This window comes from Muscardinus avellanarius, assembly GCF_963383645.1.
Source record: "Muscardinus avellanarius genome assembly, chromosome: 8".
Taxonomy (NCBI): domain Eukaryota; kingdom Metazoa; phylum Chordata; class Mammalia; order Rodentia; family Gliridae; genus Muscardinus; species Muscardinus avellanarius.
This window is the reverse complement of record NC_137794.1, coordinates 67785876-67857964: the sequence shown is the minus strand read 5'-3', so window position 1 is coordinate 67857964 and position 72089 is coordinate 67785876. Positions and strand designations below refer to the sequence as shown.

Below are 72089 nucleotides of genomic sequence, written 5' to 3'. Positions count from 1 at the left end.
CTCTATAGACCAACAAGCTGGTCTTCCCAAATCACAACTCAGAATTAAGTAAATGCCCCCAGAGAAGCCACCCTGAGCTTGTCTCTGCAGGCATCATTATCAAGGCCTGCCTTCTGTAGAATGATTACAGGGCTCTCGCTTTTTCTGAAATCTCACTTTTCAACATTTTCAAGCTGCCTCATATGCAGCAGGCTAGCAAATTTCTCTCTATAGAAAACCTCGCCCTGTCATTCTGCCATTTCTAAATCCAATTTAGAATTGCTTTTCTGGTTTCTACAACTCTTCCTCGCTTTGCTCCTCCTCCCCTTTCCAAATTCATTTCTCCTTATCTTCATCAATCTGTCACTTTCAGCTCCACCCCCTCACTCCACTTCTTGGCTTTTTAGGCAGTTACTGTGTGAATGAGAAGATGGAAAACCTCATTTATCACTGGTGAGAAGTCTCACAGGAACATATTGCAAAGCCTCCCTCACACCCTAGAGAGGGAGAGGGAGAGGGGGAGAGAGCAGGCACAACACCTAAAAACGAATCTCTAAAGAGGGAGTAGCCCTGAAACCAGCATAAAAACAGACCAGGTGCTGCTGTGCTTTCTTAAAAGATGAAACAAAGACCCACATAAGAACTTTCCCTTTGTGAATGAGCTATTATCAAAGCACTCCATTCTGGAGATATTCCCCAGGTCGATAAATTCCCTTTAGAATATAAAATCCATGATGTTCGAAGTACTGCAACAAGCCACAGTGGGAACGCCTGCAAAGACAAAGCCCCGTTCTTGCTGGGTAGCAGTGCCACCCTCGTGGGTGTGATGCTGCCCAGGAGACTGGCAATTCTAACATCTGCTGTGAGACACACTTCCTCCTCAGCAGAACTGATACCTGAACTCACACTCCTTCTTCCCACAGGCTTGACAGATGGATGGATTCCTAATGGCCCCAGGTTATATTCAAATGTTTGTGACAGCCACCTCCTCCTTAGAGAACACTGCTTTCCTTCCAAGAAAGAACTGAGATGATGGTAGAGGGCTGCACAGTAACATAAATTGGGATTCCAGGCTCAAAGTCTGACATTTTTCCCTCTGGCAGGAACACCAGGTAGTGGTGTCCTGATTCTGCTGCATACATATTCCATGGGTAATATACTGCAAAAAGACGCAAAGGAAAAGAAAAAGACATGCTTACTGCATCCTTCCCAAGTGGTGGTCAAAGGTTTTGTTTGAACTACCTTGTAGCTTATTGGAGATGGAAGTGCAAGTTAGTAGAAAGCTGCCTGCCACAGTGTTAGGATCTTTACAGACTGTCACAAGGGCCTTTTTCCTTCAGAATGCAATGAGAAACAAGTCCCAGAAAAGAAGGTAGACAAGCTGGAAATGCAGGCTGCTATGTCAATCCTGTGGCTGACATGCTCTGCCAGCAGGCTTCCACTGTACTCTATCACAGGAAAGAAAAGAGATGCAATTTCTAACAAAAAGAAACTAAAGCTGCTACCAGCAAAGAGAATTTCTACCACCAAGTCAAGTGGGCTGGAGATTCAACTTACAGACAGTGATTAGCACGCACTGTGGCTTCCACTGTGACCGAAAGGCACATCAGAAGAAATTGCCAGGTGTGGTGGTACACACCTATAATCCTAGTACTAGGGAGGATGAGACAGGAGGATCACAGATTCAATGACAGTCTCAACAACATAGTAAGACTCTAACCACCTAGGAGAACCTGTTACAAAACAAAACAAAACAAAACTTAAAAAGGGAGAAGGGCTGAGGGTGTAGCTCAGAGGTAGCATGCCCCCGGATTCAATCTCTAGTACCACAAATAAAAAGTCTTTAAGTCTTTCTATAGACTGTTTAGTCTTCTCTCCTTATGATCTTCTCTTATGGTATTATTTAGCCAGGTATGATGGCACAAGCCAATAATTCCAGTATTTGGGAGGCTAAGACAGAAAGATTGCAGGTTCAAGGACAATCTCAGCAACTTAGAGAGACTTTCAGCAACCTAGCAAAACCCTTTTCAAAACTAAAAAGGGCTAAGGGTATAGCTCAGAGGTATAATGCCCTTGGGTTTGATTCCCAGTACTACAGAAAATAAAAACAACAACAACAAAAAAGCAACAATTTTCAAGTTTTGTATTTTGCTCTAAGTTGGCCCAAGATTCAGATTTCTAAAGGTGTCAGGTTGTGGTTATAGAAATGAACACTATTCGTGTGTGTGTGTGTGTGTGTGTGTGTATGTGTGTGTGTGTGTGTGTGTGTTAGCTACTGAGAATAGTACTCTGAGCTTCATGTATTTTATTTTTTATTTTGAAACAGGGTCTCACTAAGTTGATGAGGCTGGCCATGCACCTGCAACCGTCCTGTCTCAGTCTCCCAAGTAAATGGGATTATAAGGGTGTACCACTAAACCTGATAGAAATGAACACTATTCTATTTTTGTGTATGAAATTTAATGTAGGATCTCTAGTATTAATTATTATAGAAGGTAACCCACTTCTATTTTCATTTAAATGTACATAGCCTTGTCATGGCTCCTTTCGTAGTGTGCTAAAATTCTTGTCCTAGCCACTAGAAAATGAACTTAAACACTTCCTAGAAGGCTGCAATGCTGTTCCACTTACATGCTTTCTAGTGAGGCGTTTGTCCTCTCTACCACGTTTGCTGTCTTGCCTATTGGTGATCTGCCTCATGCTGGTGTTTTCTTACATCTTCCCAGTTCTAACATTTCCATTTCCTTCCTTCCCACTCTCATTTCTCTGGTTATTCTTTGGAGGTGATGAGAATCTATTTTTGTTATTGCTGCTTCCTTTTTCCTTTTAGAAGTTGGAAGAGAAGAAGTGAAATATGTGGGAAATGACTAGTTTCATAAATATCACAAAGGGGGTAGGCCTAGTGTGGTGGTGCCCTAGGGTGCAATCTCAGTACTCAGCGGCTAAGACAGGATTCCAGGCTTAAGGCCAGCCTCAGCAATGTAGTGAGATGCTCAGCAACCCAAGAAGAACATGTTTCAAAACCAAACAAAAATTAAAAAAGGGCTGGGGTTATCGCTTAAAGGTAGAATGCCCCTGGGTTCAATCCCTAGCACCACTAAAAGCAAACAAACAAAAAGTAATAAGCAGGGACTGGCCCAGGAACCTTAAATCCTAGGATGTGGTCTAATTTTAGTGGACACATAAATTATGGGTGGAGATACAAAATCCAAATGCTCTGAGTTTCCTTCTTGTTGCTGTTGTTCTTTGTTTTGCTTTGTTGGAACTGGAATAAAATCAGATTTCTCCATGCTCTATTTATTGCCAAATAATTTCATCCCCAAAGATAATAAATTGATAAATCAATTAGAGGAATAAGCTATAAGAAGCCCTTAACAGATTTCTGTAAATGCCACGAAAACAAAGCTGCAGGAACAGAAATACTTTAACTAGGTTAAGAAAATACAGCTCTCACTTCCTAACCTGAAAATAAAACAAAATAAAACTGGCACCTTAGCTAAGTGAACTTTGTTCTAAGTATGAAAGGAAGAGAAAGCTCCATTGACACGGGACCCATCTGCCGCTGACCTTTTTGTTGTCTAGTGAGTGGATAAAAGGCTGCATATAACCCACTTTGGTATAGGTTAGTGGTAATGTTTTTGTTTGTTTGTTTGTTTGTTTGTTTGTTTGGGGATATACAGTGGCTGCCTCTCCTTAAGAAAAAGAGAGTGCACCTGTAAAATGTGAATGGAAACCAGAGCCTGGATTCTGAGGAAGAGAAAGTTAAGCATGCAGGAGCTGCAGCTGCTGTCCACTGTGTTTCAGGAGAGTGAAGCTGGCAGAGAGCCCAGGAAGGCAGCACTTAGAAGTAGCAGGCAGAGGGTGACCTCGACTGGGGGAAAGGAGAAGAGCCTCAGAGAGCAGAGCTGTAAGCTGTGACAGGGGCTGCTCATCAAAATAGTGTTGCCTTTGCTGAAAGAGCAGAGGTCAGAGGACCTCAGACAGCAGCGAAGGGACAAATCAGGTGAGCTGCTTAAAAAGTAAAATCCCATTTCTCAACTCCAGAGTCTTGTGGCCTGGAACTTGTTATTTTAAACATCAACACAGGTGATTTTTATGTACCTCTTCTAGAAACTATGCTTTAAAAATCTCTGGACTGGGGTACAGCTTCTGTAATCCACAAAGATCCATGACAATCATACTGGTGATAAGACTACATGTTTCTAGTTGGGGATTTAGCTTGAGTTTAGCCCTTCTTTTATTTTATTATTATTATTATTATTATTATTATTATTATTATTACTATTATTGTGTGTGTGTGTGTGTGTGTGTGAGAGAGAGAGAGAGAGATTGGAGATTGAACCTAGGGGCATTCTACCTCTGAGCTACACCCCAGCCCTATTTTATTTTTACTTGAAAACAGGGTCTCTCCAGGTTGATGAGAATCTCACATGTTGCTGAAGCAGTCCTCAAACCTATGACCCTCCTGTCTTAGCCTCCCAAATACAGAGATTACAGGCATGTGCCACCATACCTGGCTTAATTCTTCTTTTAAAAAAGGATTATCCTGCTTACCCATGATATTAAAATAGTTAGGGCTCTTTAATTAAGACACTTTCATGTTTTGATAATCAGACCTCTTATCAGGTGATGTGACCCTGTTGTGGGTGTTCTAAATAGAATCCTCATTTTTAAAGAAACTACACTTTCTGCTGTTGCAGCCATTGTTTAGATTTGTTGCTTTCATACTTCAAAAATAAAACCCACACAGGGAGAGATGTCCAATTCCTGTTCCTCTCGGTTATCTAATTAGAAATAAAATAGTCCTAGCTCTAATTGAGCCTAAGCTATGCTGAGCCTGCCTGGCTGCCTCTGAAATGCCTGCACCAGGCATAGCAAGAATCAATTGTTCTTAAAGGCCCAAGTACACACTCGTACTTGGCTTTACTTGTTCTTTAGCAATCCAGGCTGCTAGCCTGGGCTCTGCCGCACCCTGCTGGCTTTTCACTGGAGTCATTTTCTTCTGTTGCTCCACTGTGGAACCCAGAGCCTGACAATGAGTTTTAATACAGTTCAAGAGTACCATCTTGGGATGCACAGTGTGTGTGTGTGTGTGTGTGTGTGTGTGTGTGTGTGTGTGTGTAAAAGGAGAGAGAGAGAGAAAGAGAGAGAGAGAGAGAGAGAGACAGACAGACAGACAGACAGACAGACACCAGATAGAGGAAATGAGCAGCATAGAATTCAAGAACTGCTAGAGGCAAGTGCAGCAATCCCAGGGAAGCAAATCTAGAGAAAGTAGGAAAGAAAGGAAGGAAAGAGGGAGTGGAAAGAGGAAGGAAAAGAGAAAAAGGAGTTGTAAAAGAGTTACTTTAACTATATGCAATGGCTTAACAACGTTCCTTAGAGTTGTTCTTGGTAGGAGTTACAGACTCTGCCCCCGGTCGACAGTACTACCGCCTTCAAAAAAAAAAAAAAAAAAAAAAAAATATATATATATATATATATATATATATATATATATATTCTGCTATTGTTGTCTGCAGGTCAAGGTTACAGTAAGCTCTGAAAGAATCAGCTATAAATCTAGTAAGTGGCAAAGAAACTCAGAAGGCTTTATGGAAAAGAGAGTTCTTTTTAGACAGCCTGCAAAAATGTGCTTACCTTAAATTGCATTGTGATATTTGAGATATTCAAAAAGAACATTCAATTTTAGGACCATTTTCAGAAATGCAAAATACAAAAGTGCTTTTTTTTAAAAGCTCTAAGGTGAATCATCAGTAAAATGTCATATAATGTTTTAAAGGTTCGATAAACTGGAGCATCGCACCTGGATATGTGTAAGCATTAGGAGTTTGTAATGGGATCCCACGTGGCCTTTGGTTTGTCCCAGGTGGGCTTGGCAGCACTGAGGTCTGCTGCATCTCCCGCAGCCACCCACACATTCTGAGGAAGGGGAAAGATGAGGCGAGGGGTGGGTCAGGATAGAGTAGTGAGAAAGTACAGGGGATCAGACTGGCAGGGAACTAGTGTTTGTCTTCATGGTATCAGAGAGTGGGATATACATAAAACTTTATACATTTCTTATGGTTGCCATAGATACTCACCTGATGTTGGCATTCTCTTTTATCCTCAAATTCTCTCCCTGAGCCCAGGCATACTAAATAATAATGCCCAAGGTCAATCCGGTGTGCTGAGCACTGGCAAGGAAAAGTCGGGTGGCATTAACTGCAAAGGTGAAGTGGTCAGAAAGGAGCAAAGAAATGTCAGGACCATCTGCCAGAGCCAAAGTGTCTGGACAGCAGTGGGGAAGGAGCAGCATCTCTTCCAGGGGCCAGAGGAGAACTGGAACCCTGCAGCAGGAGGAGAGGGAATCTCAAGAAATTGAAGAGGTAAAAACATAAGTCAAGTAGATATCAGTTTGGGTAATGCTAGGGCAATGTTGTAATCCCAAAATGTCAGTGACTTTCCTCCCACCCAGATTAAGGCTCCCTTGAAGCTGGGTATAGAGGCACACACCTATAATCCCAGTACTTGGAAACTGAGACAGGAGGATTGCAGATTTGAGGCCAGCTTCAGCAAGACCCTTAGTAACTTAGCAACACCCTGTATCAAAATTAAAAAGTAAAAAAAAAGGTTGGGGTGTAGCTCAGAGGTAGAATGCCCTTCGGTTCAATCCCCAGTACCACCCCCCAAAAACAGTATCCTGCTGGTGTTCTCCATGGGCTATAACTTTTCTCCACGGGGTAGTTCAGGGGTTGAACGCTGCTTCCATCTTCCAGTTCTACCATCCTCTAAAGCTACAGAATCCTCCTATTTAGACAGGGCAAGAGAATGAGGAAAACAGATTCTTTCTTTCTTTCTTTCTTTCTTTCTTTCTTTCTTTCTTTCTTTTGGTGGTACTGGGGATGGAACCCTTCTACAGCTGTGCTACACTCTCAGACCTATTATATATATATTTGGAAACTGGGTCTCTTTTTTTTTTTTTTTTTTTGGTGGTACTGGGGTTCCTGGAAGCCCTTCTACCTCCCGGCTATACTCCCAAACCTATTTTATATATTTTTTTAAATTTGGAAACAGTGTCTCTTAAGCCAGCGAGACTGCCTTCAAACCTGTGTGATCCTCCTGTCTCTGCCTCCCAAGCACGGGAATTACAAGTGTGCAACACCACACCTGGCAAACGTATGCTTTTTAACAACTTCATCTGAGCCGGACATGGTGGCACACACTTGTAATCCCAGGATTTGGGAGGCTGAGACAGGAGGATTGCGGTTCACAGCCAGCCTCAGCTACTTAGGCCCTTTGCAACTCGGTGTGACCCTGCTTCACAACAAAGAATAAAAAATAGGGCTGGGGATGGGGTGTAGCTCGGAGATAAAATACCCCTGGGTTCCATCCCCCAGTACCAAAAAAAAAAAAAAAAAAAAAAACTTCATCTGGAAAGTGACAAACCTTTTTCTCATTCCACTGATAAAAAGACTCCACAATCACAAGGCCACATCTGGATTCAGGAAGGGCTGGAGGACACAGCTGCCCCTGCCCCCACCATCCCCATGACCTTGCTGCCCTATGAAAGGGGACTAAATTTTGCAGAACAGCTGGTCACAAAGGTGTGCAAGGACATAAGGGATAGGACTGAGAAGGAAACTAGCAACAGAAGAAGCAAAGAGTATTGTAGGAACTGGCCGTGATAGTTATTTGAAAGGAATAGCATTTGCTTGGTGGCATGTCAGAGAGAAGTTACTTTTAAAATAAACTCTTATGTATTATACTCCTATTTCAGTCAAGAAGCTCTGTTCAAAAGGGCTTGGAGATGTTTAAGGCAGCAAAATTACCAATAGCCAGATTATGTAACAAACCTAGGTGTCCATCAATAGATGAATGGGTAAAGAAATCTGACCTATACACACAATGGAATTTCACTCAGCCATAAAGAAGAACAAAAGTATGTCATTTGTAGGAAAATGGATAAAACTGGAGAATGCTATGCTAAGTAAATTAGTCTCAGAAAGTCAGAATAGTACATTTTCTCTCATTTATTAAAGCTGGAGAGAAAATAACATAATAAATAAATGCAGAGAAAAGGAGATCCATAGAGTAGTTAAATAAGATTAGGTGTGAGAGGAAGAGGAAGGAGTGGGGAGGGAAACAGTTCAAATAATATTATGGCAGTATGTGAAAGGATTATTAACAATCTCACTGACTCCAGGGGAGGGGCTGGGAGAGGGGAAGCAGAGTAGAATGGGATGTAGAAAGAAGTTCACAAATAGCTGTGTGTATGGATGTTTTTAACTCTGAATTATGATGTGTAATTTCAATGCACCAATAAATTTTTTTTAAAGAAAGGGCTTAGGGAAAGTATTATTTGAGCAAAATCGACCACTAGGTAGATGAGGAGACCCTGTTTCCAATAAAGATAAATAAAATATAAAAATAATAAAAATAATAATATAAAATAGGTCTGGGAGTATAGCCCGGAGGTAGAAAGGTTTCCAGGAACCCCGGTACCACCACCAAAAAAAAAAAAAAAGAAAAATGAAAAGAAAAAAAAGTAGGGGCTGGTGTGAGGTGAATTATAAAGTCTGTGAAGATAGATACAACCTTCCCAATTCACAAGTGAGAACACCTATTTATTATTTGCCTAACGTCTAAAGAATAGTTATATACAAAGATAGTAATAATCTGATGCCAATTCTTCAAATAGTCTTTCCCAATTAAGAAAATAAGCTGCTCCCACTTTCCATTACACAGATATGACATGGATTTTTTCCCCTCCTCTATTCTACTTCTTCTACCACTAAAATTAACCCAGCCGGGTACATGTGACTTCTGTCTCCAGCTACCAAAATTCTACCAATATTTCCAGGCCCATTTCAAAGACCATTATTTCCTTTTCTTTCCTCTACCTGCTCCCTTTTACTTTGTGACTTTCCTTGAGCATGAGGCCTGCACTGTTTTATAATAATATATGAATGGTTCATATCTGCAATACTCCAACACCTTTACCAGATACATTTTTTCATTCCTGAAGTCTAAAACTGCATTCATGTGTCTGGTAGCTACTTCATACTTTCATCTTATACAAATCCTTCATGCTGTGATTCCTGAGGATCTAGCCCAGAGGGGGTGAGGCCTTCATCAGGAGGCTGGTGAAGAAGCAAAGGGGAGGAACCCAGTGGTGGTGAGCAGAGGAGCAGTGAGCAGGAGGAACCTGGCAGAGTTCTGGCAGTACTAACACTGCATTGACATTTGCTAATGCTTTGTGAAAGAGTTAACACGTTAGGTGGTAATAGTCTTAATCTCTCTCTTTTTTTTTTTTTTTTTTTTTTTTTTTTTTTGCAGTACTGTGGATAGAACCCAGGGGCATTCTACCTCCGAGCTGCACCTCCAGCCCTATTTTTTATTCTTTATTTTGAAACAGGGTCTTACTAAGTTTCAAAGGGCCTCACTAAGTAGTAGCTGAGGCTGTCCTCAAACTGCGATCCTCTTGTCTCAACCTCCCAAATTCTAGGATTACAAATGTGTGCCACCACGCCCGGCTGATAGTCTTAATCTCTTGATTAATTTTTCTTACTTTTATGTTTCTGACAATATCTGCATAATATTATGTCTTTTAGTTGAAAAAACAAATACTGCTCTAGTTTAAATCAAAGGGAAATGCTGCAGGTAATTCTGGACAGGCATAATAGCTGGAGTCACTGTACTAACTCTTATGTGGTTCACAGCCATGACAAATGGGGCCTGGGAAAGGAGCTCCAGGCCTGAACACCTGAGCAAGGTGGGAAGGAGAGATGGTCCCTTTGTGGACCAGTAGACAGGTAAGTTGTATAGGGGAAACGCTTCTCCATCAGTGATAAGGGTTTGGTGGGATGTTTGTTTCTAAACCTAGGCTGGATGTGAAGCAGAAACAAGCCTAGTAGGGGTCCCAGAGTTCAGTAAGAGAACTGAAGCTGACAGCCAGGTGTGTAGTCTATATCAGCAGCAGCGATTATAAACCCCAAAAGAAAATTCAGGGTAGTTAGGTGAGTGGAAGTTTCCTCCAGCTGTTGAACCATACATGCAGCTCCAATGGAGAATTTTCAGCAATGGCTCTATAGCATCTAACACTGTCAACATCTTCAACTGGTCAGTGTCCTGATGCCTATGGCACCATGCTATCCTGTGGCCTCCTCCCCCCACCCCACTCTCACACAGTCTTCTTCTGTTGGTGCTCCTTCACCTCCCCTTATAGATTCAGTGCACACCATCTGTCCAGGGCCTCTTCTCTTCTCATTTGACCCAATATTCATCTCCACGAACCACTCACAGCTCAAAACCCTTCAGGGTTCTCGAGATTGACCTGTATCAGAACCATGGTTATCCCTTTACCCTTCTGCCTGTCAGCTCCTTGTTTTTCCTGAACAACCAGGAGCTCTGCTCAGAAATGACTATTGCCGTGGGGAGAGTGCATAGCCTTCAAGAATGGGATTAGTATCCTCATAAGAAAGGCCCCAGAGAAATGCTAGGTAGCCCCTTCTACCACGCGAGTTCACAGTAAGAACCAGAAAGCTGGCTCCCACCAGCCATTAAATTTTCTATGCCTTGAACTTAGACTTCCAGTCCCCGGAACCATGAGAGATAAATTTCTGTTTATAAGCTACCTAATTTGTGGTGGTTTGTGATGGCAGCCCAAACACATTAAGGTAGCCATTGAACATCTAAAAGCATCACTCTAATCAATCCTCAAATATTACCAGGGATTTTTAAACTGGATCGTGAACTATTATTTGGATTAGAACTAATTTTGTGAGTCACAATCAATATTTAAAGATATGCCATTGAATAGAGTAGAATCTTCCCTCCTTAGAAGGGCAAAGAGTGTTTTAAGTCTTTTTGTTTTCAGTGTGTATCATTATGCTTATTTTACTGTGACTTATCAAGAAAAGTTTAACAACACTGGATTAGACCTCTATCTCTTCCAGAGAACCCTGAAACAAACTCTAGGGGGAAAGATTGGAAATTGCCTAGCTTCCTTCACAGAAAAACACTTGTGGTTATCTGTGTTGTGCAGTCCACAACACCAATTACTAAAGTGGCATATAATACTTTGTATTTTGTACTACAATATAATTATAGAATTATATTTAAAATCTATAAAATAAAACAAGACACTAACTCAGTTAACAAACTTTGGGCCAAGTCACAGGTTTCAGGGCTTAATAGCTGTATTTTCTTGGGTCAATGAGGATCTGAAAGAAAAAAACTAAACACTTTTTTCTATTTATCAGTTTTCTCATGTGTAAAATGGGGACTAAAAGTTGTACCTATAAATGAATTACAATAGTTATTACCTGACTGAGATGAGTGCTTTCTAGGTGTTATCTACTCTTAAGTAACAAAATATAGAAATACTCTATTAAAGATGACATAGTCATTAAAATACCTAAGAGATATTCATCTAGACCATAGGGAAATATTGTATATATTGTACAAAATAGGGAAACAAACTCATCTGATTGTTTTACCTGATGAGCGTGACATAACACACTTGTAATCCCAGTACTTAGGAGGCTAAAACAGGAGGAAAGAAGGTTTGAGCACAGACTCAGAAAGTAGTGAGACTCATCAACCTTGTGAGATTCTGTTTTCAAATAAATTAAATCTGACTGGGGTGTAGCTTGAAGGTAGAATGTCTCTGGGTTCAATACCCAGTATTATACACACACACACACACACACACACACACACACACACACACACACAGAAATTAAGAAGAAAAAAATAATGTTTTGCCTAATATTTAATCCCACTCTGAGAGGTGTCATTTATTCATTGTCTTTTCTTGGCTTTGCAATTTTTTCATTTTTTTTTTTTTTTTTTTGGTGGTACTGGGGTTCCTGGAAGCCCTTCTACCTCCGGGCTACACTCCCAGACCTATTTTATATTTTTTTATTTAGAAACAGGGTCTCCTAAGCCAGCGCACACGGCTGGCTTCGAACCTGCGCGATCCTCCTGTCTCCGCCTCCCAAGCGCGGGGATTACAAGCGTGCGCCACCACGCCCGGCCAATTTTTTCATTTTAATAATATTTTCAACCAGTTCTTCTGAGGCAAGTACTTGTGTCCTGAGTTTATGATAAAAGTAATGCTAATACCAGGCATGGTGGCGCACACTTGTCATCCCCGCGCTTGGGAGGTGGAGACAGGAGGATCGCGCAGGTACGAAGCCAGCCTTGCTAGCTTAAGAGACCCTGTTTCCAAATAAAAATATAAAAAATATGTCTGGGAGTGTAGCCTGGAGGCAGAAGGGTTTCCAGGAACCCCAGTACCACAAAAAAAAAAAAAAAGAAAAAAGAAAAGAAAAAAGAAAAAAAAAAGAAAATGGAACTTCTATAACTGAAACCATATTTTCATTGTACTCTGGGAAGAATTTAAAAGAATATCACAATAATGTTTTAAAAGGTAGAAAAATACAAAGTTTTAAGTGTTTTAATCAGTATTTTCAGTCTTTGAAAAATATCATTTTGCTTATAGTGTTCTTATAAGAGTAGATATTTGGATAGGTAAAAGCTATTGATAAATCATGTAAGTTTGAAACTTGAAGTCCTGTCTTTTTTTATTTTTTAAATTTGGCAATGTCATGTGTTCCTGGCTTTTTTTATTTTTTTATTTAGCAGACAACATGATAGGAAATAAATGTGTGTATAGCTACTAAAAAATGTATAGATAAGACTGCTACATTTCTATTATCTGCTTCATGTATTAGTCAAATATTCTTTGGTGTTAAGTCACAGGGATCCAAATCAAATTTTAAGTAAATTATGGGAATCTATTGGCCCATGTAACTGAAGTCTAGAGGCAGAACTAGCTTTCAAGCATGGCTAGATGAATGTTTCTATCATTTATCTATTTATTCATCTATCATCTACCATCTCTCTACTTCCTTCTATATTTTTGTCAGTTGCTCTTTGTACAAACAGGTTACTCCTTAAGGACCGGGAAGACAGCCAAGAGCTGACAGAGTAAGTCTCTCCAATTTGCTGTATTGGCAATGCCCAAGGGGAATACTCTAGTCCAATTTGGATCACAAGTACATGCCTGAAATGGAGGATGGAAGCCATGTGATTCACAGAGCTGGCGGGATCCTGGCCCTGCTAGCAGAGGGGGCAGACCAAGGTGTTAGGAGGTGCAATCGCCTAAGGAGCCAGAAGAGGAGAGAAAGAAAAAGGTGGTAGACAGTCAAAGATATAGCTAGTTTTCCTTCCTGCTTCATAAAGACATTTATTATGTGAATGGCCTAAGCATAGATAACTATCAAAAGCTTTTTAAAGGCAAATACTGAACAAATGCATGAAAATGTCTGGTGTTAATATAAAGGAAAACCCTATTTATAAGTACAAAAAATGTTTCTTTTTCTCTTAAATCTAATGGAGTTAAGCATATCTTTTCTTATGAAATGCTTTTGCATTTATTTGTGTAGGAATTTGAGTGGGAAAAGAAAAATTTTGAACATTATATATTTATAAGACAGTAAATAACAGTAAGTTCCTATTTTTTACATGTATTTTCTTACCTGCTTATTTAAGTATGTATTTATGTATAAAGAAAAAAGTAGCATATATGCAACACAATTTTATTAAGAGCTGGAAAGATATTAATTGCAGATTTTTGTCTGTATTTTATTTTCCTATTAAATGATACATAAAACTAAAATTTTATATAACTAAAAGGTTTATGCATTCAACCCTAGCTACAAATACTAATCCATTTAAAATTAGCATGGAGTTGTCACCTTCACAATGGTGGCAATAGGTTGCCACTAAGTTACCATCAGCTAAATAATTGAATTAATAAGAAAACATTGGCCAAAAATCTCTGAGCTGTATTGGCCTGCAGGGAATGTTTGGATGTGAAGCATTATTAGTGTTTTTTGAGGTGTGGATCTTGGGCCACTTATATTGCACTCACCTTGAGGAGTTTGTTAAAATGTAGATTTCTGACCTTCCAATTTAGACTTTTGGAGATAGGCTGAGAAACTGGCACTTTCGATGTGTGTCCAGGGGATTATTATGGACACTGAAATGTAGAAACACTTGTTTCAGAGACTCCAGTAGGGATCGTAGGAGAGGGGAGAAATAAGGCTGCCAACAGACTGTCCGGCACCCCAGTGCCACTATCCTGAAATGTTTATTAATAGCATAGTTTCATTACCTAACATTTTGACTGTGAAAAATTAAGTCATAAAATGATAAGGCTGCCATTAAACTTTGAAAAATGGAGTAATTTTATTACATGTAGGACTCAACATTCTTTTTCCAGTAGATATATCCTAGAATTCATAAAATTCACATGATAGAAACCATTCTAAATCTATGTTGCTAACAAAGCAGTCTTAATGGATATTTCTGAAATAAATAGGAGAAAGGTATAACAAAGAAAAGAAAGGATCATAATTATTTTGTGAGATACCAACTAAGTACTATTGACAAGTATATTTTGGGGTGGTACTGGGGATTGAACCAGGGGGCATTCTACCTCTGAGCCACACCCCCAGCCCTATTTTATTTTTTAATATGAAACAGGGTCTCACTAAGTTGCTCATCTAAGTTGCTAAGGCTGGCCTCAAACCTGCAATCCTCCTGACTCAGCCTAGAATTATAGGCATGTGCCACAGCACGAGTACTTCTGAAACTGGAAAATCTATCAAGGTTATTCGTTAAGTGATTTAAATATAATTTTAATATACCAAAATTCAATTTACAAATTAGCTTTTAAGAAATCTTCTTTAAATGTTTTCTATTATTCTAAAATTTTAGTGGAATAATAATTAGATGAAGAACTTCAAGTAAGGTGAGTAGCCCTGATTCAAATCTTTACCTAGCCAATGAGTGTTGGAAAGAATTATAATGGATAACAGTGAGTAAAAAAAAAGGAAATAATTTAATAGAAAATTTTAATGGCATAAAATGAGCTAAGCTAAATTCTGATAAATCTTTATTATAAAGATACTGAGTAGTTTCCCTTTGAGAACAGCAAAAATCATTATTTCCTGCTCTTAGTGCTTTAAAGTGCTTGAAAATGCAGCAGAAAGAGTAACTCAGAAAAATATGAAAATTAAATTCCCTATTCAGTTATTTCCTTTGTTATTTTTATGGGGTCCGGGTAGTTAAAAGTTAAAAGAAAGCTTTAATACAGGAGAGCTATATATAGTATCAGATTTCAGTTTTGCAGCATCTAGCTTAGTTTTTTTTTTAAGTCAGATTTACTGAGGTATAAAACAAATTATCTTTATTAGTCATATTGTTCTGTGAATTCTGACAAACACATATAATCATACATCATCATTACAATCAAGACATAGAATATTTTCATCATCCCCCAAAGTTCCTTTAAGCCATTGGTAGACAAGACCCTATTCTCATCTCCAGCCTCTTGCAAACAATTAGCTGATTTCTATGTGTGTAGCTTTGCTTTTTCCTGAAGAATACATACTATATGCCTTTTAATCTGCCTTTTTTATTAGCATCAATGATTTTGAGATTTACCAATATTGTTGCATTGATCCCTAGCTCATTCATTTTTATTGCTGAACAACAATCCATTGTATAGCATATAGTTTCGTTTGTATTTGCATTCAATATCTGAGTACTCAGTCAAGTTGACACCTAAAAATAACCATCGCACAGAAACATCCTGAATAGTGTTTGACTACATATTTGGGCACGGTGGCTCAGCCAAGTTTATAGGTAAAATTAACCAACACAATGACCTAAATTGGTGCTGATAATGATCAGTGATTTTGCTTTATTTTATCCAGAAATGGCTCATTTTCTGTCTGAAAATTGTATAATAGGAATTAAAGTTTTGTCAAGTTATTTTATGTAAAGAAAGATGAATGTTTTGGTATAATAAGAAAGAGAAACCCATCAGATTCATTCTATCAGCCATTTGAGTCAAGAGGTTGGGTGTTTGGGGACTGTCTAGCATCTCAAGCCTCTGAGGTTTGGCCAGTCTGCAATTGGTACATTTAGATGGCAGTAACAAAAAAGATCAGGGATCTTCTTGGGGTAATTCCTGGCAGCTGGATGATAGACTATTTATTAGATGCTCCTACCCAGGACTTTTATCTGAAGTGAATGACACAGAGATGAGAGTTTAGTACCTACCTTGGCAATGATGGTTTTGTTTTGTTAGAAATAGATTCTGGGGAAGCCACAAATATACTCATGAAATCAAAAGTAACTTGGCAAGGCAATTTACTTCTGCGCAGATAGGTGTGTAACCGTCAAAAAGTCTGGTAAGCAAGCGCGTGGAGTAGGGCAGTCCTGACTGGTGAGGGCTTGGGTTTGCAACTCTGCCATATTGGCTTTCCAAACCAGATGGTAAGTTTGAAACAAATTTAACATTCTGGAAGATTTCTGCTCACCTAAAGGTTATATGAGCTAAGATGGGAGGGGGGACCAAAAGTCATGTAAGTTAAGCCTGACATTCTGGAAGACTCAGGTCAACCAAAGGTCGTATGAGCTAAGATGGCTGACCCTGGGGAAGATTCAGGGAGTGGAGCATACAGTCACAGGTACAGTTAAAAAATGAATGCCTAAGATTACAGTTAAAAAAACAGAAAGGAGTACACTTCTTTGTAATTTGCTACTTTGATAGTAAAGATGGTCTTTATTCCTCACAAGCTGACCCTAGAGTCTAGAATAAAGGTGAGGGTGCAGTGCCCCCTGCACAATTAACATTATAACCAGTCTCCTCACATGAAGACATTCCATCCTGGTTCTGCCAGACCTACATCCATTGATACTCCTCAATTTCCCAAACCTGTTGGGTTGGCTTTCCCATCAATTTAGTAAACTCAATGTATACCTTCGAATACATTCCTTTTATACTTATGGTAACTAGAATTGGCATTTAAGAACCCTATCTAAGTGTGACACTCTTGCCCAAAAAGTTTCAAGGGAAGGTACTGTGATATATTTTATGAAGTCATTATAGCAAAAGCAGGTTTTGTTTTTGTTTGTTTTTAAAATATGTTACAAGCCGGGTGTGGTGGCACAGGATTGTAATCCCAGCATTTGGGAAGCTGAGACAAGAGGATCTCAGTTTGCAGACAGCCTCAGCTACTTAGTGAGGCCCTTTGCAGCTTAGTGAGACCCTGTTTCAAAAATAAAGAATAAAAAAAATAGGGCAGAGGGTGTAGCCCAGAGGTCAAATGCCCCTGGGTTCCATACCCAGATCCGCAAAATAAATAAATAAATAAATAAATAAGTAAGTTACAAAGCCTGGGTTAACCTCAGGACACAATGACTACACGTTTTTAAAATTTTATTGGTGCATTGCATTCATACATCATAATGGGATAAAAAACTTATATAGATATACATGCAAACATCGCCCAGTTAGACCCTACCCCATCATTCCCTCCCTATCCCTCCTTCCCATGCTTGGTTTAGTGGTTGACATCATATGTTTGTTTAAGTACATCATGTGCTTTAGAGAGTTTCCTTCTTCCCCCTCCCAACAATGACTGTGTACATTTTTAATCAGTTACCCCTAATCCAAAGACAAAGAAATTTCTCTGCCGTTATGCGGTAAATTGCTTCCCTGCCCCAGAATTCACATGTTGAACCCTAACATCCATCAAAACATGACTGAGTTTGGTGATGGGGACTTTAAGACGTAATTAAGTTAAAATGAGATTACTAAGGCAGTTCCTGATCTAAGATAATTGGTGTCCTTTTAAGAATTTACTCACCTTAAAGAAAAATTTGAGCAGGGCCTAGTGGTACACGCCTATAATCGCAGTTCTTGGGAGGCTGAAACTGGAGGATCACAAGTTTGAGGCCAGTCTTAGCAACTTAGTAAGACCCTCAGAAAATTAATGAGACCTTTTACTAAATAAAAAATAAAAGGGCTGGAAGTGTAGCTCAGAAGTAGAATGCCCCTGGATTCATTCCCCAGTACCAAAACAATAAAATAAATTTTTAAAAAAACAAAATTACGTCATTTGTAGGAGAATGGAAGGAACTAGAGAATGTCATGTTAAGTGAGATTTAGCAGTTTCAGAAAGTCAAGGGTGGTATGTTTTGTTTTGTGAAAGCTAGAGAGAAAATAGGAGACACAAGGGACTTTAAATAATGCAAAGACACAACTGTAGAGTAGTTGAGGGGATTAGGGATGGGATTTAAGGAAGGGAAGGAGGAGGACTGAGGAAATAATCAGATCAAATAATACTAGTGCAAGAGCTGAAGGAATGGGGTGGGAGAAAGAGAGGTTAAAAGAAGAGTCGCAGGTATGTATGTTTTTAACACATGGAACCTCACGGTGATGTATAATTGCAGTACTCCCATTAAAAAGAAGAAAAAGGAGAAGAAGAGGAGGAGAATGATATTAGGAAACAGACAATACAGACCAGAACGAGAAGCCTCAGAAGAAACTAAACCTACCAACACCTTAACTTTGCACTTCTAGCCTCCAGAATTGCGAGAAAATCAACTTCTGCCTGCCATGGTGGCGCACGTTTGTAATCCCCGCGCTTGGGAGGCTGAGACAGGAAGATCGCACAGGTTCGAAGCCAGCCTCAGCTACTTAGTGAGGGTCTCAGCAACTTAGTGAGACCCTGTTTCCAAATAAAATATAAAAATAGGAGTGTAGCCCAGAGGGAGAAGAGCCTCTGGGTTCTACCCTCAGTACCACAAAAATAAATAAATAAATAAATAAATAAATAAAATAAACGTCTTACTTAAATTGCTCAGTCTGTGGTGGTATTGTATTATAGCAGCTGCAGTAAACTAATATATTTGCCTTATGATTTTGTAGAGGGAGATATTTGCATGTGAGCAAATATATCCAAAAATATAGTGTAAGCTATTAGTTAGAAGATGACAAATAGTAAATGTTGAGAGTTAGAGAAGAGAGGTTAAAAATGCTGTATACATTTATGTCATTATTTTCAAGCACCTGGTTGAACTGGTTGTTTAAGAAGAAACAAAAACATGTTTGTCTAGTTAAGCTACCATCATGGATGACAAAGAAAATATAAAGCAAATAACGGGAGGAAAAAAATAAACCTAAAAATCCTGTTTTTAACATTTTTGTCTCAAAAAATTCTTCCTAACACACTAAGGTACCAACAAACATGAACACTTAATTATGTAACAGTTGGAATAGAAAGCTAATGTCAAACTCTCCCCACAAAGCAAGGTGGCAAATTATGATGAGACCAGGTCATCACCTTGAACATCCAGCAAAGAAAGATTGCTACCTGCATCCAAGCCCAGGGTCCCCCATGAAAGGTTAGTGGCCTAGAAAATGTGGAAACTTTATTTCAGAAAAAAATAGAGCAGCACCAAAGAACGCAGTCTTGTGATTGTGCAAATCCAGGTGTAAGTTATTATTAGATTAAGGAAGGTGAGACAATCTCTTGGTGCACCGTAATGAAAAATTGGCATGTTAAAGGAAAGCAAGTTCAAAGACAAAAAAGAAAAAGAAGGCAAAGAGAACGTCAGTTGGTATGATCTAACCTCGTTGCTGCTCTGTTCATCTGTTCTGGACTATCAGCATTCCCTTTCCATGTGAGTATGAAAGAGATGATGTGCCAACAATTTGTGATTCTACATAAGTCCTTTCAATTAGTGCCTCGACATTTTTGCATGAATAAGATAAGTGCATCTCAAATTTTCTCTGTTAACTTCAGATCCGGTAGTTTTCCAGTTGAAACTCTCCATAGCTAATGTCCAGGTTCCTAGGACCTTTTTCAGTATTTTTTTTCTACCAGTGGTCTGAAAGAAGACCCTAGGATTCTTCCCAAATTGGATGTAAAATATCCATGGGGTCATGGCATAAGAACAATTTCTCTTTGTTAATAATGTTTTAGTATTATACTGTCATGAACTATAGAACATTTGGAATTTTTATCCTTCTTGCAAATTAACCTACTATAGATTTATGGATCTGTAGAAGAATCCTGGGTCGAGTATTTTATTGCTCCCAGCCCAGCAAAAATTTTGAATATCAGCACATTTATGTCAGTTTCTTTTGCCCTAAAGTTTTGTGGGGAATAGGTAATGCACCCAGATGATACCTGTGTGCTTGGTGAGTTGTACTGTAAAGAAGAAACCCAGGACCAAGGGCCAAAACTCCTAGAGCAAGCAGCAAACAAGTCAGCCTCCCTTACTCTGATAGAGGCATGATGGAGCACCTTGACCTACTTAGTTGTCTTCATGTTTAGCTACAGACACTGCTGAGTCTCAGGAGGCAAATAAAACTTGAAAAAATGGCATGTTCAGCAGAAATGTGCAGAACACTCAAGGCCAACACAGGGCTGCCTCTTGGAACAATTCGCCACTAACATTCTTGGCAGAACTCAATTTTTCACATGAAAATGTGACTTCATTGAACCAGTATGATAAACTGACTAACAGAGGCTTCATTCCACCTGTCTTACGCAGTATTTAAAACACTATCAACAGTACCTGAGAAGTAGGATGAAGCCGATCCAATACACTACTGTCAATCATGACCTTCAGACTTCTGAAATACCATAACCCACCAGCTTCTACTACAGAAAGCCAGTGGCTTTCTTCTGATGGCTCTTATTTGACCTTTTTTACTTGCTCTGAGGCAGTAATTCAGGTACACCTGGATATATTAGGAAGAGTTAGGAATCTTCTATCTAGGGCCATTCTATCATATATAGCAATCGGGCCCATGAGTTGGGGCAGATCTGATTGAGTTATAAGGCTTAAATGGCATCACTGATCACTTTAGCTATGCTAAGCTCAGGGACTAATCTCTTACCATCTTTTCTAACTAACTGACTCCCATCACCGGATCAGCCAACCACTGTGTGCACAAAAACGGGTCAGTATTCCCTTTGGAGAATTCCTCCAAGTAACTAAGGTGACTTTGTTTCAGAAAGATTCCCATTGCCAGGTTCGGTGGCGCATGCATGTAATCCCTGTGCTTGGGAGGCAGAGACAGGATGATCGCGCTGGTTTGGAGCCAGCCTCGCTGGCTTAAAAGACCCTGTTTCCAAATAAAAATATAAAAAAATAGGTCTGGGAGTGTAGCCCAGAGGCAGAAGGGCTTCCAGGAACCCCAGTACCACCAAAAAAAAAAAAAAAAGGAAAAGAAAAAAGAAAAAAAAAGAGAAAGATTCCCATCATCCTGTCAGAGCTAGAATGATCTACTGTAGGTTCTTAAAACTCTTGAAATTCTTATATGACCACATCTAAGGTTCAAATTACTGTGCTCTTAGAGCAGAGAAATTAATGTCTTAACCTCACAGAAGAAATACAGTCCTGGGAGTGAACAGAGTGTTCCTAGAAAGAAAATATTGGTTAAGATAGTGGGGGCTCTCTAGAGGAACCACCATAATCCTTTGAGCACAGGCAACATTGCCTACAACATGGTGCTGAAGTCTTCCCTCTCCAAACACATACCTGAAAGGAAGTTATAACAACCAGAACAGACTAAACCTGATTCCTGCTATTTGGCCTCAAACCCATCTGCTAATTCTTCAAAACAGGCAATATGGTAGGGACCATTTATTTTCCAGTTGATTGTGAAATCTGGTCAACACAGTCACTACTAGTTCTCATGGCCTTCCCTTTGGGTATATTAGTTGGCTGACTAAGCCCTTTTAGTTACTTTTACAGATAACCATGTCTCTGCCAGTATCCTATCTCTATAACCAAAAATGGCCAAGATACATGAAGCGTCTGATAGTTTTCCGTTTGCAAGCTAGCAAGCTAAGCAGCCACAGTGCCATCATGTAAGTTTTAGACATAAGATGCCTGTGTTAAATACAAGGGAAATTTATTATTTGTGGCAATAGCAGTGACCAGAGAATCAGTGTTATTTTTCAAGTTGCTGCCCTGAAGTCCTATTTCCAACATGAAGAGGACCAGATAATTCATATATTTGGATTGTTGTATTAAAGAAAAGGTAGCTTGAATTTAGGAAACCTAATTATTTTATAACAGATAGTAAATATGCCTGCTCTTTGCTTCAGAGGGAGTCATCTTCTCTAGCTTCCAAGATGCTCACCATACAAACATTCTTAAAAGGACAATTTAGAACAAAAGGCAGTCAGTACCTCCAATTCCACCACGTTCAGAAACCTACATAGAATTGTCTTCCACCTAAAACTTATAGTTGTTTAGTAGAAATCACCTAAAGCCTCTAGTATTTATGAATTAATTTCCAATTTATGTTAAACATGAATTAGGATTGCATTTAGCCGCATACAAATAATCCTAACTATAGTGGTTTAGCTAAATTTATTTTTATTTGTTTCTTTTGCTTTGTTTTTCGGTGCATAACCAGAAGACTAGAGGTAGACAGTCCAGGTCTGGTACAGCTAAACATGAAGTCACCAAGGACCCAGGTCCCTACCTTCCTGCTCTACTCTTGTGTGTGTGTGTGTGTGTGTGTGTGTGTGTGTAAGTGTGGTACTAGGGATTGTGCCCAGTAGCATTCTACCTCTGAGCTACACCTCCAGCTGTATTTTTTTTTTTTCAGTACTGGGGATGGAATCCAGGGTCATTCTACCTCAAGCTACACCCACAGCCCTATTTTTTATTCTTTATTTTGAAACTGTCTCACTGAGTTGCAAAGGGCTTATGTAGCTGAGGCTATCTGTGAAATGTCTCAGCATCCCAAATGCTGGGATTACAAGCATGCACCACCATGCCCACCCCCTAGCCCAATGTTTAATTATTTTGATGCAGGGTCTCACTAAGTCGCAGAGGGCTTTTCTAAGTAACTGAGGCTGGCTGCAAACACGGGATCCTCCTGTCCCAGCCTCCTAGGTACTGAGATTACAAGTGTGCACCACCACGCTGGGCTGCTGCTTGTCTATTCTCAACCTTTGGCTTTCTAACTCATGGTGAGAACATACATAGTCTACTTCCATTCCTCTAGCCAGAGCTAAGTAGAAAGGAATGATTGGATTTGAAGGAAGGTTCAAAATATTGAGATGGAAAAGAGGAAGAATTAAGATACATATCTAGATGTTTGGGAGACATCAGTAAATTGATTTTCTCCAAAACACTGTGAGTTTAGAAATTTACTAGAAAATTTGGGCTAGTAGGTAGATTAGATCAAAGTGAAAAGGTGTTTTGAAGGTCCTGGGCTAAGCATTACTCAGTCAGCTAACAGAAATGTCTTGAAAGGTGTAATACCACTGAGCAATTTAGCAGATAAGCTACAGTTCAAAAATACGTTTTTTGTATACATGGGTAATTTAAAATTGTTACACAAATGAACAGTTCAAATAACACTATAATCTTTCATTGTTTGGTGTTCCTGTTCATATTTATAAGTTACATTTTGTAGTATTGTGTGAAAATAGGCACCATACTTACAAAATCAGAATTCAGCTTGAGGCAGGTTTAGCTTGTCAATACCCTCCTGTGCCATATAGTTCTCAACCTTCTGCATTATTACATTATGGAATTGCTACATAGAATTTAACACCAAGAAATCTAAATTTTCTTAGAACAGAAACAAGCCTAAATGAATAATTCTTTTTATCAACTAAAAATTAAGCTATTACAGTTGTCAGCAAGTTTTAATTTATTAGCATAAGCAGAAGCAACTGATTTCTCGCAGTCCTGTTTCTAAATAGCCTATTTATGTTTAATGTATCATTTTATTGAATAATTACAAAGTAAACATCTTTAAGATTCAAAGAATAAATTGCTATAGACAGAAATGGAACCAAAGAAACATAGTCTAAGGAAAAAGACAACCCTTGACTATGTATTCCAAGAATTATTCATGTCCTCAACTTATTTCTTTCTACTGCATGTTTATCTGAAAGTCACTACTTAAAAAGGGCTGAGAGAGACAAGTTAGAATATGGTAAATGATATTTGGACCTTGTCAATGGGTTCCAATAATTGATTATACTTTTAGCTCTGATAACCTAAGGTTCATTACAGATGGTTAGACACATAAATCTCTTGGCTAGCTCTTATCACTGGAAAAAGCTTTTTTCTCCTAGGCCAGTTTCTAAGGATAAAATAATGTGCTTCTATTGGACTACACTTGTTAAAAACAACATGACAAGTTCCTCAACCAATCCAGTTATATTCAGAGCTAGGTGTTACTGATGCAAACAATAATAATAGTGATTATTACTATTGGAAATGGATTCTAGGGAAGCAAAAAATAAAAACTCATAAAATAAAAAGTAACCTGGCAGCTGGGCATGGTGGTACACATTTATAATCTCAGCATTTGGGAGACGGAGACAGGAGGATTGAGGTTTGTGGCCAGCCTCAGCTACTTAGTGAGGCTCTTTGCAACTCAGTGAGAACTGGTTCCAAAATAAAGAATAAAATATAGGGCTGGGGATGTAGTTTAGTGGTAGAATTCCCCTGAGTTCCATCCCCAGCGTCAATAAATAAATAAATAAATAAATAAATAAATAAATGTAACTTAGCAAGGCAATTTACTTGTGCAGAAAAGTGTGCAACCAACAAAAAGTCTAGTAAGCAAGTACACTGAGCTTACTGCCTGCTCAGCTTTTATCCCTAATGGGATACTACTCTTTGCTCCAATTTAGGGAGGGCTTGGGTTTACAACTCTGTGGGATTGGCTGTTCTCTAAAACAGACAGAAACATGGTTTCTAAGAAGAAACAAAGTCTTAGGGTACATTCTGCATTGATTGGCTTACTACTAGGACAAAGTTTAAGGTACACTCTTGGAACAAACTAGCCTATATTTCAGAGGAGTCTGCAAGTGAAGCAAACAGATAAATGTATACACATTACATAATAGGCCCAGGCCTTAGTTACACGTGAATGCTCAAAGTATAATCACAGCATGGAAAGGAGTACCTTTCTATGTAATTTGCTACTTCGATAGAAAAGATAGTTTTTACTTACATTACTATATTAAAATCACAATAACTTATGTGTATATAGTTATTGTCTAAAGCTATTTCATAATAATTTTCTTCAGGAGCATCTTCAATATTCATATGAGGAAATACTCTCCAAGCAATACCACTCCCTAAATAAGGCAATTTAGGGGAAAAATGTTTAAGTGACTTGCTGGAAATCACAGGCACTAGAGAAAGAACTATGTACAAGAGAGACTTGGCTCCTCCTCTTAAACTCCATTATGGTCACATTCAGACAACTGTGGGCAACTTAACATGGTAACTGTTGAGCTAAAACTGTAGAAGCCATAGGAACAGTCTTCATCGGAGGAGAGAAGGGAAGGGTTCCTGAAGGAAATAAGTCTCATATCAGACTTCACTGGTGTTGGCTCTGGGGAAGAACATTAGTTTCTACTAAAATAACTTACTGTATTCTAGGAAGTTGATATCATGTAATTAACTTCTACCTAAGTCAATGCTTCTTCCACTGTGGTTCTTATACCAACTGCATCAATCACCTGGGGTATTGTTAAAAATACAGACTAGAGAGAAGAGGTGTGTGCCAAGGGCCACCCTGGACTAACATTCTAATTCTCCTGGGATGAACTCTAGGAAACTTGCTGCTTTATGCATGAGAACTCTTGAGATTTGTAAGTAAACTAGATGAAGGAGATTCTGTAGATGAACAAATAAGGCGACCAAACTGAGGGGATGGGAGGGGGGAAGAGGGAAATTCTCTAAAGCACAGGATGTACTTTAACAAACATATCAAAGTCAATCACTTAGCCAAGCATGAGAAGGAGGGAGGGGAAGGGAAGGGCCTAGGAAATGGGTAGGGGCTAATTGGGTGATATGGGCATGTATGTCTTTTATCCCATCTTTTATCCCATTAAGAAGTATAACTACAATGCGCCAATAAAAAAATAAAAATAAATAAAATATAGTAGAGATCTTGAAAGAAACTAGAATATTTTTGTTAGTGGCTCCAAATGGCCTTGGGGGGGGGGGTGAGGTAGGATGGAGTGTGGGAGTGCAAATGTAGGGTAAATGAAATGATAAAATTGGGATGAGAGGGCTACACTGCAGATTTTCTTTACTCGAGGTGGCTAGCTTAAGACAGGTGCTTGGTAATTGTTGACGGAACACAAGAAAGGGCACAGATATTTATAACGTACGAGAGTTCTGAAAAGTGCTTTGTCTGAAGTTCAATTTCTGCTCCAGTCTTCCAGTGTCTAACCAGTAGCAGAAGCAGTTGAGTCCCTAAGGTGTGTGGAGTTTGGAGAAAGACTTGAGTTCAAACCTCCCAGACCATTAGCATTTGAAGGGCCAGGTTAGAGTTCAGCATCCATTGAAGCCTTAATGGAAGTATAAGTATTTACTATGAATGGGTATCAATAAAAAATGCATTACAAGTGCAAATGCTCTATGGACAAATGAATTCCATAAATGCTTATTAAAATCCAGGCGGTACTCTTTCCTCTTAATATAATAACTCAGCGACTCGGAGTAATTATCAGAAGAAAAATGGAAGGATGAGCAAATCAAAGGGACCAGGTACCGTGCCACTAGATGCTGCCTGAGGGTCTCCTGCAGCCCGAAAGGACAAGGAGAGCGGTCCCTCCGCCCGGCCCGCGGCACGTGGCCGGCTCGGGCGGGAGCTTCGCGACCGAGGGGGAGGGGAGCGGCGTGGGACGACGCGGAGGGGGTCTAGACAGCCAGGGCTACGGTTGCGGGAGGCGTCGACTGCGCAGGCGCGGAATGGGCGCAACCATTGTGCGAAGAGCCGAGGGGGGAATGTCAACTGTGTTCCACGCTCTTTTTCTCTACTAGCGGAGCGAAAGCCTGCCTTTTTCTCTCCTTTTAAGACTGTGCATGGGGCTGCTCTCCGGAGGTTGTCGCGCGTTAACGGGACGCCTGTCCGGGGCGAGAAGCAGCCTCTGTCTGGAGCCGAGCCGCTGCGCCCCCCGCGGAGGCTGGGTGGACGCGCCCGCCTCCCTGCGGCCTCCGGAGGTGGTTCGCGCCCCTCCCCCCCAGTCCGCGAGTTGGCGCCGCTGCCATCCCCGCTCCCTCTCTCGGCCTCGGCCGGGCGGAACCGAGGCTCCGGGTGCCCTGCTCCGCTCCCGCCGACCTGCCCCTGCCCGCCGGCCTGCCGCCCCCGGCTGCCCCGCAGCCCCTCTCCTTCCCCGCCGAGCCGCGGCGGCCGCAGCAGCAACAGCAGCAGCAGGAGAAGCCGGAGCCGGGTGGCGGCGGCGGCGGACCGGGAGCCCATGGCGTACAGTCAGGGAGGCGGCAAGAAGAAAGTCTGCTACTACTACGACGGTGAGGGGGCGCCCGGGGGGGCGGGCGGCGAGGGGAGGCCTGGGCCCGCGGCCCTGTGGTCGGCGCGAGTGCGGCGGGAGGCTCGGGCGCTGGGCCGCGGGAGCCCCTCCCGGCGGCGGGAACCGGGGCCGCGCTCTCCCGCAGCGGCCTACCCGGCTGGAAGCCGAGCCGGCCCGCACCGCACCGCACCGCACCGCACCGCACCGCACCCGGCGCTTCCCCGCCCAGGCTGGAGCGCACCCCGGCCGACACACAAAGCCGGCGCCGCGGAGCTCCGCCCCCGCCCGGGCCCGCAGCCCGGCCCCGCCGGCCCCCCAGCCTCGCCCGGCGCGGGCTCGGAGCTGGAGGGGAGTCGCCGAGGGCGGGGGCCGCGTCGGGGCCACGGGCGCCCGCTCCGCCGTGTTTCTCGTAGCCCCCGGCCCTCCCCTTTGTTTGCCGGCTTCTTGGAGCGCCACTTTCTCCGGATTCAAATGCAAGGGCACCACTTTCTCCGTCACAATTGGGTTTTTCGAGTTTTAGGTCCTTGGTCGTCCAGGGAACCGGGAGGCGGGGGGGGGGGGACGTGCGTGGAGCTGTAGCTGCTTGCTGGGGTCCATCAGCCTCGATGGGTCCTGGCTTGCTTCTGTGGGAGGTGGTTGCCACCCACTTCGTTGTTGCTCTTTGTTTGATCGGGAAATATATATACTCTGCTCCGGAGGTTTTAGGAGAGCTTTGGCATCTAGTTTGTGAAGGCTGTTCCTAGATGGTGGGAAGGGCTTGTGTAGGAAAACTTTTAGAAGTAGTGTACAAGGATTAAGCTTGAGCTCACAATGTAATGATTTTTTTTAAGTCAAATGATTTAAGGGTTCTTTGATTTGGAGTACAAGCAGTGACATTGAGTTTTCTGAATCATGTTTTCTGTGGCAGTCCAAGTTATACTAAATGGAATATGACTTGTTTCACAGATCTCAAAAAAATGCCTTTAGTAGGTTACTTTTGAGAGGTAGAGTAAGGAAATTTGACGACAGAAGCTTGCCTAAGTGACATGAATGTCCTCTTTGATGTGTAGGAAGCAGTGCAAATTTTGCACCTGTTTCCTACATTTGGCATATTGAAATCACAATGTCTTCACCTAAGACTAGCAGACCAGAGGACTAGCTCAGATTAAAATTCATGTTAAGTTGAAAACGGCCATACCATCTCTTAATTTGGCAACAACAAAAAAAAATCTTTTAATGCTCCCTATTTTTGTGTGTGGAATTGGGGGTGGGACCTGGGGGCCTTCTACCTCCAGGCTATATCCCCAGCCCTATTTTATTTGGAAACAGGGTCTTGCTACGTTGATGAGGCAGTGCTGGAGCCTGAGATACTCCTGTCTTGGCGTCCCAAATATTGGGGTTAGAGATGTACATCGCCATGTCCAGCTTAATGCCTCTTGAGAGTAGCGACCTGTGCCATTGTTGGGAAAGGTATTAGAAACACCTCTGTTTAAAAACATTTTTTGAGAGGACCGTATATATGTATATATGTTTATATATGTATGTATATACATACACACATATGTGTATGTATATACATATGTTATAAGTTGATTTGAAATTATACCGTTGTGGAGAGGTGGAAAAAGACTATTTCATTTAAACATGAATTACATTGCATGTTTTGGGTTAATGGCAAACCCTTGCCCTGCATTCATATTTGCTTTTGATAGAGGTTTTTGTAAAGAGAAAAGGTTTAACAGTTTCAGGAAACAAGCTCAGGAGCCTCAGTTGTTAGCAGTGATGGGCTAAATTGCTTGTAATGTGATGGGGTAAGTTGCTTGTAACTTATAGCTTGAACTGTAGGACAGGATCTGTGCTTGAGTAGTTTTCCCAGCAGTCATTTGTTCCTAGGCCCTTGTATGTTGAGTCTTTGTTGAGGGAGAGCGGGCAAGGCATGATGGACTAGACTGGAGATTTTTAAGAATCTTGTGATCATAATTAATCAATACTCTAGCCCATTCAGTTGCTTTAGCTGATGGCCAGCAAATATATAATTGGCAGTTTGGAAATCTCTGGTGAGTTGTCACTTGTCCTCTTGGCTCTTATTTGACTTGTTTTTAGAATGGGTTGTTTGTTCACATTTTGACTATTTGGGGTTTAGGGGAGACTAGCAATTGCAGAGACTATTAAGTTGACTAGGTATGATGATACTAAAAGACATGTGATAGCATGCTAAGCTTGGCACAAATAATTTTATTCATTACCAAAAACTTTATCAGTTAATTAGCAATACTTTTTCTTTTTTTACTTGTGAAATGAAAGGATGCAAGAAGCTTTGGTAACAACAGTTTTCTCTATATGTTATATATTCTTAAATATTGTATCCTCTAAATAACTGAAATGCTGGTCCATAGTGATCCTTCAGGCATTGATGGATGAGGTATCCCAAAATCTTTGAGGAAAGTAAGGAGTTCTTACCCTGGCCAAGGATATTGACCTAGCCCTCTAAAATTTCTAGTGACATTTCTAAGTCTTGGTCATTCTTTTAGATACTAGAAGACAATCAATAATTGTAAAATAACACATGGCTAATTAGTCACCAAGACCCTTTGGCCTTAAAACAATAGGATTTTCCTCTACTTAAATGTAATTAGCAAGTCACATAATTTTTAGCCTTAATTGCAGTACATTTTTAATTTGTTAGAAACATTAACTGTATTTTATTTTTATTTCTTATATTTTCATTTATTTTTTTCCTGTGGTACTGAGGATTGATCCCAGGGGCATTATACCTCTGACCTATGTACCCAGCTCTATTTTATTTTATTTTATTTTATTTTATTTTATTTTATTTTATTTCTTGTTGAAACAGGTTTTCACTAAGTTGCTGAGGCCAACTGTGAACCTTGGGATCCTCCTGTCTTAGCATCCCAAGTACAGATTATAAGTGTGCACAGTCGTACCCAGCTTAGGCTTTGTTTTTAATTAAGCTTGAGGCATAATTCATTTAGTGTTTTAAGACATACAATATAATAGGGTCATATATAATTTATATAACTAAGCATAAATTGCTCTGTGCTTTATTTTTTCTTCCTTTGATAGGAGTACATAATCAAAATGTGTGCAGAAAACTGGTTCAGAGAAAAGTTCTCAATATTATAAAAAGATAGACTATACCAGTTTCTAAGACCATGCCTTCATTAACTCTAATTTTAATGTCCAAGGAGAGATCGACACCTGGGACCTAAAGATTTAACATTTTTCCTTATTTCCTCTACTACAAAAAAGAATTAGTAATCATTTCTTTTCCCTAATAAAACTTTAAATGCTTATAAATCCTTGTAACAGCTGGAATTCAGAAGGGGGTTGTGATTTATTCGAGAATGTTAATAAGCTGAAATGTGTAATGAAATCAAATTTAAAAGTTCAAGTCTAATGATGTTTGAACTGGTTAGGAAGCCTTATTCTATTTCAGTAGCTTACGCTTGTTCATGAAATTGACTTTGGGCTCAGAAATATGAAATGGATTTAATGTTCATGCTGTGTGCCTGCGCAAAAGATTATTTAAGTCTTAAGAAGCAAATGAAAACGTGTATCTTATTAAGAGATTAAGCCAGAGGACTTTGATAGGTTTACCAATTAGACAAGGCCTAAAGAAAGAGAATGGACCAGTCAAGTTTTCTACATAAGACATTGTAAACTGCAAAGGCTAGGTAGTTATATCTCAGCATGGCAGAGAGAAAGTAAAGCAAGTAGTCTTGGGGAACCATGAATATTAGGCTAGGCAGCAAAAGGCTTGAGCACATAAGACTTTGAAGGAAGAATTTTCAGCTTTTATTTGGGGAGGCGAAAGCCATTGAAGGTTTTGAAAGTAGAACTCAATTGGCAAGTGGTAAAACATAGGATGGAAGCAAGAACTGGATGCATATTGGTCCACATAAAACATAATGGTTGTTTTAGGTAGAAATAGATGCATTTGAGAGAATGTGAAGAAACTAGAATTTGCTGCTGGATTGGAAATGGAATTGGAGCTAGGAGATAATGGTAAAGAGTAATGGATAGTTCCTCGATTTCTGGATTGAGCAGGAGCAGTTACATGGGTCCTGGTACCACTTAACTAAGACTGGGAAGGCTTAAAGGTTTTTTGAGCCGGGCATGGTGGCGCATGCTTGTAATCCCCATGCTTGGGAGACTGAGACAGGAGGATCACACCGGTTCGAAGCCAGCCCCAGCTACTTAGTGAGGCTCTCAGCAACGTAGTGAGACCCTGTTTCCAAATAAAAATATAAAATAGGTCTGGGAGTATAGCCTGGAGGTAGAAAGCCCCTGGGTTCTGCCCCCAGCACCACCAAAAAAAAAAAAAAAAAGTTTTTTGAACATATATTTGAGATCTTCGTTTAGTTCAAATGAAAATACCACTTAACTAAGACTGGGAAGGCTTAAAAGTTTTTTGAACATATATTTGAGATCTTCATTTAGTTCAAATGAAAATACTGAGTATTGAAGTTACCTCTGTAAGCCTGGAACCTAATGGGGAGAGACTTGTTATAGGAATTTGCAGTTTGTTAAGTTACAACTGATAAAATACTGAAGTTTTAAAAAGAAACAGGACAGAAATACCTAGGACCCATCCCTCAGAGGTTTAGGGCATAACTACTTTGCCTGATGTGGTGTACAAGCTTCTAGAATAGTGCTTCCTGACACATTAGGTGGGCTCTTGATTTTGTTAAATGAATGAATGAACCTGAGAAACCCTGATATTTAAAGGTTGTTGAAGGAGTATAGACATGGGGCAAGAGAAAAATCCAGGAAAGTAGAAACTCAGGCTCAGAGTATTTCAAGGAGGAGGGACCAGTTTTATTAAGCCTGTGAGTAGATTAAGTATTGTGTCACCATTACTAACAGAGTAGATTTTTCATGCTTTTTTCTTGTTTTTTTCCTAAATCATTTTTACAGTCAGCTTTTCTTCGGGGGTAACAATATATTTCAGTCCTGAATCCAAAATGATCTGAGAATGTATTTGGGAGCTTTTTGTAACTCATTTGAAATCAAAGCTTTAAATTGAATTACTTTGATGCTTTATATGATTGTTATTAACTTATTGTGAATATTCACACTTTGTTCTAGAAATAATTACATTTGATTATAGAATGCTGCTCAGACTTTAGGATGTTACATACTCACATTACCCTTAAAACACCATTAGAACATCTAAAATTTGAAGCACATCTAGTTCAAAGAACTTTGGATAAGAGATTATGAATCTTAGCCACTCCTGTTCTGGTAATTTCTTAAACAGTGAGCAAATTCTAAACATTTCCAAGATAATTCTTTATTGTAATTTCTTTGTATTGACACTTAAATTGTGTGTTTTCTGGAAGCCACCTTGAGTTGAATTTCAAGTATTTTGATAAAAATAGTACAGCATTTAAAATGCCCCAAATAACATTATTAGCTATTTAAATGAAATGAATGAAAATCAAAGGTTCATGAAAACTAGGAAAAGCACTGGGCATGGTGGCGCACCCTTGTAATCCCTGAGTTTGGGAGGCAGAGACAGGAGGTACTTGCAGGTTCGAAGCCAGATTCTCTGGCTTAAGAGACCCTGTTTCCAAATAAAAATAAAATAGGTCTTGGAGTGTACCCCGGAGGTAGAAGGGTTTCCAGGAACCCCAGTACCACCAAAAAACAAAAAAACAAAACTAGGAAAAGCATTTTGTCTGTAGTAAGAAGTAAATGTCTACAAAGCAGCCATCTAAGATAATGTCATGAATTAGGACATAATGAAAATGTTTTTTTTTTTTTATAACTCCCTTATATTTTGCAAGAATTTGTGGTAATTATCACTAGCCTGGCTGCTCTTAATGGACATGTGCCATTTAGGCTGTATACTATTTTTGGTGAACTCTAGGGTCTATATATTGTGGCAAAGAAATTCATTGAAAGTTACATATATTACTATAAATTTGAGGACCCTGTTAGTAACAAGAAATTACTTTGATGAAGTAGTTTCTTTTATACATTTTTTAAATCAGAGATTTAAGTTTTGTTATATTTATGTTCCATATTATGTCCTTTTTAATTGCCTTGCGCCTTCTCTAGTGACTGACTGTGCCATTGTCCCTGGTTTATGAAAATTTGTGATTTTAGTGTTATTTTGTTATTTTATTTTTTTACTTTTTCAGTACCAGGGATGGAACCCCAGGGGCATTCTACCTCCGAGCTACACCCCCAGCCCTTTATTTTTATTTACTTATTTTTTGAAACAGGGTCTCACTGACCTGCAAAGGGCCTCACTAAGTAGCTGAGGCTGTCTGTGAACCTTGATCCTCTGGTCTCAGCCTCTTGAATGCTGGGATTACAAGCGTGTGCCACCACACCCGGCCTATTTGGTTATTTGAAAATGAATATATTTCAAAATATTGGAACATGTTATTTTTAAGACAAACTAGGAATTTCAGTTTTTTAGTCATGAAGATTCTTAATGCCTTGAAAAGTTTCATGAGTATGTTTTAGCACAGTACTTCCTTGAGGATCTAAATTTCAGTTACCAAAACTTTCCCAATAGGTTATAATGATATAGAACATTTGAACCCCCATAATACCAATTAGAAAGGTTTCCTGGGTGCTAATAAGTCACCTAAGAAGCAGTATTTGCTGAAAAACAATTTTACTCTCCTTCCTTCCTCCCTCCCTCCCTTCCCTCCCTCTTTCTTTCTTTCTTTCTTTCTTTCTCTCTCTCTTTCTTTCTTTCTTTCTCATTTTGGTACGAATTGAACCCAGGGGAATTCTACCTCTGAGTTACACTCCCAGCCTTTTATTTTTTATTTTGAAAGAGTCTCATTAAGTTGTTGAGGCAGACCTCAAACCTGCAATCCTCTTCTTAGTCACCCAAGTACAGGGATTACAGATGTATACCACCATGCCCTGCTTACTGAAAAAAAATTTAAATCATACTCAAAAAATTTAGATCGGGCATGGTGGTGCATGCTTGTAATCCCTGCGCTTGGGAGGCGGAGACAGGAGGATCGCACTGGTTCTGAGCCAGCCTCCCTGGCTTAAGAGACCCTGTTTCCAAATAAACAATAAAAAAAAATACAAAATAGGTCTGGGAGTGTAGCCCGGAGGTAGAAGAGCGTCCAGGAACCCCAGTACCACCAAAAAAACAAAAAAATTTAGAACTTACTCTAAACATCTGAATTTGTAAAAGAACACTGAAAACAGGTATCACTCTAAGGAAGAAAAGTAAATCTTTGGGGAACTAAAACTTAGAAATACCTTCCTTAACCTACCAATAAACACTGTAATAATGGAATCTGGCATGTAAATGCTGTGAATATCTTGGTTTTCTGAATGGTTTGAAAGTTACAAAAATAAATTTAAAAATCACTTTGATTTTTAATTAATTCAAAATGCCTTCTTAGATTGGACATTTATAAACTTAGGTATTCATAATCCTGTCTCTTTTCTATTTTAGGTGATATTGGAAATTATTATTATGGACAGGGACATCCCATGAAACCTCATAGAATCCGCATGACTCATAACTTGCTCTTAAATTATGGTTTATACAGAAAAATGGAAATATATGTGAGTGTAACTTTTGGCTACTGGTACTTTGAAACTTTATATTACCTTTGGTGTGTGTGGGGGGACAGTTAACAGGTAAAAAAGTCTGCAAGAAAGTACCTCTTTTTGTTTTATTGTTCAGAGAAAACCTGCATATGGGAGCTGTAGTCTGTCTTTATAATCATTGCAAAAAGCACTTTCTTCTAAGCCAGGCTGCCATGTTTCCAGATCACAGCTTGTTCTGTCCTGTTACATATTTATGATACAATAATTGTTGAACCACCTATGCTGTTGAAAAGAGCTAACCTAGGACTGTTACAAACTTAATCCTAGAAATATTTACTGGGTATATATGTGAAACACTGTATTAATACTGCTACCTTGATATTTTTTTTGGGGGGGGTCTTACCGGGGGTTCGTGGAAGCCCTTCTACATCTGGGCTACACTCCCAGACCTATTTTATATTTTTTTTTTAATTTGGAAATGGGGTCTCTTAAGCCAGCGCTGCTGGCTTTGAACCTGTGTGGTCGTCCTGTCTCCTCCTCCCAAGCATGGGGATTACAAGGGGATTACAAGCATGCACTGGCTACCTTGAATTTTTCACAAACAAAAGACACAACAACAAAGACTTGAAAAAGCATTGTGAGTGTTACATAAATTACTGTTTTTTAGATAGTGACATTTAGAAAAAGGTGATTTGGATAAGTATCTCAGTCTGTGGAAGAAGTGTCATAAATTGAGGTCTTCTGAAGAAAATAAGGATACGCAAAGGAAAAGTTAGCAGAGACTTAGAGTTGAGAATGAATCTCTGGGAGGTCATTGATAAAATCAATGGATGGGCGTACAGCAAAAAAATTATGATGGAAAATGAGAGAGTAGAGTTTATAAACATGGAATTGGCTTTATATGAGTTCTCCTAGTTCCACTAAAGCACGAGGAATTATTTGTAATATTCATCTTTATGTATTATACTTTATCTACAAAGGAGTTTGAATTAGTTTGGTGTTGATTACTATTTCCTAAAGCATTCAGGTATGAATTTGAAACTTACCTATTTTATTTTGGTGAACCTAGTACTTTTGAAGGGGCTATGAGGGGAAATTGTATGTTTTGTTTGGTAATTCTCATATAAACCACTTCTAACTCCAATGTTTTGATATTTTTCTTTATAGAGACCCCATAAGGCTACTGCTGAAGAAATGACAAAATATCATAGTGATGAGTATATCAAATTTCTACGGTCAATAAGACCAGATAATATGTCCGAGTATAGTAAGCAGATGCAGAGATGTACGTAATATTGATAAATGTAATTGATAATTTTAGAAACTCATGAAGTATCCATATAGTACTTTTCCTGGTGGTCTAATATAATTGCATGTTGACAATGTTGAGTCTACTTTTAAAAACCTGTCTATAGCAACTGAGACCCTGTTTTAAAATAAAAAATAAAAAAATAGGGCTGGGGGTATAATTTGGAAGTAGAATGCCCCTGGGTTCCATCCCCAAACCCCCCCCCCCAACATCCTTTCTGAATGGCAGCTTGGGTGGCCTTTTACTATTTATTTTGCTCCCTTGATAACTTTGTAGTAATGGGTACTTTTGACCCCTCTCTCCCTTGTTTCAGTAAATGATTATATGTTAGCCTTATTTGGTATGTACCTTTTCAATTTGTGTGTGTTTACTAACCTGTACTGTAATATAATTTATTTTCACCTTTGTTGAAATATTAGTGAAGGGTTTGATTCTCTTCTACAGAGTGTTCTGTATGTTAAAAGTATTTTATTGTTAAGGGATTGGTAGAAAATTGGACTGAAGTTAGAATGTAAAATATCCTATAATGGTCGGGCTTGGTGGCGCACCCTTGTAATTCCCATGCTTGGGAGGTGGAAACAGGAGGATCGCGCAGGTTCGAAGCCAGCTGTGCTGGTTTAAGAGACCCTGTTTCCAAATAAAAAGTATAAAATAGGTCTGGGAGTGTAGCCCTGAGGTAGAAGGGCTTCCAGGAACCCCAGTACCACCCCCCAAAAAAAATTCTATAATGTTTGAAACATCTTTTTTTTTAAGCTTCATACAGGAGTCTGTTTTGACCATTGTTTCTATGGGTGAACTCCAGTGGTGATTATATTAGAATAGTTATATTTTAGATATCTTACAGATTCATAGAAATTTATTTATAAACATTTCTACCATAGATTATATCATATTTCAATAAAATTAATGTAACTAGAGTGGGTATTCTTGATATTTTCAGTGGAGAGTCAAGTTGGAGTAATGGGTAGTCCTTTAAATCAAAACTAGTTTAAAACCTAAAGTTGGGCATGGTGGCTCACACTTCTAATCAAAGTACTTGGGAGGCTGAGACAGGAGGATCGCAGGTTTCAAGCCAGCCTCAGCAGCTTAGTGAGACCATGTTTCCAAATAAAAATATAAAATAGGTCTGAAGGTGTAGCATGGAGGTAGAAGGCCCATGGGTTCCATCCCCAGTACTACCAAAAAAAAATACCACCTAATTTAAAACCTACATAATATTGAATTGTATTAAGCTATGACTATGTTTGCATATTAAGAAACAAATTTTTTAATTTATTTTTTTGAGTAACATGAGTAATATGCTGGGCAAGTGCTCTACCATTGAGCTGTATTTTGTGTCCTAAAATTTATTCTTTATGGTACTTGTAATGTATGGATGTGCAAAACCATACATCAAAATAACTCTCTTTTTTGAGTTATTGGGGATTGAACCAAGAAGGTTCCTCCAATAATTTGCACCTCTATTTCATTTTGTAGGAGTTACTGGGGTTTAACTCAAGGATATTCTAGCTCTGAGCTACCTCAAGCTTTTTTTTATATTTTGAAACAGGGTCTTGCTGAATTTTGAGGCTGGATTTCAACCAGTGATCTCTGTCTTGGTTTCCCAAATACTAGGATTACAGGCGTGTGCCATCAGGCCCTGGTACATTGACCTTTATTCTTTTTTTTTTTTTTTTTTTTTTTTTTTTTTTTTTTTTTTTTTTTTAGTACCAGGGATTGAACCTAAGGGCTTTCTACCTGTTCTACCTCAGAGCTATACTCCCAGCCCTGTTTTTATTCTTTATTTTGAAACAAGATTTTACTAAGTTGCAGAGGGCCTCACTAAGTAGCTTAGGCTGGCTATAAACCTGTGATGATCTTGTCTCAGCCTCCCAAATACTGGGATTACAAGAATACACCACCACACCCAGCTACCTTTATTCTTAAAAAGTCTATAATTTGGAAAATAGGGAGAAATGAAAATGAGTTGTAAGCATCTACCATGTCCCCCTTACTCCCTCAGTACTGAGGAAATAAATGTCATGATGCATCATGTATTTATCTGTGTGTGTTATTTCCTTGTCTTGGGTATCCTTCCCTTTAGTATCTTCACTCCAAAGAACCTAGTTAGTTCTTATATTTTTTTAATAGCAAGAGTAACCATAGACAAAACTAACCAGCTGTTAACATCTTTTTAGTGCTTACTATTATACATATCAAGGTTATGGATGCTGTGTGGTAGTTAGATGATAAAGCAATGGGAGTTACTTGGTTTTTAGAGCCTTTTCAAATTTAAGGAGAATGGCCTAGAAAACTAAAGCCTATGTTTTAATTAAACTAAGGACCTTTTTATGCTCTACATAGTTTTTTGGTTAATAGATTAAATAGAGCAGAAAGTTCACAGATAATCCTGGTAAGATTTGGTGGTACTATTTCATAAGTAACACTAATTACCTTGAGAAAGTAATGAATTCTTTTATTTTCATATTAATTTTTTGCTGGGGATGGAACCTAAGGGTATTCTACCTCTGAGCTACATTCCCAGTTCTGTTTTTTAATCTTCATTTTGGAACAAGGTCTAAAGTTGCAGAGAGCTTCACTAAGCTGAGGCTGGCTGCAAACATGTGATCCTCCTGTCTCAGCTTCCCAAGTACTGGGATTATAAGAGTGAGCCACCACACTGGGCTCTGAATTTTGTTTTTAAATTGCAAATTCTAGATTAGTGTTCTGAAGTATATCTGTTTTATAATTTTATCAAACAAGTATTTGTAGGAAATAGTTTTGTTAAGAAAAAGCTTTCATTGGTTCACATAATAGGTTAGAATTAATGGAATTCATCTTCCACAGTTAATGTTGGAGAAGATTGTCCAGTGTTTGATGGGCTCTTCGAGTTTTGTCAGCTCTCCACTGGTGGTTCAGTTGGTAAGTTTCCTAATTCATTTAGATTTAAAAATTAATTTGAATGTGGTTATGTATCCTTTATTTACCTAAAGCATAAGATCATAAAAACAAATTGGTATGGTTAGAGTACAGTATTGTTAGTCAACCTCCCATTACTGAAACACAAATATCATAGATAATCAATTTATAAAGAGGAAAGATTTGTTTGGCCCACAGTTTTGGAGGTTTCAGTCCATGACCTTTTGGCTCCATTGTTTGGGGCCTATGAAAGCACATCATGATGGGAACACATTGGGGGAACTTGTTTACCATATGGCTAGGAGGGAAAAAGGGGTGCCCATGGTACCAATGACCCCTTTAAGGACACTTTTTCAGTGACTTAAAACTTCCCATTAGTCCTCAGCTACTAAAATTCTATCACCTAATTAACCAAATTGGGTTGTATACATACATATACAGATACATAATAATGAACTTTACTGTTATGTACAACTAGAATGCACCAGTAAAACATTTTTTAAAGGGTTCTGTCATCTCCAAAGAGTACCACACTGGGAACTTAGTCTTTAACAAATGTGCCAGGGGGTAGGAGGTGGGCATCCAGGTACAAACTATAGCAAGTATCATTGTCTTAAAATCCCCATGTTTTACAGTCATAATGAACAATCTTTTTTAACTTCTTGTGCTTTTATTTAGACTTTTCTCCTACCTACCATTGTTGCTACCACTTTCCATTCATACCATTACTTAATCAGATCATAACTATAGAAAAATACTTATCTAAGAAGAAACTTCTATTTAGTGTTCTGAACAGTGATCTTACCTTTTATGAATTTAAACTCTTAATTATATATGTCATACGCTTATATGTAGGCTTTTTGTATATTATACTAATTTTTATTTTTTAAATATTTGATAACTTACAAGTGTCTCTTTCTTTAGCTGGGGCTGTGAAATTAAACCGGCAACAAACAGATATGGCTGTTAACTGGGCTGGAGGATTACATCATGCTAAGAAATCAGAAGCATCGGGTTTCTGTTATGTTAATGATATTGTGCTTGCCATCCTTGAATTACTAAAGTAAGTTAGTTTGCATTGGTACTTTTTATGATAAAATGCTTTATTTAAAATAAAATAGCTGGGCGTGGTGGTGCACACTTCCCTCGGGAGGTGGAGAGCAGAGGATCTCAGTTCACAGACAGCTGCAGCTACTTAGTGAGGCCCTTTATAACTCAGTAAAACCCTGTTTCAAAAAATGAAAAGACTTAAAAGAATAAAATAGGGCTGTGGGTGTAGCTCAGAGGTACAGTGCCCCTGGGTTCCATCCTTAGTACCAAAAACTATGTATGTATGTATGTATGTATGTATGTATGTATGCATGTATGTAAAATTTCATGGCATTTTTATAAAGTAAATAGTAGAAGGTTGAACTGGTGAATCTTGTATGAATTACAAGGCATCAGGATAGGAAATTTTCCCAGTTTTTGTCTTCAGAGCAAGCAGTACATGTAAATATCTGATACTACCATTAAGTATCTTTATAAAATATGTTAGAAGTGGTGTCAGATCATATTTGACCTAGAATTTCAGATAATGAAAATATGACCTTAGAAGTTTATATCTTACCATTGTATAAATTTTAATTTGGAGGAAAAAGTTAGAAAGTTATATTAATGGCAGTTTGTTTTCCTATTTATTGTAAATCTAGTAAACTACCCAGCTTCCACATTTAAAAGGAGGCTTGTTCTCTACTAATAGATATAAAATTAACTAAATTGCTGAAGAATATTTTTAAAGTTTTCCTTGACTATGATTTGAGAGAGAATTTTATGAAGGTACTTAGGAATTTCAAGATTTATAAAGTTTAGGTATTTTTACCATCATTAGAGTCTAACACTTTAGAGTCTACTTCAGATAACACTTTAGAGTCTACTTCAGATTACTAAATTAGTGTTCTCTTGGTTTGTCTTTCTTTCCTCTTTCTTTCCTTTCTTTTTTTTCTTTCTGTGTGTGGTTACTGGGGATGGAACCCAGGGGCATTCTACCTATGAGCTACACCCCCAGCTCTATTTTTATTTTTAATTCTTTATTTTGAAACAGGGTCTCACTGAGTTGTGGAGGTCCTCACTAAGTAGCTGAGGCTGGTCATGAACTGCGATCCTCCTGTCACAGCCTCCTGAATGCTGTGTGTACAAGCATGCACCACCAAGCCCAGTGTTCTTGGTTTTAAAAATTGGTATGTTCTTAAAATTATTATGCATATACCTGTAGGAGGCTAATTTCCAGCCACTTAAAACTTGGTTTCCACTCTTTTAGTAAACAATAATGGAGGAGTGAGGAGTGCCTAAGCATGACATTTTGGTGACTCAAGAACCAAGGAAGACCTTTTTTTTGCAGTGCCTTTGAGGATGGAACCTAGGGACATTCTATACCTCTGAGCTACTCCCCAGCCCTTTTTTTTTTTTTTTTTTTAATTCATTATTTTGAAACAGTCTCATTGAGTTGCAAAGGGCCTCACTAAGTAGCTAAGGCTGTCCACAAACCATGATCCTCCTGTCTCAGCCTCCCAAATGATGGGATTACAAGTGTGCACCACCACGCCCAGCTCAGGAAAACCATTTGTAATCATTTACCTTGTTTTTTAATTTTCCTTGTTTGGTTGTAATGGCATCAGCTCTTTGAGCAAAGTTCTTACCCACTAGGCTAATGATTGTAATCAAGTCTGGCTAGTAAAATTAAAACATAATATAATTAATCAACTTGGTAAACAGCTTTCTTTGATTATCTAACACATGAATACTGGAAAACTTAATTTTGATCACAGCTTTATTTTTTATTTTGTGAAGAAATTCTTCTGTGAGATGCACTGTCTCACTTTTCTTGCTTTTCTTTCCTGAGTTGAAAATACCGAATTTGGTGATGTCAGCTTGCATTATATTCTTTAGTACAGCTGTCATCATTGTATGCTAAATACAATGTTTTGCCCTTTAATGCAATACAAATAATCCTCACTTCTGAGCCAGGCATGTTGAAGCATGTTTGTAATCCCAGTATTTGGGAGACTAAGATGGGAGGATTGTGGATCGCAGACAGCCTCAGCTACTTAGTGAGTCCCTCTGCAACCCAGTGAGACCTTGTTTAAAAATAAAGAATAAGGCTGGGCGTGGTGGCGCATGCTTGTAATCCCTGCGCTTGGGAGGCGGAGACAGGAGGATTGCGCAGGTTCAAAGCCAGCCGCCCGCGCTGGCTTAGGAGACCCTGTTTCTAAATAAAAATATAAAATAGGTCTGGGAGTGTAGCCCGGAGGTAGAAGGGCTTCCAGGAACCCCGGTACCACCAAGAAAGAAAGGAAAGAAAGAAAGAAGGAAGGAAGGAAGGAAGGAAGGAAGGAAGGAAGGAAGGAAGGAAGAAAAATTAGGGCTGAGAGTGTAGCTCAGAGGCAGAATGCCCCTGGGACCAAATACATACATACATACATACATACATACATACATACTTACTTACTTACTTACATACAGAAAGTGATAGCACTTCAAGTACACTTTTGACTTTTCTTGTTTTCTGGGTATGCTCTGGTAATAAAATGTTATGATGAACCACTCCTGAAATGGATTTGAGTTCAGACTGCATCACTGCAATTTATAGTGCTCCAAGCACCTGTGTGAAGTGATGAGGATAGTACATGTGTGGTTTCTGTCACAGCTACACAGCTCTGTAGTTACAGGGCAGGAGAATCATAGGCGATGTATAAACAAGTGACCATGGCCATGTTTCAGTAAACCTTTTTTTAAATCGACATTTAAAAATCATGTCACAAAATGCTTATTTTGACTTTATTTTTAACCATTTAAAAATGTAAAAACTATTAGACCAAAGCTGTAAAAAGGCAGTTGGTCAGATTTGACCTAAAGGCTAGTTTGTTTGCCAAGGCCTATTTGGTAATGCTAAAGATGTATTATAAAGGTGTTATAATTACAGTCTTGAGTATAGTATAGTCTTCAGTTAATATAGAAATATATGTCATATGTTCTTGTATAGATATATAAGATGCATATATAGATGTATGTAGAATTGGACACGTTTCACAAATAAATATATTTTTGGACTGACATTGGGCTCAGATGAGAGATTTAAAGGTCTAAAGTTTAAACTAACATTAGATATTTGAATGGTTTCTTAGGCTGGAAGTAACGTTAAGTAGAAACGTAAGCATTCTGGAATGCTGAGCTCAAAGATAGGTATCCTGAGTTTATGGTGGTTCTTCCATCTTAGAACCATTTTAAAAAATTAATTAAATGCTTTTATTTTCAGGTATCATCAGAGAGTTTTATATATTGATATAGATATCCATCATGGTGATGGTGTTGAAGAAGCTTTTTATACAACAGATCGTGTAATGACTGTTTCATTCCATAAATACGGGGAGTACTTTCCTGGCACAGGAGACTTGAGGGTAAGACCAGATTTCTGTTTGAGTAAATATTAGTGTAAACTAGGTTAGTAATCCTGTACTTGAACTGTTAATCTTTCCTGAGTCATTAATTTGATGTTAAATCATTAAGAATGATTTTGTTACAGCTCATTTTTGTTGACTTTGTGGGGGGGGGGGCACTGGGACTGTCCTCAAACCTGCAGTCCTCCTGTCTCAGCCTCCAAGGTAATTGGGATTACAAGTGAAAGCACCTGGCTCATTTTATTGACTTATAAGCAAAAATTTAGTGGGAACTTTAAGGATTTTTTTTCTTTTTGCTAAACTATTTTCTTTGACTGTTATTGAACATGCACAGAGCATAATGCACTTCAGTTTGAATTTTCAAAACTACCTGATAGTAGTCTATATTACTGTTGATTGATGGATTGAATAAGATGAATCTTCATTTTTCTGCTGCCATCCTGTCATATGTCAAATTTTAGAGTTTGTCTCAGCTTAATTTCTTTTAGGTTTATAGTACATGTCACTTGGAATGAGAGATAAATACCTTAGCACTGCTTGTGTTAAATGTGTTTATTATAGTTTTTCCTTTGATCTTACTTTTTTTTTTTTTTTTTTTTTGATGGTACTGGGATTCCTGGAAACCCTTCTACTTCCGGTATACACTTCCAGACCTTTAAATACTTTTTTTTTTTTTTTTGGAAACAGGGTCTCTTAAGTTTGGCTTCAAACGTGCGAGATCCTCCTGTCTCCACCTCCCAAGCGTGGGGATTATTACAAGCGTGTGCCACCACACCTGGCTTGATCTTACATTTTATAAATTTGAAAGTTACTGTCAAATCTTGTTTCTACAAGCCAGGCGTGGTGGTGCACACTTGTAATTCCAACATTTGGGAGGCTGAGACCCGAGGATTGTGGTTCACAAACAGCCTCAGCTACTTAGGCCATTGGCAACTCAGTAAGACCCTGTTTCAAAATCAAGAATAAAAATTAGGGCAGGGGTGGTACCTCGGAGGTTGACCTCGGAGGTTGAATATCCCTGGGTTCCATCCCCAGACCCGCCAAAAAAAAAAAAATCTTGTTTCTACAAACTAACTAGGTTTTTTGTTTTTGCTTTGCATTATAAGTTTTTTAGAACCATACTACATGCATGTTGACATTTACTCAGGTATTTAACAGCTGTTTTTTTAGTCTGTGTTTTTATGTGGAATTTGCATAGCATGGCATTTAACAGTACGTCTAAACTATTAAGGTTTTTTCACCTCAGTCTATGGTAGGTGGTTACAGTTCAGTAGGACTTCAGATAATGGAGGGGAAACCTCAGCAAAGCTAAAAGAGAAGGGCAGGAGAGGAAGAAGGCTGAGGTTGATTAATGGAGGAGCTATATTTGAATATATGTAAAAGTATGAATGTAGAATGGTTAACCTGGACACTAATTGTGAGGGGGAGGATATCAAACACAGTCTGAATGTATGCCATTTTCAGTGTGATCCACATAAAAATAAAGAACATTTTTATTCTTCAAGTGTGTGCCTTATTTGACCACAAGGTAAAACTCCTTCAGTTAACTTTTTCAGTAAGAGTTAAGATGAATGATAAAACCTTTTCTCACTTAAAAATGGATAGGATAAGGCCAGGCATGGTGGTGCACGCTTGTAATCCCTGCACTTGGGAGGCAGAGACTGGAGGATCGCGCAGGTTCATAGCTAGCCTCGCTGGCTTAAGAGACCCTGTTTCCAAATAAAAAATATATAAAAATAGTTTTGGGAGTATAGTCTGGTGGTAGAAGGGTTTCCAGGAACCCCAGTACCACCAAAAAAAAAAAGATAGGATAATATACAAAAGAAAAAAAAAACTATAATAAAATATGGGTAGAAGTTCAAATTTTTAGTTTTGAGTTTGATCGGCTTTTAAAATTGCAGATTTATTATTTGTTTCTTACCATATTAGTTTCTTTAACTTGTCTTTTTCCCCACTTGATCTTTTATAGACCAGTGGTTCTCGAAAAGTGGTTTATAACCATTTTTGTCCCATTGTTTCATAGACATATTTCACCTATAACAAATCTGTAAGATATCATAAGACAACTATAAAATTGCTCAATTAATTTTTGTTGGTGTCTTTGATATAGGAAGAAAAGTATTGGGTTTAAAGGAGCAAGATCGGCTGGGCGTGGTGGCACACGCTTGTAATCCCCGTGCTTGGGAGGCAGAGACAGGAGGATCACACAGGTTCGAAGCCATCTTCGCTGACTTAGGAGACCCTGTTTCCAAATTAAAAAATAATAATAAAAAAAAGTAGGTCTGGGAGTGTAGCCTGAAGTAGAAGGGTTTCCAGCAACCCCAGTACCACCCCCAAAATAAATAATAATAATAATAATAATAATAATAATAATAATAATGGTGGTGATGATGATGATAATGATGATGAAAGGAGCAAGATCTGTAATATCTGGGAACCTGTCAGAGTACACATTTTCAGGCCTCAAACTTGGAGTGATTTTGTTTAGTTTGAGAACTCTAAGCCAATAGAATACATTTATCTGCAACTGTTCCATCCTATAGGATATCAAATAAAAGTCTTACTGACTAAGCTGAATTAAGTTTTTGCAGTATAATTCTCATTAATCTCAGAAATGGAAATTGGTGGTCTGTCTTAACTTCTGACAGCAGATGCATATCACTGTGGTCTACTCCGTTGTTGTTTATAATTATGATGGTTGTTTAAGGTTTGGAGAAAATAATGGAGAGTACATGTTTTAGAAGGATTTGAGAAAGGATTTCAACTTTTGTGTGTGTGTGTGGTACTGGGGATGGAACCCAGGGACATTCTACCTCCAAGCTACACCCCCAGCACTATTTTTTATTCTTTATTTTGAAACAGGGTGTCACTGAGTTGCAAAAGGCCTCAGTAAGTAGTAGCTGAGGCTGCCCACAAACCGCAATTCTCCTGTCTCAGCCTCCAAATGCTGGGATTACAGATGTGCACCACCATGACCAGCTTCAACTTGTATTTTTCTCAACATTTTATAATCACTATGGAAATAACTTTTAAAATAACATTTGGATATTTCTAATGTAACAGCTCAAAATATTTGGATATTTTAAATGTGTCCTAGAAAATTTGTGAGAAAATTTAAACCAATCATTACATTGATATGTTGCTATGTTTGGACCTTCTGTGAAATTCATAGATATCTTTGGGTGTTTAATACAAATTTCCCTTTTCTGCCTGATTCATTCTACAGCCTAAAAAAACAAAGTGACTCTGAGCTTCACTCATTGTTAAAACTCTGCTTACTTAATTATCCTGGTTAAAAGAAAGGAATAAAAGTGTGATTTAACACAACTTTTTTGGAATAAGAAGAGAAGATAAAGTTTCATTCAGTGAAACTTAGCAGCTCTGAGTTGCCATTATTCTCCCAGCTTTCTGTATTCTGAAATCTTAATGTCAAATAATGTTCTGTTTCAATTGTGAAGGAATTTAGGGATAAACAGCTATGTTATCCATAAAATTTTAGATTTAAGAAAAATCGGGAGGAAGATACGTAATTTAACTTTTTCTTTATTAGAAGTTAGGTAGGTCATAGAACTAGTATTGTGAATTATGTTTTCATAAAAATTAATTTGAACTAAGATTGTTCCTTGAAAGATTTGGGAGGAATCTTGTACACATGTTAGAATTCCTAACACCCTGCCCTCTGTGCTGCCCGTGGTACTGGGAGTGGACCAGGGTTTTGCACATGCTAGGCAAGTGCTCTGCCACTACACTGCATCCCTGCCCCAGATTAACACATCTTGAAACAATTTAAAGCACACAGTATTACAGCTAAAACTATTTTATAGAGAAATGTCTCATCTATACCATCTTTTCTCTCTGTATGTGTGTAGCTGGAATTCAGCTCTTATTTTTTGACCCTTTGTATATTTGGAGAGCTGTTAGTGTTTGGAGTAGTACTCAAGTAAAAACAAAATTTATTTCGAATCTAGTTAAAAATGAATCAGATGCTTTAATGTTTAGCTGTTAAAATTTTAACAAATTCTGGGCTTTTTAAGTCATCATACTAGCTTGTTAGCCACAAAATGGATTCTGCCTTTGAGAGCATTTGTTCTCAAAGTATTTAGTTTCCTCGAGGTCTAAATTTGCTCCTTTGTATATTCTGTTTATGATGAATTTCGTAGATTAATGTTAATAGTATAACATTGTCATTGAGTTGTGTTAAATTTCTTTTCTCTCAAAAAATTGTCATTACAGATTAATTGGAAAGTTTTTTGTTTGTTTTAGTTTTATTTTTTGTGGTACTGGGGGTGGAACCCAGTGACATTCTACCTCCGAGCTACACCCCAGCCCTATTTTTTATTCCTAATTTTGAAACAAGATCTCACTGAGTTTCAAAGGGCCTCCCTCACTAAGTAGCTGAGGCTGTCTGCAAATCTTCCTGTCTCCGCCTCCCGAATGCTGGGATTACAAGTGTGCACCACCATGCACAGCTGAAAAGGGTTTATGTGGGTTTACAATCAATCTATAAATATTTGAACATGTATTTTTTTAATTTTTATCACAAATTTTTTTGCAGGAGGGGGAAATTGGGGATTGAACCCAGAGACATTTGAGGTATACCTTCGAACTACACACTTAGCCTGATTTTTTTGTCTTTTTTTTTTTTTTTAACAGTCTCACTAGGTTGATGAGACTCTCACTACTTGCTAAGGTTGTCCTTGAGCCTGTGGTCCTCCTGGGATTACAGGCATGCACCACCATGCCTTCTTCTTAACACTGTTATTTATACTGTCCATATGTCAACTTCTAAGATGAATTCAAAATTAGATTTGATAATTGGTCTTTTAATCTTTTAAAAATATTTTAATAAATATGCCAAGGTTTTATCATTATAACATTCTCTAAGATTTATTTTTGTGTCGTAGGATATTGGTGCTGGAAAAGGCAAATACTATGCTGTCAATTTCCCAATGAGAGATGGTATAGATGATGAGTCGTATGGTCAGATATTTAAGCCTGTAAGTATTATTATTTTCAGAGTTAAAATGGAATTTTAAAATGTTATTAGAGACATTAACATTTGTTTATTTTGTGTTTAGATTATCTCTAAAGTGATGGAGATGTATCAGCCTAGTGCTGTAGTATTACAGTGTGGTGCAGACTCATTGTCTGGTGATAGGCTTGGTTGCTTCAATCTAACAGTAAAAGGTAAGAAATTTAAATAGTAGTATTTGTGGAAAAAAGTTTTTTTTTTCTAAGAACTTTAAAAGTTCTCAATGTAGATTTTGCCTATTATTTTATCACCAAAATGTGTGCTTTTTATTTTCCATGAGTTTTTGTTTGGTATGTGTGTGTGTGTCTGCAGTTAGTCTTGTTACAGATGAAACTTTTTTTTTTGGTGGTACTGGGGTTCCTGGAAGCCCTTCTATCTCTGGGATACACTCCCAGACCTATTTTTATATTTTTATTTGGAAACAGGGTCTCCTAAGCCAGCACGCGGGGCTGGCTTCGAACCTGCGCCATCCTCCTGTCTCTGCCTCCCAAGCGCGGGGATTACAAGCGTGCGCCACCACGCCCGGCCGAGTTGAATCTTTTTTATTTTGTCAAATTTATATATACATTTATGTATGAATAGGTTCATGAGACTTGTTGCCATCCAACTGAGGCAGCTATTTTCAGTGTTTTCATCTTTTAGTGTTTTCCTTTTTCTATATACTTTGTTAGCCCAGATTCTTTGTTGTTGTTGGTGGTGGTGTGTGTGTGTGAGAGAGAGAGAGAGAGAGACCAAGAGAGACTGGGAATGGAACCCAGGGGCATTCTATCTCTGAGCTGCATACCCAGTCCTATTTTTTATTCCTTATTTTGAAACTGGGCCTCACTAAGAAGCTGAGGCTGGCCATGAACTTAAGATTCTCCTTCCTCAGTCCCCCGCCCCCAAATACTGGGATTAATAGGTGTGCATCACCACACCTGCCTCTCAGATTAGTTTTTAATTGTAGCCTTTTATATTTATTTCCCATTATAGAAGAAGAGGATTTACTTCTACTTTTCCCCAGCATACTTGTATCATTCCCAAATAACAGTCTTTACAGACTAGAATTTTGGTTGTATATTCAGCATTGGCAGCAGAAGCAGCATCTTTTATATCTCCCATTTTTTGCTCCTGCATAACTTGTTTCTGCTGAGTTTTTCAGTTCCTTAATTTCTTCTTTACTCATTATTAAATGACCAGTGTTCATGTGCATCGAGTATTCTATCAGTTTTATGTTTTTGAAGAGCAACCTTCTACATCTTTCTGATAGGAGTGAGTATTCTCTCTAGACCAAGCAGGATATAAAGGTGTGTGGGAGATAAGAAATTTTGCACAAAATTTAATTAATTTGGAGGGGCAGAAGAGGAGTTTTGGGGACTGAACCCAATGGTATTCTACTTCTGAGCTATACCCTCAGCCCTTTTTCTTATGTTTTTGTTTTGAAATAGTCTGACTAGATTGCTGAGATACTCACTAAGTTGCTGAGGCTGCATTCTTTTTGTCTCAGCCTCCTAAGTACTAGGATTACAGGCATGCGCCATCATGCCCCACTCAAGTTCTTAAATTTTGATCAAGTATTGAAGTCAACATATGCTTAAAATTTAGTCTAAAACAAAAGCACTATTATGGAATGAATTTTTTAAGGTATAAGTAAATTTGAAGTGACTTACGGGACATATTCTATATGATTTTGTAGTGTTTTGTTTTTGTTTTCGTTAAAGTAGCAAGTTGCTCAAATAGGACTTTTTCCAGAATGATTGTGACCTTAATGGCTTTAAATCATTAAATATATTGTAAGCTATTTTATTTAATGTTATTATTTGTCCCCTTTTTTTTTTTTTTTTGGTTTGGTGGTGGTACTGGGGTTCCTGGAAGCCCTTCTACCTCCGGGCTACACTCCCAGACCTATTTTATATTTTTGAAACAGGGTCTCTTACGCCAGCACGGCTGGCTTCGAACCTGCGCGATCCTCCTGTCTCCGCCTCCCAAGCGTGGGGATTACAAGCGTGCGCCACCACGCCCGGTGTCCCTTTTTTTGATAGGACAGCTGTGATCAGATGGCAGCAGTGGATGTTGAACTTGTGTTAATTACTATCATCTTTACCTAAAAAATGAATATGTATTTCCTGAAGAAGTGATCTATCTAGTGTATTCTTCTCCTTTGTCTCCCAACCCCTCATAGGGGATTAATCCTAAAGCCTTTAACATGGCTCTAGGAAAGCACTCTTATTAATGAGCTGTATCCGTTTCCCCCTCTAATGTACTCTTTTAAAATGTGTTATCAGTTTTCCTGTTTTAACTTTTTGAAAGGCCTTAACATTTTATATTTAAAGCAATAGCTTTTTTAATAAAATATAGCATGTTACTCTTAAAGTAATAAGCTTAACTTCTATTTCAGCGGATAGAATTTCATTTGTAAAGCATAAAAGGATATTTACAATTCCAAGTTTTAAACTTGATTTTGTTTCTTTACTGCTAGGTTCAATTTGGATTCTCAGAACTATTAACGTCAGTTACTTCTTACCCATCTCCCTTCTACCTTCAGTTAATGTTTCTCCTCTTGTGTTTGCTCCCTTTCTTCATTTTCATGAATTTTAGCCTTTTAAGAATCTCTTTTTTAGCATTTTTGTCTGGTTTTGGTTATCTTTACTTGGAAATCTATGTTAGTTTTTTTTGTATGTTTTGATTAAAAAAAAATCCAAATGGTTTTGTCTATTATAAGCCCATGTTTCTGGAGTAGCAGTCATAAAACTTGGGTTTTGAATCATATAATGCAGCTATTAAAAATGCATAATAAAAATGCCCAGTATACACTTGTTTTTGGATGATGGGGTTTGGGGTGGTTTTTTCTTTGTGCCTTTTCTAAATATTTTTCAAAATACATGAATTGCTTTTGTAACTAAGGGATTTTCTTAATGGTTGAGTTTATTCCTGAATGATAATACTCTTTAAGAAATTATTAGACATTTCTTCAGAGGAAATATTTAGTTTCACTTTAAAAATTACCCATAGTATGACATCAAGGAAACCTAAGATTAATATTTGTGACAATAACCTTCTTCAGTGTCTCTAGAAGAAAATGGAAGCAAAAATCAATTTAGATAGTGCCTTATCCCTAAGCTATATTTCTGGCCTTTATTTTATTTTGAGACAAGGTCTTTCCATGGGCTAGCTTCCATCCTCTTGCCTCAGCCTTCTGAGTCTTTGGTATTATGGGTGTGTGTCATTGTACCTAGTATATATTTGACTTTTCTTTCAGGGACAGTTATTAAAATATTCAGTCAAGTTTTACTTTATCACTGTATAAAAAGTGATTAAAAGCTTTTTAGACTAGGAATTTCTTGAGTCTTTACTGTTTTTAAAATATTTTAAAACCCCTTTTATCACTGAGTAAAATTTTGATTGCATTTGTCATCTTTTTTTAACTTAAAATATGCATATTTTGTTACCAAAATCTTCTTTGTCTTAGGTCATGCTAAATGTGTAGAAGTTGTGAAAACTTTTAACTTACCATTACTGATGCTTGGGGGAGGTGGATACACAATCCGTAATGTTGCTCGATGCTGGACCTATGAGACTGCAGTTGCCCTTGATTGCGAAATTCCCAATGGTAAGTCTTCGTGTTACATACAGTATTTGAGCTCAGTAAACATAGATGAATGATCATATTCCAGAACTGTGTAAATAAGAGAATAGTCACTTTGTTCACTTTTAAACATTTTTTTTTTAAAGTATTTCCTTACCTGAATCTGAATTTTTCAGTGGAAAAAAATAATGGATTTTTGAGTGGAAGCTGATGTTTTAATGTAACTTTATTTTGTTTTTAATAGAATTGCCATATAATGATTACTTTGAGTATTTTGGACCGGACTTCAAACTACATATTAGTCCTTCAAACATGACAAACCAGAACACTCCAGAATACATGGAAAAGATAAAGTAAGAAAAGATAAAGTAAAAAACATGATTCAAAAATCATGTTTTGCTAAACATTTTATCTTGACAGAGCTTTAGAAGATCAAATGGAGTAGATTTTTGGAGGGAGTTGCTAGAGATTGAACTCAGGGACATTTTACTTCTGAGCTACACTCCCATCCCTATGGGTTTTTTCTGGGAGGGGGGTGGTTATTGTTGTTTTTAAAACAGGGTCTCTTAAGTAGCTAAGTCTGGCTAAGAACCTGCGATCTTCCTGTGTCCACCTCCCAAATAATGGGATTACAAGCATGTGTCATCATGCCCAGCTTGAGTGGGTTATTTTTAGTTATTGCCATCAGATATTTTCCTTTGTCTTTTTGAAAAAAATCACTGATTTAATTTCATAATTTAACAGAAGGTAGGAACTTCATAAATCAGAAATATTTTCATTAGTTTATAAGTTTTACCTTTTCTTCATATAACTTGAATTGTTTATTTGTGTTATCTGAAACATTTTCGTAAAAAATTTTTCCTCCACAGTGGATTTAGAGAGGGATTACATATAATATACAGGTGATGGCTTGTGTCCTGTCTACAGTAGACTAGCTATATGACTTTGGACAAGTTCACTTGCCTCTTTTGTTTCCTCATCATTTAAATAGCGAATAATAAAGCTGGGTGTGGTGGTGCACGCTTGTAATCCCAGCATTTGGGAGGCTGAGACCAGAGGATAGCACTTTGTGGACAGCCTCAGCTATTTAATGAGGCCCTCCACAACTTAGTGAGACCCTCTTTCAAAATAAAGAATAAAAAAAAATAGGGCAGGGGATGTAACTTAGAGGTCAAATACCCTTGGCTTTCATCCCCAGGCCCGCAAAAAAATTTTAAAAAGTTAAAAATAGCTAATAATAGTACTGACCTTGTAAGTTGTGCAGATTAAATATTAATATAAAGTATTGGTGCTTACTAAATATTGATCTTTAAAGGTAAAGCTAGATAAAATGAAAGTTTTACTAATGTTTCTACTTGTAAAAGGTGCTTCAGATAAAACTGAATTTTATCTAATAACGTTGCATGTATAATTTAGACAGCGTTTATTTGAAAATTTGCGCATGTTACCTCATGCACCTGGTGTCCAAATGCAAGCTATTCCAGAAGATGCTGTTCATGAAGACAGTGGAGATGAAGATGGAGAAGATCCAGACAAGAGAATTTCTAGTAAGTTAACATCTTGATGTATATTGTTATGTATTTCTGATTTATTAAAATAACACTTAAAGGCTTTTGTGACCCCAAAACAGCACTGTGGGGCATGTTCTTGAGCACATACTGTTATTGTCACTTTTCTCCATTTTTAATCTTGTGTAGATTTAGCTTCCTGATATCTCAAAGCCTAATTTGAATATCAGGAGTTTCACTTTATATATCTTTACTTCTATAATTCAAAGTTTCTTGGGATTAGGAATATAGCTCAGTAGCAGCACACTTGCTTATTAGCATGTTCAAGGCTCTCATTTTGATCTCCAGCACAGCACCAACAAAGAAAAGAAAAAAAAAGAAGTGTCTAGAAATTAGCCATATATATATATATTTGGGAATAATGAGAAATATCCCATTTGTTCAAAGAGTAGGATGAGTTAAATAACAGTAAGAATCTTCTATTGAATTTTATAGCTGCACATCACACATAATAATAGTATTGTTAGGTTTATAGCATAATGGTATGCCTAATAGTCTAACATATTTGATATTAATGTTATTTCTTGTTTTGTCTATTTCCCTTCTCAGCTCTGAAATAAAAGGGCTACTTTTTAGGTAAAGACATTTCCACCTCCTTTTGGAAAAGTGCAACTTTTTTTCAACAAAGTTTTGCCTTTTAAAAAAACAAATGACATCCCCAAATGCTTCTCATGTCTCTTTGAAGTGTATCTTCGTAGATCAAAGCTAAGTTTTCATTATGAAGCAAACCATTTATTTGGTTCAAATCTTAAAATTATTAAGCATCTGTTATTCTTCTAAATGTGGTAACTGGTTAGTGCATTGTATGAGTATACTTAATGATTATAAAGCCTGTGACTGTCATGACAAAATTTATTAAAATCTTTTATGTCAGTTCGAGCATCAGACAAGCGGATAGCTTGTGATGAAGAATTCTCCGATTCTGAGGATGAAGGGGAAGGAGGTCGTAGAAATGTGGCTGACCATAAGAAAGGAGCAAAAAAAGCTAGAATTGAAGAAGACAAGAAGGAAACAGAGGACAAAAAAGCAGGTCAGATTTATTTTTTGGTACATGTTATTCAAATTGAGAACATTTTTATGAGATGCTGAAGTCACCTACATAAGAATCAGAGGATTGGGGTGGATGTGATAAGTAGGTGACTTTTCCCCATCTAAGTGGGAATGAGCACAAACTTTAGTTGACCTGTTAAGTTTGATAGTGTAGCTTATATAAAACCTCTTTGGTGATAAAATGTTTCATATCGGGCCTTATAATTGCTAAAATTCCTCAGCTTATAGAAAAATAATTACCATAAAAGTTTTTTAAAAAATCTATAGATTGTGAATGTAGAATATTAAACAAATAGAGGTTGAGAAGGATGGGAGACAGAACGAGGTTGGATATAATCAGTACATGCTGTATTTCATATATGGAAATAACACACTGAACCCGGTTAATTATGTGGATATTAAAAGATTAGCACAAAAAATACATAGATCAAAACTTTAAATAGAGGCAGTTCCTTTTCTCCTCCATCTCTTTATCACTTTGAGTTAAAAGCGACATACATACATACATACTGCTAAAAGCTAAAAAACAATGTCATAAAATCCATGTTGTGCCAGGCAGGTTGGCACACACTTGTAATCCCAGTTCTTGGGAGGCTGAGAAAGGAGTACCACAGGTTCTCAGCCAGCCTTACCTACCTAGTGAGGCCCTCCACAACTTAGACCCTGCTTCAAAATAAAGAATAAAAATAGGGGTGGGGGTATAACTCAGAGGTAGAATGCCCCTAGGTTTAATCCCCAGTACCACAAAAATAGTAAATAATAAAATTTATATGATTAATACATATAGGTCATATTAATTCCCTGAAATGTCTGTGTGGAATACTTTGAGGATATTGATATTTTATCTTTTTTAGGTCATTGCTTCATAACTTGGTTCATTTATTTATATAAAGAAAAATTTCAACACATTTGGGATAATTTTATAATATGGAGTTTATAGTGCTGTTGTATGAAAATTGTAAACATTCATTATTTATTTAGCAAGGATTAAAAACTAAAGGTGTGAGCAATGGGATTTAAGCTGTGTTGTGTCTCTGGACTCAATCGTAACTCTACCCCTTTTCTTCTCCTGCCCCATATCTGTTCATTCTTTAGGACATTTTCCCAATGGCACTTGGTTACAGTAGCCTTTCCTGACTTCTTGTAGTGCTGTACTCATGTCTGTTTTCTAAACTTTCTTATATATCCCAGCCCCTACATCACAAGTTCAAAAAGGGCAGGACCCCACAATGTTATGTTCATGTCCCGAACCTTTATTATTTAGCACAACACCTAACACAAAGCTTCTTTAATTACTTAATTCTTAAAATTTTATAAATAGTAATAGATTGCATATTGACATTTTAATGGTATACTTTAAAATTATTTTTATTTCAGATTTTAATCTTTCTAATCCTTGTTTTTAGATGTTAAAGAAGAAGATAAATCCAAGGACAATAGTGGTGAAAAAACAGATACCAAAGGGTAAATAAAAGATGTTTTTTATTATGGTCGTTTTTACATATTATAAAAACAGTAAACATTTTTTGGAGTTACACACTTGAGAAGTACTGGATTGACCATAAGAGTATCAAATTATGTGAGATGCTCTGAATGTAATGTTGCACATAATTTATCTTAGTCTTTTTTGCTATAAAACTTTACATGTGCACTCAAGATTTGCATGTGGCCAAATTTCTGCACACATTATATTTTAAGAAACATTGAAGCTGGGTATGATGATGCAGACTTCTTATAATCTCAGTACTTGAGGTCTGAGACAGGAGGATCACAGGTTTGTGGCCAGCCTCAGGTGCTTATTATGTCAGCTACTTAGTAGTGAGGCCCTCCACAACCTGTTTCAAAATAAAAAAACAAGGCTGGAAGTATAGCTCAGAGTGAATCAGGTGTAATGCCCCTGGATTCACCCACAATGCTACAATAAAAAAGAGAAAGAAAAATAAACATTTGGCTAAAATAACACATTTTGTAAGTAGGAACCTAATTAATTAAAAGCTTTTTTGGTCAGAAAGGATGTGTTCTTGGTCACATAACTTAGCTTTTGAAGAATAACTTGGAATAGATTGTAACAACTAGGAAGATAGGCATTCATTACTCATAAAAAACTTAAGGCTTTATCAGCTGCTATGTTTCTTGGCATGAGCCTGTAGGACCTGATAACCAATTGAGTGGGTTAGTGTACTTAAACCGAGATTGTGCCATTTTAATATTTTGTGTTGCTTCTTTCAACAGAGCCAAATCTGAACAACTCAGCAATCCTTGAATTTAAGAGTCTCCCCAATTTTATGAAACCATTAAAAAGTGAGAAAATATTGGGACAGAAATTTTTTCTTTTTGAAGACTTTGTTCTTCATTTTATACTACTTTGGCATGGACTGTATTTATTTTCAAAATGGCTTTTTTTTTGTTTTGTTTTTGTTGGCAAGTTTTATTGTGAGTTTTTCTAATTATGAAGCAAAATTTTTTTTTCTCCACCATGCTTTATGTGAAAATATTTAAAATTGATGTGAGTTATTATGTCAAAAACTGATCTATTAAAGAAGTAATTGGCCTTTCTGAGCTGATTTTTCCATCTTTTGTAATTATCTTTATTAAAAAATTGTACTTGGATTGTCTTTTGTCTGTTTATTCTAATAGGAAAGCTTGCTTTAGAGGATAATGACATGATTATTTCTGTAAAACTGTGTTATGCTAGAGGTGAAGATAATGACTACTATTTCTTTAGTAAAGAAGATTAACAGTAATTATTTTTTACTTCAATAGGAATTTGCCACCTTTTATTATCTTGCTCATTATCAATAGCGTGACATCTCATTATAATTTATCTCTGAAATTCATAAGACAAGGCTATGCAATTGAGATAACATTGAGCTGGTCCAAGGTTTCCCAAAAATTGGAAATAGAAACTTCTGAATTAAAAGGAGAAACCCCACAATCAGAAAATGAAACTTAACTATAAACTTCAGTGTTGAAGCTGTATATAGTTTCGCTTTTTTGGTCCCCCCCCCCACACACACTATGTACCAAGTAGATAAGGACTGTATGGTCATGTTTGATCCGGTCATTGTGTCAGTTTAAAGTGGAATTTTCTAGTTAGACCAAACCTGGATTTATTATTGTGCTTACTTGACATCTAGGTTTTACTCTAGGAAACTCAGGTTTCTAAATCAAGGAAATAAATACTTAAATGATTTATCATTTCTACAGCTACCAATACTGAGTGCTACTCATTTTAAGGTTCTGGGAATTGGAACAACTGGATTATTATATGAAAAAAATGCTTTCTAACCTACATCTTATAATTGTATGGTAGGAAGCAGACAAATTTTAATTTTTGCTACCAAGATATGTAGAGGAAAAACTAAAAAGTTTTTAGGTTCTTGCTAAAATTGAGGAACTTTTACTTTTTTGCCAGGCCCAAATTCCTTTTGAGACAATAGTTTTAAAATGCTAGAAGACATTTAAGTAAAAAAATGCTTTTCCAGTCAGCTTCTGTTACTTATTTCAGATATTCACAAAAGCATGTAGACTTGTAATAAACAGCTGTACACCTACCCAGGTTTAACAAGTACTTTACTTTTGCCATGTTTGTAAAACTTGATGCGTATATCCCAGTACTTGGGTGGGAGGCTGAGACAGGAAGACCACATATTTGAAGCCAACCTCAGCAATTTAGTGAGACCTTTTCAAAATAAAACTTTGAAAGTACTTGGTTTTAAGTATATAGAAGTTGAACCCTCTCTATATACTTTGCCACTTTGTTTCTCTTCAGTTAGCCACTCTTCTGAAGTTTGCAGATATTTTATCCATGTGTTTACTCCTTTCCTATTTGTTAGCAATTCATAAACCTTTATAACATTAGTGACTAGGAACTCTTGTTTCTTTGATGGAAACAAATATCTGTAATGCTTGGAAATATAAATTTGAATCACGTACACTTCTGTGACTTGCTTTGTTTCATACAGCATTGTGTCTTGTCTGCTGAAATATTGTGGAACTCCTTCGCTTTAGTTACAATGCATTATGAATGTCCCATTATATGAACACATTAGGAACAGGAGAATCTCAAGATAACTACCCTAATATGTCTGGAAATTAGTACATGATAAAAACATTTTAAATTGGTGAAGAAAGATTATTCCCTAAGTGGTGTTTGGGATGTCAAAAGGAAAGTGGTTTTTATCCCTTCCACTAGAATTAAGATTTAAATTGTTAAAAGATGAAACCATAACTACCAAATACCTTAAGAGACTTGGTGGTAACTAGTGAGGAAAGGGCTAAGAGACACCAGACTAAAATGATACATTTGATGATATGCTGTAGGCCATCAAAACTTTACAAGCCAGGTCAGGATAAATGACAGGAGGATGTGGGAGGCAATAACTTGTCTCCATTTTAAAAGAAGAGTAAAGAAAGCTGGGTGTGGTGGCGCACATTTGTAATCCCAGCATTTGGGAGGCTGAGACAGGAGGATCAGTTTGTGGCCTGCTTCAGCTACTTAGGCCCTTTGCAACTCAGTGAGATCTTGTTTCAAAATAAAGAATTAAAAATAGAGCTGGAGGTGTCACTCGAACGTAGAATGCCCCTGGGTTCAATCTCCAGTACCTCAAAAAAAGTAATTTTTAATGCTGAAAGATACATACTGGGAAAGTTTTCTAATAATGAAAACACCTAAAACCTCACTTAGAAAATACAAATGAGATAGCTGGGCGTGGTGGCACAAGCTTGTAATCCCAGCATTTGGGAGGCTGAGATCGGGATCGCAGTTCGTGGACAGCCTCAGCTACTTACTCTGCAACTTAGTGAGACCCTGTTTCAAAATAAAGAGTAAAAAATAGGGCAGAGGGTGTAGCTCGGAGGTCAAATGCCCCTGGATTCCATCCTCAAACCCGGAAAAAAAAAAAAAAAAAAAAAAAAAACATAATTTTTAAACCCAGCTTTTCAAAGTTTTAGTTCAGTATTTTTTATTTTTTTGAGGTACTGTGGATGGAACCCAGGGGCATTCTGCCTCTGAGCTATACTCCCCTGCCCCGTTTTTTTTTTTTTTTTATTTTGCTTGAAACAAGTTCTCACTAAGTTGCAGGGGGGACTTACAAGTAGCTGAGGCTGGCCATGGACTTGCAATCTTGTCTCAAACTTCCAAGTGTGTGCCACCATGCCCAGCTAGGATTTATTTTTATGGCAAAGGTTTGAGCAAACTAATGTGAAAATATATAGGTTGATAGGATTTTTAGATTAATTTTACATCATAATTATAAATATTCTGACAGTTGTATTTTGAAGAATTTGGTATTTCATATGCATCAAAAGATTTCATTAATTAAGCTTGAAACAACTTGCATGTTTATAAGGGGCGAGTTAATACTGTGCAACTAACAAGTATGACCCATATTGTCAAGTGAGGAAAGGAAGATGTACACATAGTTTGTCATAAAATAGGTTAATATAAGTACTACATAGGAATGGTGATCATGAAATTGAAAAAGCTATTTTTACATCATGGAGAACTAAATGTTAAGAATTAAATGTTAATTAAATGCGTGTTAAATAAACCTTTACAATAATTTTTAATAAGTATAAGCAGGTTAATTTCCTGGTCAAAGGGATAGAAATTTATATACTCATAGTTTTTTTTAGTTTTCTCCAATTATTGAAATAATGTCAGTTTATGCAATTCAGGGTTGCTGGAGAAGGACTTCCCTTGTGGTTGAAAACCCAACCACCAAAAGTAAGGTCAAGGGTCATCCAGAAACAGCATGAGGAACCTGGGGGGTTAACTCAGGGGCATTCTATCTGTAAGCTACATCCCCACCCCCTTTTTATTATATTTTGAAATGGTTTTTTTCTGAGTTACCATGCACTGGCCTTGGACCTGCAATCTTGTCTGGGCTTCCTAAGTACTGGGACTACAGGCATGCACCCCACTCCTGTCTTCCTTTAGTTTTCTGTTTGTTTTTCTATTTTTTTAAAGGATGTTGCTAAATTGCTATAGGTCTTCACTGGCCTCAATCCTCTTATCTTGTCCTCCCAAATGCTAAGATTATAGGCCTGTACCAGAACACCCAGCCTCATCTGATTTTTTAATTTAAAAGTCATTTAGTGAAGATGTTGCTTATTTTTCTTTAATGTTTTTCATTTCTCCAGGGCATGCTATTCTAAATTAGCATTGATACTATAATATAGTTATATAATTTACTTTTTCTTTTTTCTATACTGGAGATTAAATCCAGGGGCATTCTACCTCTGAGTTACACACCCAGCCCTATTTTTTAATTCTCTATTTTAAAACAGGATCTCAAGTTGCAGAGGGGCTCACTAAATTGCTGAGGCTGGCCGTGAACCTGCAATCCTTCTGTCTCAGCCTCCTAAATACTGGGATTACAAGTATGCATATGCCACCATCTCCAACATAGAACTAATCTTTGTCCTTGTACCAAAGCTACTAGCATTCTGTCAGGTGATTCTTTGAAGTTCTTGTGCTGAAGTCATCCACCTGACCTGGGTTCTATGGCTTCCGCACAGAAGCACTGCTGAATTTCTGGTATCTGGTAATCATGGTATTTCTTATTTTGAATACATATAGGTAATGGGATTTTAGCTTAAAATACAGTGATTTGTGTGCTATCACAAGTAGTAACTTTCAGTAGCTTAAAATTCTCTTCATCACCCAGGTGTGGTAGTGCACGCTTGTAATCCCAGCATTTGGGAGACTGAGACGGGAGGATCATGGTTCATGGTCAACCTCAGCTACTTTGGCCCTTTGTAACTCAGTGAGACCGTGTTTCAAAATAAAGGAAAAAAAAAGAATAAAAAAATAGAGCCGGGGGTATAGCTTGGAGGTAGAATGCCTCTGGGTCTATCCCCAGTACCGAAAAAAAAAAAAAAATCCTTTTCATTATCATCATGTGCAAGTTACTAAACTCTGTACCTCAATTGCCTGAGACTTCAGGTGAGGATAGAGTTAATGCATAGGCCAATGCTCAAAAAGTATTTAGCTTTACAAGGTAGTGACCAAAATGGTGCAGGAGGAAAACCTTAATCTTCAGATAATCTTGTAGATACTAAAGGTTGCATTAGATCTGTTTGTTGCATTTTCTTAGCTGCCAGTTGCAAACCACTGTGTTGTGAATACAGAAGCAGTCTTTTTCAGACCTCATTTTATCAAGGAAGCTAATAAGATTTGGCAGAACTGAGGGGATCTTAATGCCCAGTAATATATTTGAGGATAATTTCAGGCAAAATGACTTTAAATTGAGTATGAAAAATGGAACTACTTTTATTATTTATTATTCACATGAACAGCATTTATATATGTGGAAGAATAATGCCCAGAAGAGCCCCAACATTTAAAAGCTACTCAAGATTTGCTGCATTTTCCCACTGTACCACAAGATGGCAGTCTCCATTAATTTTTTTCTATTTGTTATAAGAGCTCCTCTAGTTGGTTGTCCTAGTTAACAAGCAGAGAAACATGTATTAATAGGTACTTTTGAATACAGTATGGAAATAACTATTTTGTGTACTGATTTAGATTTTTTCAGGAGCAAAACAAATATGACAGTAGTTCTAGCTTTACATCCATAAGACAAAATTATTTGGTAGTAACTGGTTGTGACTTTTCTAATAAAAAGTAAAATGGGACTGTATATTAGAACAAGAATAATTCTTATTTTGTCTGGAAGTAGAATCAGTATGAACAAAAGAATGAATTGAGATTTATTTCTTGGAATTATAACTTTAAATAGAGTAAAGTATAATATTGAGGGTTATTGAATTATGGTCTTGCAACTTTTGTTAATGAAGTAAGTACCATTTTTTTTTTTTAATCTTTGAACACTAAGGAGTTGTGATTGGGGCTAAGGATTCTTTTTTGAACTGGGTATGGTGGCACAGGCCTTGAATCTCAGTACTTGGGAGGTTGAAACAGGAGAATCCCAGGCTTGAGTTCAGTCTCAGCAACATTGTGATACTCTCAGAAACCTAACAAGACCCTGTTTCAGAATAAAAGATAAAAAGGTCTAGGAATGTAGTTCAGAGGTAGAATGCCCCTGGGATCAACCCCCAGTTTCACACATACACATACACACACATACATGTGCTTTTTGGTAGAATAAATGATAAAGGGAGCAGGCTTCTTGACTAAGTTCTATTTGCTCTTAGTAACTTGAGAATGTTGTAGAAATGTATAATTATTTCTAACAAAATTAATATCATGTTTTTGTATTGGTATTTTAAAAAAATTTTGGCTAGATCTACTATGCAACCAGTGGTTTGTTTAGGAATAAATCAAGCAAAATTATGATTGAAATTGAAGACTAATCTCTTAGGGTTTTTTTCCCCCCAGTACTGGGGATAGAGCCCAGGGGCATTCAACCTCTCAGTGACAACCCCAGCCCTATTTTTAATTCTTTATTTTGAAACAGGGTCTCCCTGAGTTGCAAAGGGCCTCATTAAATAGCTGAGGCTGTCTATGAACTGTGATCCTCCTTTCTCAGCCTCTCAAATGCTGGGATTACAACTCTTAGGGTGGTGGTGGTGGTGGTGGTGGTGGTGGTGGTGGTGGTGGTGGTGGTTGTTGTTGTTGTTGTTGTTGTTGTTGTTGTTGTTGTTTGGTACTGGGGATGGAACTCGAGCATTCTAACCCTGATCTAAACCCCTGGCTCAATTTTGTTTTTTATTTTGAAATAGGTTCTAAGTTGCTGAGGCTGGCCTCAAAACTGCAATCTTCATGTCTCAGCCTCTCAGGTACAGGCATGTGCCACCATGCACAGCTTTGAATATTTTTTGTTATAATTAAGTGTCCAGATTCATGTGTCATCTGGCAATTGATCATTTTTATTTTTCCAGAAATCAATATTTCAAGGGTTATTTTCAGTCACATAGCGTATACTTATTAGGCTGAGGGACACTTTCAATAAAAAGGCAAGTAGAGTTTCTAAGGTAAAAAAAAGAACACATCAAAACTGCTTCTATCTGACAAACACCAACCAAATTCGTCACATTTCTGGCAACCAATAAACTGAATTATTTGGCAAGAATTTCTCCTTTAGCTTTTATTGTTTTGTTTTAATTGCACTTATGTCTTTGAATAAGAAAGGCTCTTCAAAAATGTTAAGCCTAGCAGGAAAGTGGTAACTTTCATTGCCTTTGACTAGATTCTAGGTGAGACAGTGCTAGAGGGTGCCCTGTGTGCTCCGGGCGTGAGGATGGAAACCTCTCCATCAGAATTCCAAAAGTTAACACTTTTATTTCAACGGCTAGATTTCTACTTTCCATAGAATCTGGATTTGGGCAAGTATGTGCAAAATACCTGTTTTAAGTACCTGAAATAGACACAGAATATTTCCCAGGAAAATAAAGATAAACTTTTCAGTGAATTAAAAATATATGTTGTGTGCATTTATTTCACTATATATTATGATGTGATACTACAATACACCAATAGAATTATGTAAAAAATATAAAAGGTAGTATTAGAATGAAACATTTGCATACTAAAAATATATTATTTTCAAATATTTAGTTGTATAGTGTTCACATATAATAGTCTTGGATATAGTTTCTATGTTATTCTCTTTGATAATGAATACTTTTTTAAATCTTCTAGTTTCCATGCTATTCCCTTTTGATAATAAATATTCTTTTGAAATCTATTTTATTTTAAATCTGTATTTACATATGATACATCTTTAAGTGAATGGTAAAGCATTCCTAATTTAATGACCCTTCTGCCACTCTATTTGTAAAGTTAGGCAGAAAACTCTGGAGTCCGTTTTATTTTAGATTTATCTATCTGTGGCTATGGAGGGCAATAAATCTGATATTCCTGATATATGCTCTTGGACCCTAGTAGTTATGTAAGAAAAACAGCCCTACTTAAAACTTGTTTGTACTTTTTCTGTGACTTCAAAACACCATCACCGGGTATGGTGGCACATGCTTGTAATTCCAGCATATGGGAGGCTGAAACAGGAAGATCATGGTTCGTGAACAACCTGCTTAGTGAGGTCCTCTGCAACTCAGTGAGACCCTGTTTCAAAAATAAAGTATAAAAAATAGGGCTGGGAGTTTAGCTCTGAGGGAGAATGCCCCTGGGTTCCATTTCCAGTACAGAAAGGAAAAGAAAAAAAAGCAAAACACCATCATTATTTAGAGTGATAACATGTAGAGAACAGTACACTGGAAATTGGAAATATGGATCTAACTTCAGCCTGTACTTTCTGTAGCTCTGCTCTGGGCAAGTCATTTAAAATTCTGTTCCTCAGTTTACTAATCTATGAAACTGCTAAAGTGTCTTGGTCTGTTTTGTGTTGCAGTAACAATACCATAGATAATTAGGTAGTTAAGAATACATATTTGGCTCATGGGTTCTGGAGCCTGGAAAGTCCAACGCTGAGGTTCCAGCATCTAGTGAGGGCTTGTGCTGTGTCACCCCTTGGCAGGAGGTAGGGGGGCAGGTGGGCGGGCAAGAGAAGGAGGAGCCCACTTTTACAAGCCCACTGTTGATAACGAATCCACACTGCAGCGCAGTATCGATTCCTTCACCAGAGCAAGGCTTTCTGGACTAATCTCATACTAGTTTCCATTGTTGTGTTAAGGATTAAGTTTCCAAAGCCCGAATTTGACATGTTTCAAACCACAGCTGACTAATAACTATGATTTCCTACTATTGCCTCTATTTGACCTGTGCCAGGTATGAGAAGTTTGTCATTTCTTTCTGACTTTAAGTCACTTATTTTTATTAACTTAGAAGGCTGCTACAATTAATCAGAGTTGGCATTGAAAATGAAATGCTTCTGGCTCTCCTGTGTTGCAAGATCATTCAGGTATGAAATCAAGAGAAAACCCTTGTATTCTGTGTATAGTAAGTACACACTAAATATTTTTTACTATATTTAAGTATGCAATATCTTTCTTGGTTGTTAAGTATAGTTATTAGAAATTCTTTTTAAATGTTAACCTTTTCCTCATATCTAAACATTTACCCCAGTGAATTTTATTTATTTATTTAATTTATTATGTGATACTGTAGATTGAGCCAAGGGGCATTCTACCTTCAAACTACACTCCCAGCCTCATTTTATTTTTATTTTTTTGTAGGGTTTCATTAAGTTGCTGAGGTTAGACTCAAACCTGTGATCCTCTAGTCTCAGCTCCCCATGTACTAGGATTATAGGCAAGCCCCACCATGCCTGGCTTTTTAAATATTTTTAAAGATTTATTTATTTATTTATTTATTTATCCATTTATTTATATATTATTCTGTATAGTATTGAACCCAGGGGCATTCTACCTCTGAGCTACACCCCCAGCCCTACTTTTTATTCTTTATTTTGAAAGCTTAAATTCACATGCTCCTTTATGTAATAAAATGAAATAGTGGACATTAAAAATGTTAATGAGTTTTAAAACTTTACACCCCATGAAAATTAAAATCAATTTACCTGGCATATCACATGCATACTGATTTAAACTGGGATTGCTAACAAAATTAAATTCGTTCTTAGATCAAATACTGTCACTTTTCACTGCAATTCAGGCAGAATACATGTAGGGTTTATAATTTGCCATTAACATTACTTGGAGGAGTGAACCTCCAAGGAAGCTCAGCTACTGAATTGCTAAGAAGAGGCCCTTGGTGAGGTACCTCTTCCAGCGGTCCTAATAGTGCTGGAACCCAGCTCATTTCCTTTAGGCAAGAGTATATTTATTTACTTACTTCTTTATTTTAATTCAAGTGTGTGTGTGTGTGTGTGTGTGTGTGTGTGTGTGTGTGTGTGTTGCTGGGACTGAACCCAGGGGTACTCTACCTTCCAGCTACACCCCCAGCCCTATTTTTTATTCTTTATTTTGAAACAGGGTCTCACTAAGTTGCGGAGGGCCTCACTACGTAGCTGAGGCTGGCCATGAACTCAGATCCTCCTGTCCCAGCCTACCAGGACTAGGATTACAAACGTGTGCCACCATGCCAGGCTTTAAGTTTTATTTTTTATTTATTTATTTATTTTTGCAAGTCTGGGGATAGAACCAAGGGGCTTTGGACCTCCGAACTACACCCTGCCCTATTTTTTATTCTTTATTTTGAAACAGGGTCTCACTAAGTTGTGGAGGGCCTCACTCAAAGTAGTGAGGCTGTCCGCAAACCACAATCCTCTGGTCTCAGCCTCCCAAATATTGGGATTACAAGCATGTGCCACCATGCCCGGCTTGTTTTTAAGTTTTAAATGACTTCATTATATCAATCTATTGAGATCCTGTTTAAAAACAAAAATAAAAAGGGCTGGGGGGTGTAGCTCAGAGGTAGAATGCCCCTGGGATCCCTTCCCAGTACTCCCCCCACACACACACATCAGGACTTCATCATTTACTATGCTTGTGACCTTGGACATGTTTCCTAAGCCTTGTTTTTCTCCTATGTAAAATGGGAACAGTATCAATTTGAGATAGAAATAGATATTAAAAGATAGGAATTTATCTCTGGCCCTTCCCAAATATGTTAAAAAAAATCTTAAAAAATGGAAGAGGAACCCACAGTTGAAAGGGAAATGATCATTTTGGAAAACAAGACAAGTTGTGATAGAAGACACTTGCAAGGTAAAAGCCTGAAAGTAGCCATTTTCCATAGTAGAATCCCAGAAAGCCCAGGAATCTGGCAGGTAGCACTGAATGCTGTAGTGTAGTTAAGAGCTGAAAGAGGAAGGTTGGTTGATGTCTTTAGAGGAGCAGTCACTCTCTGAATTCCCCACCATGCGCTGAGCAGCTTGGCAGGTACACTCAGACCCCAGAAGAAGAGACTTGCTTTCTGCAGAAGTTGAACCAGATTGGCTCTGGGATCAGAGACAGAGAAGGAAGGTGACACACTGAGAAACGAAACTCTTTGTGCTGAACTTTGAGGCCCCATTGAGTCTTCGTGTGAATCTCACCGTGATTATTGTTTAGGGAATTTGTTGAGCTGTCTGGATTTGTCGGCTCATATATTACATCAAATTTGAGAAGTTCTTTGAAAGGATCAAAAAAATAGACAAATTCGTTTGACAAAAAGACCACATAAATGTAAGTGACAATATTATTACCAACATCAAATAAAAATTAGAGACTCTAATGAAGAGTTATACATCAACAAATAAAAAACAGATGAAATGAAAAAAATTATAGAAACATACAAACTATATAAACTGATTCAAGGAGAAAAAGAAGTAGGTGCAGTGGTACATGCTTGTAATCCCAGTCCTTGGGAGGCTGAGACAAGAGAATCACAGGCTCGTGGACAGCCTCAGGAACTGAGTGAGGTCCTCTGTAAGTTAGTGAGACTGTGTTTCAAAACTAAAAAATAGGGCCGGGGTATAGATTAAAGGTAGAATGCCCCTGGGTTCAATCTCCAGTACCACACAGAAAAGAAGGAGAAAGAGAGGAGGAGGTGGAAGAGAAAGAAAAATGTTCAGTGGACCTATAACAAGAGGCCTAATCAGTAAAACCTCTTAACAAAGAAAAGTCCAGGACCAAATGTCCTCATGGATAATTTCTACCATACACTTATAGAATAACTAAAACCAATAGACCTGAAACTCATCCAAAAAAACAGGAGAGGAAGAAATACAACCCATTTTATGAGACCAGTCTTTTTCTAGTACCCAACCAAGCAAGAAACTACAGACCAATATCTCTTATGAATATAAATGCAAAAACCATCAACAAACTACTAACCACCTGAAGCCAACAGCATATTAAAAGAATGTTAACCCTACCATGAGCTGGTAGGATTTATCACTCAAAATAAGAAAAAGCAATCCATGTAATGCCCAACATTAATAAAACGTTTTAATAAATTGACCTTGCAAGATCTTGCACAACTCAGGCCTCCCTAATCATTAGTTCTATTGCAACAGAGCGACTGGGATGGAGGGAAGCGATGCTTTCCACTGAGTGGCAAAGACCCTGAGAAAACGACTTTTCTATAACGTTGTGTATTTATCATCCTTACATCAAAGCCTCCTTATGTCAAAGCTTCAGGTAAGTGTAGAATGGAGTTGGTCCTTGCTTTCCTTCATTCCTTCTGTACATTTCTTTTTGTGCCCTACTCACATTTCTGTTATCCATATTCAAAATGATCATTCATTGAAGATAATAGTGTCCCAGTTATCTATTGCTTTACAAAGAGTCACCCACAAACTTATGGCCTTGCATGACAGCAGTCGCTTTGTTGTTAGATGTCATATAGCTCTGAGTGCTGACTGCTTGGGCCAGCCAGGTGGTTTGCTCCTCGGTCTCCCAAGCTTTTGCAGCCAGAGGGTGGTTGGGTCTGAGTCATCCTGAAGCCTTCCTCATCAGCAGGTGGTCCATGCTGGCTGGTAACTAGGCCCTTCACCAGGCTGCCGGCCAGAACATCTAAACAAGGCTTCTCCATGTGGCCTGGCTTTCTTCACAGCCTGGTGGCTGGATCCCAAAAGAAAGTACCCGAGCAGAGACCCAGGAGGAAGCTGAACAGCCTTTGCCGACCTACCCTCTAAAGGCATGTGTTATCCTATCCCATGGCTTTTTTCCTCCCAGTGGAATCAGTCCCAAAAGTACACTGAATTGTAAGGGAGGGGACACAGATCCCATCCCTTAATAAAAAATGTGTCGACGATTTTCAGGCATATTTTAAAACCACCATAGACAGTAGAAGTGTGAAATCCTGTCAGTAAGGCTTATCCAGCGCCTGGCTTTCTCTTCCTTGCGGCATTTTCTAGTTTTGAAAATGGCCTTCTTCCTGTGCTTGTGGAACATCTGGCTACGTCCAGTGGACTGACTGAGATGGATCTGCAGTGTCTAGACCAGGGCCCCGCATATAAAACCTCAGTTAGTACATGTGGATGGACTGGAACAGAACAGTCCCAGGTCTGGAAGTCTGAATAGTGAGTCCCAGCCTGGATCTGCCACTAAGAATAGCAGTCACTTGGCCCTCTGGGCTGTGGGCTATCCCTGTGTGTCTCGTGCTTCCTCACACTTAGCTTTAGGCCATGCCTGGGACATAGTAAAGGAGTCATACCGCCTCCTTTGCACCTGTCAGGTGATGTTCCTGACTCACGCCGCCGCTCTCTTTAATCAGTTGGTTAGTGCAGGCTCCTTCACTCTCAGGTTATTCCTTTTCCTTACATTTAAGAAATCTTTTGTGGAGAAATACCTTGAGACTGCAGAAATATCCCGTTCTTCATCAAACTTTCTATTTACTCATTTCTTCTTATATCGTCTGGACTCATAGTTTCCTATTTTTTTTTCAGTTATAACCCATTACTATCATTATCTATTTATTTTAGTTTAGTTTATTTTTTGGTGGTACTGGGGTTCCTGGAAGCCTTCTACCTCCGGGCTAATCTCCCAGACCTATTTTTTATATTTTTATCTGGAAACAGGGTCTCTTAAGCCAGCACAGCTGGCTTTGAACCTATGCGATCCTCCTATCTCCGCCTCCCAAGCACGGGGATTACAAGCGTGTGCCACCACGCCGGCTATCATTATCTATTCTAATGCTCAATTTATACAATGATCAGTAGGAACCCCTTTAGACTGGATTCTATTTCCTTTTGATGTGACTCAGTTTTTCTTTTTGTTTTCTTGCCTTATTTATTTGTTTATTTATTTATTTGGGTACTGGGGATTGAAGCCAGGGACCTTCTTCCTCTGAGCTACAGCCTTGGTCCTTTTAATTATTTTGTTTTGAGGCAGTGTTTGGGTAAGTTACTGAGTGCTGAGGCACTCACTAAGTTGCTGCAGTTGGCTGTGAACATGTGATTCTCCTATCTCAGCCTCCCAAGTAGTGGGATTATAGATATGTACTACCACACCTAGAACCCATCATTCTTTAAGTACTTTCTTGCACACTAATATAATTCCAAAAACATCTTGTATTTTTCCTACCACAACCTTAGAATCAGCCATATCTTTGGAGAGTTTGGGTTCCTCTTAGTTGAGAGCAGGATTTAGAAGCCAAGATCTGAATATGTACTCATTGCTAGTAAGATGTGACTCCTAAGTCCCCTTAGGAGCAGAACTTAGGAACACACACACACACACACACACACACACACACACACACATGCACACACACATGCTTAAATCTATATTTTATATCCATGCATACTAAAAATTGTGAGTTCACATTAATATGGTTACATTTATTTTTTATTTATTTATTTTTTATTATTATTATCATTTTTTATTTTTTTGGTGGTACTGGGGTTCCTGGAAGCCCTTCTACCTTCGGGATACACTCCCACGGGCTACACTCCCAGACCTATTTTTTAACTTTTTTATGTGGAAACAGGGTCTCTGAAGCCAGCGAGGCTGGCTCCGAACCAGCGCAATCCTGTCTCTGCCTCCCAAGCGCTGGGATTACAAACATGCGTCACCACGCCCGGCCTACATATTTATTTTTTATATGTGAGTGTGTGTGTTCTAAGCTACAACCCCAGCACTTTTTATTTTGAAACAAAGGTTTCACTAAGTTGTCTAGGGTGGCCTTGAACGTGTGATCCTCTTGTCTCAGCCTTCTAAGTACTAGAATTACAAGTATAAAATGTAATGCCCAGCTGTGTGTGTGTGTGTGTGTGTATATATATATATATATATATATATATTTTATATTTAAAAAAGAACATATATATATATATATATATATTTTTTTTTTTTTTTTTTTTGGTGGTGGTACTGGAAGCCCTTCTACCTCTGGGCTACACTCCCAGACCTATTTTTTACATTTTTATTTGGAAACAGGGTCTCCTAAGCCAGCGCGCTACTGGCTTCAAACCTGCGCGATTTCTATATATATTCTAATGCCCAAATATATATATATATATATATATATATATATATATATATATATATTTTTTTTTTTTTTTTTTTTTTTTTTTTGCAGGTCTGGGGATAGAACCCAGGGGCATTCGACCTCCGAGCTACACACACTGCCCTGTTTTTTATTCTTTATTTTGAAACAGGGTCTCACTAAGTTGCAGAGGGCCTCAGTAAGTAGCTGAGGCTGTCCATGAACCATGATCCTCCGGTCTCAATCTCCCAAATTCTGGGATTAAAAGCATGCACCACCACACCTGGCTTTGTATTTATTATCTTAACTAGTGAGGGTGAAGTAGTCATATGTCAAACATATAATGTGATAACATTTTTGTTCAAATAATACACATATAGAAATCTGGAGGGACAAAAATTTAAAAACTAACAGCAATTGTTTCTACATTATAGTAATTAATATTTTTTCAATTTCTTCAGTTTATTTCTATTTTCATTTATTTATAGTGAAAATATCTATTTGTGTAATAAACTAGTTTCTTAAAATGACTCACTGACCTCCAAATATGATTAAGTTTTAATAAAATATTGCTAACATTTCTAGCTTCCTGGTAATAGAAGAAAGCTGGAAGTTTAAAAAAAGAAGTCTCTCAAAGAATATTCTCTGTTTTTTGTTCAACCAAAATGTTGAAGCAATCCGACATTGTAACTGTAGAGCACTTGCCAGAGTCTGCTGTTGGAGAGGCCCCAAGGAGACCTACCACAGA

The 72089-nt window shown here is 37.9% G+C and overlaps 1 protein-coding gene across 1 annotated transcript; it reads left to right on the top strand.

Annotated features, from left to right (window-relative positions):
• Positions 1 to 27095: 27095 nt before the first annotated feature.
• On the top strand, positions 27096 to 56847 carry HDAC2 (histone deacetylase 2; the record flags this gene model as incomplete). Its single annotated transcript, XM_080699711.1, has 14 exons — positions 27096 to 27147; positions 34585 to 34697; positions 35850 to 35967; positions 38818 to 38892; positions 39814 to 39952; positions 43184 to 43325; positions 48230 to 48322; positions 48404 to 48512; positions 51806 to 51946; positions 52167 to 52275; positions 53339 to 53469; positions 54365 to 54520; positions 55947 to 56004; positions 56773 to 56847. The coding sequence occupies 14 exons, from the start codon at positions 27096 to 27098 to the stop codon at positions 56801 to 56803; spliced, it is 1467 nt and encodes a 488-aa protein (XP_080555837.1). The 3' UTR covers positions 56804 to 56847.
• Positions 56848 to 72089: the final 15242 nt, after the last annotated feature.